Genomic DNA, 72,089 nt, shown 5'->3' with positions numbered 1-72,089 from the left:
CTAGAATTACTGGGAGTTCTTGACTTTTGTAGGGAATCCTCATATTAATATTGGAATCATTTCCTCTGACATCATTGGACCATCTTATTTGATCAAAACATGTGACCCAGTTACTATACCACCAAGATCTTTAATCCACATTTCTCATATTTAACCAGAAGGTGGCACTATGGTAAACAACCTATGAACCAAGAGTTCATTGGGGGGTCATATGGCTAAAATAAAAACCCTTCCTATCCAGAGAAGTTATGGAAAATCCTATTTACGAATCATTAGAGGATGCCAGGGATATTAGACCAGCTGAACAGTATCACCAAATACCTAGACTGGAAGAGATGTTTCTGTGAACCTGTTATTACTTATTACCCTTTCTGTTTTGCCCAAAGTTGCAGATTTCCTGAAAGTCTTACTTTGTTAAGCCCAAGATTTCACACAGTTGGTCTTTAATTGGGATTGTGCCAGTTTGAATTTTTATGTGCCCCAGAAAAAGCCATGTTCTTTGATGCAATCTTGCGGGGCAGACGTTTTAGTGCTGATTAGATTGAAATACTTTGAGTGTTTCCATGGAGATGTGACTCACCCAACTGTAGGTGATAACTCCGATAAGATAATGTCCATGGAGGTGTGGCCCCGCCCATTCATCATGGGCCTTGATTACTGGAGCAGTATATAAGCTCAGACAGAAAGAGCAAGCCTGCTACAGCCAAAAGGGACACTTTGAAGAATGCACTGGAACTGAGACACGAGCTTCAGCTTACAGAGGCATTTTGGAGATGGCCTTTGAAAGCAGGCTTTTGCTCTGGAGAAGCTAAGAGAAGACAAATGCCCCAAGAGCAACTAAGAGTGACATTTTTGAGAAGCTGAAGCCTAGAGAGGAACATCCTGGGAGAAAGCCATTTTGAAACCAGAACTTGGAGCAGATGCTGGCCACGTGACTTCCCAGCTAACAGAGGTTTTCCAGATGCCACTGGCCATCCTCCAGTGAAGGTACCTGATTGTTGATGCGTTACCTTGGACACTTTATGGCCTTAAAACTCTAATTGTGTAACCAAATAAACCCCCTTTATAAAAGCCAATCCATTTCTGATGTTTTGCATTCTGGCAACATTAACAAACTAGAACAGGGATTAAGAAGAGTAATTAGTTGTCTTATTAGGCCATAGTATGCCTAAAAACTCCAAGGTGTTTATAGAAGTTGGTGTCTTTGAAGTTGCAAAAGAACTTGGTTTTGAGCAATGAATGAAAATTCTGCATTGCTGGAACCCAGATGTTAGATCTAATGTTCAGATGTATATTTGAACTCTCTATAGAGGAGCAAGTTCCCTGCCTCTTAATCTGTTGCACACTAATATAGGTAAGGTTTTAATGAATGGGGAAGGAATGAAGTGAATACTTAACGAAGGTCCAAGTACTGCTGGTGCAACATTTCAAGGTAAAGAATTGGGTATGAGGGGCATGGATCTTCAGTCATTTATTTAACAAATATGTATGTCAGGTTCTTTTCTCAGAACTGAGGTATAGATGCAAACAAGCCTAAGGCCCTGCCCTCAAGTGGCCAAGCAAGAAAGGCTGAGGGTAAGGGGGAATGTTATTGATGAATAAAGGACCCATTTATTGTTCCAACATGCAGCTCAATGGAGTGTGGTTATTCATTTGCACAGATGGGGCATTGGGTCAAGGGTGCATCTGAATTCCCTGGACAGGGACATGATTCATGAAGCTATATAATGTCTCTGATCTATCAGTCTTCACCTAAAGGTAGGAGGGAGCCACTTTTAAATCCATGGAGACACCAAATCATTTTCCAGAGGTCTCAATATAGAAAAGGGATGTAGGAATATAATATTGGAGAGACCCAGATGTGGAGGTTCATGGTGCCAGAGGGCAAATATCATTACTGCATCCAAGATGTGTAATGCAAATCCAGAAAGAAAGGTCAGAATTTGAAGTAAAAATCAAGAGTGGAACTATGTGGTGCCCAGTGGAGGCTGTAAAATGGGGGAAGATCACAATAAAGATTTGTGCATTGGAACAAATATACCGGGATATGTTCTGGATGAATTCCAGAGACAAAAGCAAATATCCAATGCTAGATTTTATAAGCTTGTAGTGAATTCTTACTTGAGTAGGGAGGACCCCTTGGATTCCTTTAAGGAGGACATAATGGAGCAAATATTCTCTACCACATATACTAGGGGGGAAAGCAAGCAGAAATGAAGTAGCAGAAAGGAAAATAGTGTTTAATTGCTACACTGAGAAATAGAATGAATGTGAACTTACCAAATAACTAATATAGGCCAATACTCTAAGTGTTTTATCTCATTTATTCAAATAATATAGAAGCTTAGAACTACTTTAATCTCTGTATTAGTAAGGATAACAACATCAGGCACTATAAAAATAGACCTAAAAATGTAAAATGACTTAAATACAGTAGAAGTTTACTTCATAGGTCAGTAGCAGGCAGCTCTTCCTATCTTGTGGTTCCATCATCCTCTAAATCCTCATCATTATTATCTCATTTAACCAACAAAAGGGAAAACAGGGGATAAAGACAGAGCATCTACTTCTCACAAGCCCTGGCACAGAAATGGCACATCATTTCACAAGTGTTCCTTTGGTGAGAAGTAATCACCTAGCCATATCTTGATGTATGAGGGCCTGGGAAATGTCCTTTCCAGGGACAATTCCATATTCTGGAAGAGGAAGCTCAAATTTTTGTCTTCATCTACCTCTCTCTGCCACAGTCTGCGCCTCTAGCACTAAATATCTGTACTCACCCTTCTTTGCACACATAGAACACACTTATCCTTCCCCAAGGGAATTAAGCAAAAGGACTGTCTACTTTCTGCAACTAGCTCAAACGCCATGATCTCTTGGTGATACCCAGTCCCTTTTACCTGGTCTGAAGGTTCTTCTTTCATTTGGCAACTTATAAAGTGAAAAGAAAATATGCAATTTGCAGCAGGTGCAGTATATATACAATTAAAGGACTCGTGGATAAAGAAAGAATGGGAAACACAAAACAATCACAGGTCCTTAGCAGTGATGGAATCCTACTAGGGAGGCATTGTGAAGAATCCCTTTCTTGGAAAAAGGAGAAGTTTCTTAGCAGACCCTGGTTCTGTTCTCTAGGAGGAATTCCCTTGTGTGCTGGTTTGTATATGTTATGTCCCCCAGAAAAAGCCATATTCTTTAACGCAATCTTGTGGGGGCAGATGTATTAGTGTGGATTAAGTTGGAACCTTTAGATTAAGTTGTTTCCATGGAGATGTGACCCACCCAGCTGTAGGTGATAACTCTGATTAGATAATTTTCATGGAGGCATGGCCCTGCCCATTCAGTGTGGGCCTTGATTAGTTTACTGGAGCCGTATAAAAGCTCAGACAGAAGTAGCTCACTGCTAGCTGCAGCTGAGGGACACATTTTGGAGAGCAACTGAGAGTGACATCTTGAAGAGGAGCTGCAGCTACGAGAGGACAAAATGCCCCAAGAGCAACATTTTGGAGAATGCCATTTTGAAACGCAACCTAGGAGCAAGGAGACGCCAGCCACGCGCTTTCCCAGCTAACGGAGGTTTTCTGGAAGCCAATGGCCTTTCTCCAGTGAAGGCACCCTATGTTGATGCCTTACCTTGGACACTTTATGGCCTTAAGACTGTAACTTTGTAACCAAATAAACCCCCTTTATAAAATCCAATCCATTTCTGGTATTTTGCATGACAGCAGCATTAGCAAACCAAAACACCTTGTTCAGAGTTTTCCATGCCCTCTGGCTCCATCGTCCCAGAGGTTCTCTCCTATCTCTTATCCTCCAAAGCCACATCTCAAATAAAGGTTGGAAAGTATGCCATCCTTAGGGGCTGTCCAGTTTTCATGGTCCTCTTTCTCTTCATACAAGTTTAGGGGCATGGCATTCCTTTTAAAGGCACAAACTATCACATGTTTTGGGTCAAGGTTATAATTTCTTTATAATTTCTTTATCAAGGTTTATAATTTCTTTTAAGATGACACCAGCTGTTGCAGCAAATAAATCCAAAACCACAATATGTTAACTCAAACTAAATAGAAATTTCTCATTCAAAAAGTGTCCAAAGCGGGTTTTCTGTTTGTCAGGAGACTCTTCCAAGCAGTGACAGTCCTTCAGTATTGTGGCTCCACCATACTCTAGGACATGGTTGGCCTATAACCTGTGGACAAATATAGCGTGCTACTTGTTTTTGTAAATAAAATTTTATTGGAACACCGCTATACCTATTCATTTGCACATAGTGTATTGCTGCTTTCATGTTAAAATGGCAGAGTTGAATAGTTGTAACATGGGCATTATAACCTCCAAAGTCTAAAATATTTACTATCTCTAGTCTTTTACAGAAAAAATATACTGACTCATGCCCTAGGGTCTCATCAGTGTCATCTGAATCTAGCAGGCAGAAGGGGAAAGAGAAGGTGGAAAGGTAGGTACATTGTTTCTTTAAAGTCCTAGAGTGCCAGATAGCACACCCTTTCACATTCTGCTCTCACATGGCCTCATCTAGATGTAAGACGGGACTCAGAAATGTAGTCTGTGGCTGAAGCCACTTTCCAACAACGTAAAAAGGAATGAGGTACTGATAAGTACTACAATGTGGGTGAACCTCAAAAACATGCTAGGTGAAAAAATCCAGTCACAAAGGTCACATACAGAAAGATTCCATTTGTAGGAAATATCTAGAATAGGTAAATCTATAGAGACAGTCAGCAGATTGGTGGTTGCCAGGGACTGGGGGTTTTGGAGGAAGCATGCAGAATTGAAACAGAAAAAAACAACTGGCATCATACTTATTTTGCAAGTAAGTGTATTGCTCAGACACTAAGCAGAAATAATTCATTAACAATAAATATACCACGAAGTGCTCATTATTTTAGTGATTTGATTAAATACCCATATACAGATATTTAAAAGCCCACAGTGTTAAATTTATCTTAAAATAAACAAGTTTACAGAGTTGATACTTCATGAAAATTATCGAAGGACCATTATTCGCTGGAAGAGTTTTGATTCCATATGAAGATTCATTGATTACCCTGAACTTGGAAATAAAATCATATGTATGAGAACACATATTATTTTTCTCCCATTATAATTATTGAAGTCAAAATATAAAAAATAATTATATACAGAACCTGACCTGAAGCTGTATCCTTATATATTAAACCATACATCAGCAATGAGTTCCAATAAAACATTATGCATTGTATTACATTAATGCTGTTAATTGGAATTATAATGGTTTTGCAGTTTTGTTAGAATTTAATTTGTAAATATGCTTTTGTTTTGTAGTTGTATAGGAGCTGGGAGCACATATTTCTTTTACATTCAAATAAAATATGTGAATCTTTATTTTGCATTATAATAAAATAATGTAAGAAAACATGGGGGGGGGTGTCTGTGAGAATGCCTTTCCCCTTAAAAAGAGAATACACATTACTCATGTTATAGAAATACTGCATTAAACAACCATCATAATCAGGAGTCAAAAGTGCCAGTCTTTGAATCCGCACAGACGGCAATGAAGGTTTGATACAGTCGAGGAAAAATGGGCAAAATAAGGACAATGTAGTAAGTTTTGAATAATACTAAGTTTAATAAATTTAAAAGAAGGTCCAGTAGCCAACCTTCCTACTTTCTGGAGGATTAAAATTGTCCTATAAAATGGTGGTGATACACATGTTAATTTTATTTAATGCCTTTATTTGACAAAAATTTTATTGTGAAATTTTACTAGTTAATGATGTTGATTGTCTTGGTCCTCTGCAGCCCACTGGAAACTTTGATCTTCACCTCTGGGTATTCTGGCATGGGGACCACCCACTCATTTCAGCACTTGTGACCTCAAGTGGCTGCCTCAGTTACACAAGAACTTGACATCCAATAACCACAATACAGTAGATTTCTTCTTATTCCTAATTGGGACCGGTAGTTGGACAATTCACAGAAACAAAATCAAGTAAGAGAAGAATCCTAAAATATGGTGCATGCAAACTATTTTTCTCACTTAATGCAAATAAATGTACATTCATTCACCAATATATTTATGTAGAGTCACAAAAGTATGGACCCATCTCTTGGTGTATAGTCACATCCAATTTCAGATTCTTTAAAGTGGAGCAAAAATTTAAAGCTATTACTCTGAATGGAGAATTCTGTCTGATTCTTTTGTTCAATTTTTTTACGGGTGTATCAATCACACCTGTCTCAACAGGATTTTTTCATGACTTGGCTTTATGAATAGTTTCTAAATCATTCAAAATTTTTATATAAATGACCCCTTTTGTATCCATATTTCATTAGCTTATATAATACTTCTTTAAAGTACACAATTGCAATAGCAAGTACAGGTGAATTAAAAGTTCTTAGGAAGCAGTCCAACTGACTCCTGATAAGCAAACCTTTCAACTAGTGTGATGAGTAGGAGGGCATATGGAGTGTAGAAGCCTTTAGCAAACATGGGCATCAGTCTGCTTGCTTTACAGCAGAAATGGAGAGGATCACCTATTCTGGCAATTAGGTTCATTGGAATCAATTACAAAAGCTTCCACTGCACAATGTAATGAGTATGAAAAAAGAAATATGTACAAAATAATATAGAAGACTAAAGGAGGGTGCATCTAACTGCCCATGAGTCTAAAATCTTTGACCCTTTATTAAATAGAAACCAAAAATGACTTTAAAAATTTACTTCCACATCTTCACTAATTAAAACATTAGTGAGTTATTCCAATGCAACAGGTTAATCTGTGTTTATATTTTTCCCTTAAATTTTGGAATAACCCATATTGCATTTTCTGTTACTGTTGTGAATTATCAAAAATTTATATGCCAATTGTTGACTTTAGTTATCTGTTCTATCATACTGTGTCCTAAAGAGTCACAATTCCCAGAAAAAGTTATCCATCCTTGCAGAAGGGGCAAATTTTGTGCTCTAACCACACAGATCTCATTGTGAATGGGTTGTCCTACTGGAGCATCCAGCTATTGCTCTTCCAATTACCCATCCTGGGATAAATCAAGCCTTATCATTCCATTCTACCTTTCTGGGTCTGGTCCTTGAGGGTCTCCCCTTGCAGAAGACCCAGAGCAACGTCTTATTGAATGCTACCCTGTCTAGGATTGTTCACTGCCCATTCCACATGTTTATGCATTGTCTCTCTAAAGCAGATTGCAAGTCTCTTGACAGGGAAATGCACCTCCCATGTCTTTTTTCTGTTTGCAGCATTTTTACATCACAAGTACAAATCATTGCTTGTTGAGTTGAATTGAAATAACCATCAGCTTCCAAAGAAGAATGCAGGTATAGTTAACAAACTGACCAGGCTCTTCTGAGCAATTATTATATATTTATCCTATAGTAAGTTCTAGGAGGAAAAGGTATAGCTCTCCACCCCCTAATCACATTCAAATAATCCATTTGCTCTGTAGGAGCACAGAGGAGCTAGTGAAATGTACGATAGGCTTACTGAAACAGAGAATCAGATGGTTCATTCATCTACTGCCCCAGGTTAAGCTCTGAAAAATAATAATTTGCCTACTACTCCTAGTACATAAACAAATGTAAGGAAGGTAGTGGTATGCTTGCTTTTAAGTTAGAATAATGCCTGTGATCTAGAAGAATATTACTTATAATAAAAAATGTTTATTATCATCATCACCATTTCCACCAACACCAACAGAACACCACAATTATCATGAGAGCATTAGAACATGAATTATTTGTTTTCAATTAACAGCAAGAATAGTTGAGCTAGGATTTGGGATATTCACAATGAAAAATTCTAAATGAAATTTTTATGAGAAATTTTCTTTACAAATTCTTTCTTCATCTGTTCACTTTGCTGAAATGAAAATAATTTTCTTCTAAATTTTCCCTTGCTTCCTCTTCTTTCTATTGGAAGCAATTTTCTCCCAGTAGGAACACCGTGTAAAGTAGCCTAATAATCTTCAACGTAAACTCCAGGACTCAATTGGACTTTTTGATAGAAAAAGTCTTTCCTTCCTTTCTCCCTGTCACTCTGTAAAGCCTTCCTGTATTTTGAACCATTTCTAATATAGCTGCCTTCATAATATTTCGGTATTCTGGCTCAAAGTCATTAGGTATGCTAATACAAAGGAGAAAAAATGTACATTTTTTTCTTTCTATTTCCTATGTTCTGGTCACAGGAATAAAAAACCAACAGGGGAATTTTATTTCCTAATTCAGAAGAAAGCTGTATGGCTTTTCTCTGGATAGGAATACCTCTGGAGAAAACATTAGCATTAGTCTTTAAAGCATGTGAATTATTGATCCTGTAGTAAGGAAGTGACATTTTTCAAGAAAAACACTGACATGTTAAGGTAAGAAGAGGTGGATTTCCTCACTGTCAAGACCCTTTCATACTATTACTGTCACAGACCTTTCAGCAATTAGGGGAACTTATTGAAATGTATAGGTGAGTGCAGAGGATGGTCCATGGGAGTATGTAGGCAGCTCTCAATGAAGGGCCTCTCCTGACTGCAACTGTAAATGTAGCCAATAAAGCTCCCATGTGGAAGAGAGAAGGGGAGGAGGGCTGTCATTTGGAGACAAAAGGTATGGTTTGCAGGCATACTTCTGTTTCAGTCATCCCCTACCCCAATTATCCAACCCTGCACACCATGTCTTCCTCTCTTTCCTTGCCCAAGAAACTCTCATCAGAAATTTTTTTGAGTCTGCATTGTCTACCTCTCTCTATTTTCTTTCAATTTTATCATTTCTTGCAGGTTCCTTTCTGAAATGAGTTCATGTGCAGAATGTTTACTAGGTGTGCCCTCTTGGGGTCCCTAACTGTGGAAAGGAGGGAAGGAAATGGAAGTAGGCAGAAGAAGAGGTTGAGCAATAATGCAGCCTGCCCACAGCCTTGGCTGACCAATCAGGGTGCTCTGGAACTAAAATGGCTGGTCATAGTGGTCTTGCATTCCTAAAAGGACCAGGTTTTTATACTCCTGCCTTTATCAGCCATCTGACGTGGACCATCTCATTAAGGTTATGACCCTAGATAAGGCAACTTTCTGTAGCTGGGGCAATCCCTGAAGTGGCTGACAGCTGAAGCCTCTCTGTTGACAGCACTCCTAGTAGCTGTGGCAAAAAGTCCTTCCTCAAAGGGAGATCTGGGCATGCATCCCATGTCCACCACAACAGTTATGGTTTATGAGTTCTGTGAGTAGTTCTGATGAGTTATCGAACTTGAGGGGGTAGTGGAATTTCTAACCAGCTGGTCAGAAGTGAGGGTGGTCCTGGGAACCCTCAGTCTTGTGACTGGTATCCAAAGTGAGGGCAGTTTTGTGGAGGATTCTGCCCTTAACTTTTGAAGTTTAGCCTAACTCCAGGTAGTCAGAAGTCATTGCATGTGATGAAAATGATCAAGCTATTAAGAGAGAAGGTGGGAGAACCAAAGATGGCGGCTAGGAGAGACATGGCAAAAAAAGAACACCTCCATGAAAAATACTAGATAGAGGCCAGAAAATGACCCAGAACACCAGCTCCAGTGATGCACCAGCTGGACAAGTTCTGCTAAATCCACAGGGACCATGCACTTGGTGAAACCGGGAGTCTGCATTCTGAAATGAGTGAGTGAGCCTGCTGAATGTCTGGCAGCCACACTGCAGTGTGAGGAAACCATGGGTTGGCGTTTGGAGGCGGACTAGTTCTTTTATAAAAAACCCAAAAGCGGCTGCAGATACGGCAGCAAGAACCACACAGTGAAGTGCAGCAGGAAAGGGCTGTGCAAACACCTCAATATCTGGTGTGGAAGATAGCCTTTCAAGCACCCACTGCTAGTTGTCTTGGAGCGAGGAGGGCAGAGGTAAGCCAAAAGGGGAAAAAACCATGCCCCTTGCAGCCATCTTTCTGGTGGGCTGGAAACGCTCCTGCCCAGTGCCTGAACCACAGCGCAGAGCTGTGCCAAGGGACCCAGTGTGATGGGAAGTGTTTCCGGCAACACCACAGACATGCCACAATATTGCACATGGGCAATAGCCTTTCATGCACCCACGGGTAGTTGTGCCAGAGCTGGGAAGGCAGAGCTGTGTGAAAAGGGGGAAATTAATACACCCCATTCAGCCATCTTTACAGCAGGCTGGGAATGCCCCTGTACAGCCCGGCAGCCCAGGGCTTCCCTTGAGGGATGGCGTGCACTTGTGACGTAGCATAGCGTTCCCTCAGCAGAGGCCCTAGAAGGGGACAGCTGGGAAGAGGAACCCACCCAGAAGTCCCGGGGTCCCTGCGCCAATACCAAGGACTTGTGAGTCAGCAGCTGAGACAATCTGTGGCAAGACTGAAAGGAAGGTTTAGACTCTTGCAGCAGCCTTTGATCTCTGGGAACACCTGGGAGGTTTGATTATTAAAGCTTCCCTGCCTCCCTAACCACTCAGACACACACCCCACATTCAGGGCAGACAGCACCAACAACACACCCAAACATGGTGCACCAATTGGACCCCACAAGAACCAGACCACCACATACCACAAAGACAAAGTTGAGGAGAACTGACTTGAGGGGAATAGGTGACTTGTGGATGCCATCTGCTGGTTAGTTAGAGAAAGTGTACTCCACCAAGCTGTAGATCTGACAAATTAGAGATTGGTGTCTGAATAATCCTTCATATCCTAAAAGAACCCCGTCAAGTAAAGCAAATGCCAAGAGGCCAAAAACAACAGAAAATGTTAAAGCATATGAAAAAAACAGACGATATGGATAACCCAAACCCAAACACCCAAATCCAAAGATCAGAGGAGACACAGTACTTGGAGCAACTAATCAAAGAACTAAAGATAAACAACAAGAGCATGGCACAGGATATAAAGGACATGAAGAAGACCCTAGAAGAGCATAAAGAAGAACTTGCAAGAGTAAATAAAAAAACAGATGATCTTATGGAAATAAAAGTAACTGTTGACTAAATTAAAAAGATTCCAGATACTCATAGTACAAGACTAAAGGAAGCTGAACAATGACTCAGTGACCTTGAGAACCACAGAACAGGGAAAAAAATTGAAAAAATCGAAATGGACCTCAGGGATATGATAGATAAAATAAAACATCCAAATTTAAGAATCATTGGTGTCCCAGATGGGGAAGAGAAGGGTGAAGGTCTAGAAAGAGTATTCAAAGAAATTGTTGGGGAAAACTTCCCAAACCTTCTACACAATATAAATACACAAAACGTAAATGCCCAGAGAACTTCAAATAGAATAAATCCAAATAAACCCACTCTGACACATATTCTGATCAGACTGTCAAATACTGAAGAGAAGGAGCAAGTTCTGAAAGCAGCAAGAGAAAAGCAATTCACCACATACAAAGAAAACAACATAGGACTAAGTAGTGACTACTCAGGGGCCACCATGGAGGCAAGAAGGCAGTGGCATGACATATATAAAATTCTGAGAGGGAAAAATTTCCAACCAAGAATACTTTATCCAGCAAAACTCTCCTTCAAATTTGAGGGAGAGCTTAAATTTTTTGCAGACAAACAAATGCTGAGAGATTTTGCTAATAAAAGACCTGCCGTACTTCAGATACTAAAGGGAGCCCTACCAACAGAGAAACAAAGAAAGGAGAGAGAGATAGAGAGAAATTTAACAGACATATATAGAACATTACATCCCAAATCACCAGGACACACATTCTTCTCTAGTGATCAAGGAACTTTCTCCAGAATAGACCATATGCTGGGACATAAAACAAGCCTCAAATTTAAAAAAATTGAAATTACTCAAAGCAGATTCTCTGACCACAGTGGAATACAAATAGAAGTCAATAACCATCAGAGACTTAGAAAATTCACAAACACCTGGAGGTTAAAAATGAGGGGGAGATGAAAACATTCCTGGATAATCAAAAGCTGAGGGACTTCATCACCAGTAGATCAGTCCTGTAAGAAATACTAAAGGGAATTGTGCAGGCTGAAAGGAAGGGACACTAAACAATTGACTGAAACTACATCAAGAAATAAAGATTTCCAGTAAAGATCACATGGTAAATATAAATACCAATACTACTCTATTTTTGATTTGTAACTCCACTATTTACTTCCTACAGGATCTAAAATACATAAAGTGTAATGATAAATCAGTGGTTTTGGACTCAATGTAAAATATGTGATTTTTGACAAGAGCTACATAAAGGTGGGGGAATGGAGGAGTATAGGAACATAGTTTATGTGTCCTATTGAAGTTAAGTTGGTATCAAAGAAAACAAAAATGTTATAGACTTCAGATTTTAAATTTAAGCCCCATGGTAAACACAAAGAAAGTATCAGAGAATATGATCATAGAGATGAAAAGTAGAGTATGGGTTACAAGAAGTGGGGGAAGGGGCAATGGGAAGTTAATAAGAAATGAGTGTAGGGTTCTGTTTGGGGTGAAGGGAAATTTCTAGTAATGGATGGTGGGAAGGTGATGGCATTGCAACATTGTGAATGTGATTAACCCCACTAAATTGAATGCTTGGGAGGGGTTGGAATGGGAAGATTTATGCTGTATATATGTTTCCACAATTGAAAAAAAAAAGACAGTCTAAATAGATAATGACAATTAAATACCATAGATGATCCTGGATGAGATCTAAGAATAGAGGAAAAAAGGCTCAAAAAGATGCAATTGGGACATAAGAAAAAAATGAAATATAGAATGCAAGCTTTATATCAATGTTAAATTTCTTGAACTTCTTAACTACACTTAATGTGATTACATAAATGAATATTGTTGTTCATAGGAAATGTATATGTGAATTATATTATTTTTTCAAGGATGTGTGCAACTTGCTCTCACATGTTCAGAAGACAGAGCAATAGATGATGGATGATAGACAGGGAGGGAGGTAGGAGGGAAAGAAAGAAATGGTAAAGTGACAAAATATTAAAGTTGGTAGATCTGGGTATCAGTGGAGGAGGGTTGGGGTATGCTGGAGTTGTGTATGGTATTTGTATTATTTTGGCAACAGTTCCCATACATTTGAATTTATTTCAAAATAAAAATAAAAAAAAAGAGATAAGGTGCTATTAATATTGGGAGTGAAAGGAGACTATCACTACAGATGTCTCAGACATTAAAAGGATAATTTTGATTTAATAAACAACTTTATGCCAACATTGATAAATTCCCAGATAAAAACAGAATTCACCAAAATAGACTCAAGAAGATATGGAAATCCTGAATAGGTTTAGGATAAAACTGTTATATAAATTGTTAAATAAATTAATCTGTAATAAAAAACAGTTAAATAAACTGAATCTATAGTAAAAAAAAATTTCACAAAGAAAATGTTAGGAACAAATGGCTTCATTGGTGAGTTCTTCCAAACATTCAAGAAAGAAATAGTCAAATCTTCTGCAAATTCTTACAAAGAATAGGAAAAGAGGTAACACTTGAGACTAGCAAAATCTTAATATCAAAATCCAAGAGGATAATGTAAGAAAGAAAAATTACAGTTCAGTTTCACTTCTGAACAACATGTATACAAAACTCCTAAACAAAATATTAGCAAACCAAATCCAGCAATGTGTAAAATGATGATCCATCATACAAAGTTAGATTTATACCAGGAATGCTAAATTGGTATAACTTTACAAAATTCATTGATGCAAGTTACCACATTACCAAATTAAAGGAGAAAAATCATATATCATCTCAAAAGAAGTAGAAAAAACATTTAATAAAATCTAGCATCATTTCCTGATAAGAATTCTTAGCAACCTATAAATTGAAGGAGGCTTCCTTAATCCACTGAAGGGTAGTTACAAAAATACCTACTGCACACATCATACTTAATAGCAGAACACTAAAAACTTTGCTTTGAAATCAGAAACAAGTCAGACATGCCTGCTATCACTACTTCTACTCCACATTGTAGTGATGTTCAATACCACAAGAAAGAAAGAAAATCATATAAATAGTGAAGAGATCAGAAAAGAAGATACAAAATGGTAATTTTCACAGATTATATGACTGTGTACATAGAAAATACCAAAGGATCAACACATAAATTGTTAGGATAAATTGGAAAGTTTAACAAGGTTGCTGAATACACAACATGCAAAACTAAATTGTAGTTTTACAAAATAAGCAATAATACTTATGCTGACATTAAGAAAAAAAATGTAACATTCTCAAAGACATCAAAAATATGAAGTACCCAGGTATGAACCCAATTAGAAGATGTGCAATACCGCTAAGAGAAAATTATAAAAATTTAATGAGGGACATTAAAGGAGACCTAAATGAAAAGAGAACTATGGCATGCTCATAGACTGAAAGAACTCAATGTTGTTAAGATGTCAATCCTCCCTAAATTGATTTGTAGATTCAATGTAACTCTAATAAAAACTCCAGAAGGTTTTTGTGTGTATGTGTATATGGGAAAATTTACAAGCTGATATAAATTTTACATAAAAGTACAAAGGGCTAAAATTGTCATGACCTCTTGAAGAAAAACAAGGTAGGAGGATTTGCTCTATCAGATATCAGGATGATATACAAGGGTGAGATACTTAGACAAATGGAGCAAAATAGAATCCAAAAAGTGGCAACTAGCACTGCAAATCATTGGAAATAAATGAAATATTCAATAAACGATGCTGGGACAATTGATTATCCATATAGGCAAAAAAGAAATAGCACAAGTGCAGATGAATCCTGAAATGAGGGAGCAGATTCTGAGGCAAGAAAAGTTTCAGTGGGAACTTGAAGTAAAACTTTTCTTACTCCATATCTTCCCCATGTCTGACTCGGGCAGTGTACATTTTTGTATATTTTCCTAGCTTGTCACTGTTTCATTTTCACAATATTCTCCAAATTGTTTTAACACATATCTCCAAAATGAAGATACATTTGTGGGCAGCATGAGAAGTTGGAACAATTCAGAACATTCCAGGTCTCCTGTTGTTCCCAAATGCCTTACAGCATTTGCCTTCGTTCATGTACAGGATCAAGATCACTGATGTAAATGCTGGGCAGTATCAACTATTTGGGCAGAATTTCCTAGATTTAGATAATGTCTCTTAATAACTCCACTACTCCCCTGAAGCAAGAAAAGTGAGACCTACCAGTCATCGCTGTTGTACATAATTCTGATTCCTGTTTAGTTCTGAAAATCAAAAAGCTCTGAAAACTTGGCATTCCTCTTTCATTAATGTAAGTGCACCAAGGTCATTGAAAGCCTAGCGCAGCATGGCTACATCTATTCCTTGGTACCACTGAGCTGATTTTTATTTGTTTTCATCAGTCCTTGAGATCATTACTATCCTGCTGTATAATTGAATCATTTTGTATTAGCATCAAGCTTTCTCAAAGTGAATTCACCAACAGAGAGAGGGCATTCAGCAATAACAATTATTTGTGTGTATTTCTCCTATGGAATGTTTGACTTAGGTTGGAGAAGATAGTCTCATCTTAAAAGATTTTACTAAATCTTCCTTTTCAATCTCCTCCCACCCCTCCATCATAGGTACCAAAACAAAAAGCCAATTTTTGGAATGGATGAGTCAGTATATGGCATCTTTTCTCTATATAATTGTCTCAAATTTTTAATCTCTTCATTCCTTTCATTTGGGGTTTTTATGTAAAATTGCCATTGACCTTGCAAGTACCAGCTGTCCTCTTGAAATATGAGGCTGATGATGATGACACACAGCATTGATAATAACAAATGGTAGTTCATATTTCAGCTGAGTTGGGCTTTTATGCTCTGTTTTTAGACCCAAATTATTCAGTATGTGTGATGGTTAGGTTCATGAGTCAACTTGGACAGGTAATGGTGTCCAGGTGTCTGGTCAAACAAACACCAGCCTAACCATTACTGCAAAGACATTTGTGGCTGGTTAATAAACAAGAAGGCTGGTTTATTAAATCCTCAGTCAATTGGCTGCAGCTGTGACTGATTACATCAATGAAGGGTGTGTCTTCCCCAATGAGAGAATTTCAATCAGCTGGATTTAATCCAATCAGTTGAATTTTAAGAGAGAAAGAGAGAGAACCTTCACTTCTTCAGCTAGCCAGCATCTCCTGAGGAGTTAATCGAACACCTTCATCAGAGTTGCCAGTTTGCTGACTGGTCTATGGAATTTGGACTTGTGCATCCTCACAGTTGTGTGAGATGTTTTTATAAAATCTTATATTTACAGATATCTCTTGTTGGTTCTGTTTCCTTAAACAACCCTAACTAATACAGTATGAATGGACAATATTAAAATTTAATTCAGCTGGCTGATCTCTTCTTTTTGTTACCAAACAGAATACCTAGAATTGAAACCTCCATTTAGTCTGCTCACAAATCAGGTCAGGACTGGCATTGGGGTTAGGTGACTCTTTAAACTGAAGATTTGAAGTTCTTATTTCAGGAGATTAGATTTTTATCTAGGATGTAGATATTTTACTATGACTCTCATCTCTGTCCTAGACTGGAGGACAAATTCAGAAAAACCTGGACTCTTTCAAACTTCAGGATGAAAATTAAGCCAAATCAGGGCCCTAGGAGTAGCAACTCAGCTGGTGAGCCAAAAAAAAAGAAACACTGACCTAAATTAAGTTAAGCTATTTTGATTATAAAAAAGAATGTGTCTCTATACTATCTTGACATTCTAATCTTTGGTCAATTTCTGCCTTTCTAAACATCTTTATACTGACCTTCCCCTGGTCATTAAGAGGTGTGTTCACCTCTTTGAAAGAATTTAAATTATTAAAACTTGAATATAAAGAGGAAAATTTATAAATATTTAGTTTTTTTAATTCCAACATTGACTTTTGAGAATCAAAAGAGAAATATGCCACACTTGATATCAAAATCTGTTTTAGTTTTCTGAAACTGACAAAATGCAATATAACAGAAATGGGTTTGCTTTTAACAATGGGACTTATTATTCTTTATTTTAGACAAAACTGACTATTTGCTTGAATGTACAACTGGTCATTCTTTGTTTTTTTTTTTTAATTTAATTTTATTGAGATATAGTCACATACCATGCAATCAAATGTTCACAGTACCATTATATAGTTGTGCATTCATCACCACAATCAATTTTTGAACATTTTCATTACCACACACAAAAAAAGAATAGGAATAAAGTTAAAGTAAAAAAGAAACCCATGCCCCCCACCATCCCTCCCTATTATTCATTTACTTTTTTGTCCTCATTTTTCTATTCATCTGTCCATACACTGAATAAAGGGAGTGGGAGCCACAAGGTTTTCACAATCACACTGTCACACAGTGTAAGCTGTATAGTTATACAATCATCTTCAAGAATCAAGGCTACTGGGTTGCAGTTTGACAGTTTCAGGTATTTCCTTCTAGCTATTCCAATACACTTAGAACTAAAAAGGGATATCTATATAATGTATAAGACCAACCTCCAGAATGAACTCTTGACTCTATTTGAGATCTCTCAGCCACTGAAACTTTATTTTGTTTCATTGGTCTTCCCCCTTTTGGTCCAAGAAGGCGTTCTCAATCCCGCGATGCCTGGGCCAAGCTCATCCCTGTGAGTCATGTTTCACATTGCCAGGGAGATTTACACCCCTGGGAGTCATGTCCCATGTAGGGGGGGAGGGCAGAGAATTTACCTGCAGAGTTGGCTTAGAGAGAAAGGCCACATCTGATCAACAAAAGAGGTTCTCTGGGGGTGACTCTTAGGCACAATTTTAAGTAGACTTAGCCTCTCCTTTGCAGCAACAAGCTTCATAAGGGCAAGCAACAATGGAGATTTATTAACAAGTTTACAGTTCCAAGGCTGTGAAAATGTCTCAATCAAGGCATCATCAGGATAACACCTTCTTCCGAAGAAAGGCTTCTGGTGATCCAGGACTGCTCTGTCACAAGGGAAGATACATGGTGATGTCTGCTGGCCTCTCCTTCTCTCCCAGTTTTCATTGCTTCCAGCTTCTGGCTTCAGTGGCGTTCTCTCTGAGCCTCTGCAAGTTTCTCTCTTTAGTTTCTGTCTCTCTTAGCTTCTCTAGGACTCTTTTCTCTGTCTTTTTTTCCTCTTATAAAGAACTCCAGTAAGAGGATTAAGACCCACCTAGGACATGCATCAACTGACATAACCTCATCAAAATGTCCCACCACAATAGTTCTATACCAACAGGAGTGGATTGGCTGATCTTTTCTGAACGTGGTCTTTTCTGGGGTACAAACAGCTTCAAACCATTACACTCCACCCTCTGGGTCCCCCAAATGACATGTTCTTTCCATATACAAAATCCATTCATTCTATATGATATCCCAAAAGCCTTAAATCATTTCTGTAACAATATTAAGTACAAAGTCTCATCAAAATCAGTTACAGGTGTAGTCTGTCCTGGGGCACAATTCCCCTTTGGCTGTGGACTTTTGAAACTTAAAAAAAGTTATCCTCTTCCAGTATACAAAGGAGAGAGTCACAGAGTGAACATCCCCATTGCCATAGGGAGAAATTGGAAAGAAACCAGGGGTCACCATACCTAAACAGTTCTGAAAACCTGCAGGGCATATACTTCATTAGCTTTCAAGATCTGACAGTCATCTTTAGAATGATGTTTGGTCCTCGGGGCTTAAAAGAGTGGCAGCCCCACCCTTTCCAAGGGCTTACACAGCTGCCCTGCTCTCCCAAAACACTGGGCTGAAGACTCCAACATTTCCAAGCATCAGGGTGGTGGCCATACTCACTGCAATCTCTAGGCACAGGCTCAACCCCCTCTGAACAGTGGGGTAGTTGCCAGACTCTCCCTAACCCCACAGAATGTGCTCCACCCTCTATGAGGCCTGAGGTGGCAGCACTCTTCCTGAACAATGGGGCAGGCCAGCCCTCTGCAATCTCCCAGGCATCTGAGGGTCCTGGGGTGGTAACCCTCTTTCTAAACAACAGGGTGGAATGTCCACTCTCTGTAAGCTCCAGGGCAGACGCACCCTTTCCACATACACAGGGGTTCACTCTCCTGGCCTGAGGTGTCTTCGCTCCAGACTCAGCTTCTGTGGTTCTGCCTTTGAAGTAATTTTTCCTTCAATCTGTCCCTCTTCTATCCCTTTTACTACAGGCTGGCAGTGTTTCCATTCATACAGATCTCACAAAAAGCTTGTCAGTTTTGCGTGTAGTACACAGGGGTCCCAACTGTTAGACAATAGGACTTTCCACAAATCCTTTCTGGATAATGGCATTTCCAATCCTGACTCACACTGAGATGGCTGACTTGATCCGTGTTTGGTTAAATCCTCCAGCAAGTCTCTGAGGACTTGCTTTCCAGAAGCTCAAAATTTTCCAAGCCACCAATTTCTGGTTTCTTTGTAGCCAAAAGTTCAATTCTCAGGTTATCCCTATCCTCTTGCCTTTTGCCATAAGCTGTAAGGAGAAACCAGGCTGCACTTTGCACATTTAGTTTGGAAATTGTCTCAGCTAAATATCCAAGCTTATCACTTTCAAATTCTGCCTTCCATTTGACATCAGGACTCAATTTTGTCAAATTCTCAATTTAAAACAAGGATTGCGAGGCGGGGCAAGATAGCAGACTGGTGAGCTGTATGTTTTAGTTACTCCTCCAGGAAAGTAGGTAGAAAGCCAGGAACTGCGTGGACTGGACACCACAGAGCAATCTGACTTTGGGCATACTTCATACAACACTCATGAAAACGTGGAACTGCTGAGATCAGCGAAATCTGTAAGTTTTTGTGGCCAGGGGACCCGCGCCCCTCCCAGCCAGGCTCAGTCCCGTGGGAGGAGGGGCTGTCAGCTCCAGGAAGGAGAAGGGAGAACTGCAGTGGCTGCTCTTATCGGAAACTCATTCTACTGATCCAGACTCCAACCATAGATAGACTGAGACCAGACACCAGAGAATCTGAGAACAGCCAGCCCAACAGAGAGGAAACAGGCATAGAAAAAAAAAAACAACACGAAAAACTCCAAAATAAAAGCAGAGGATTTTTGGAGTTCTGGTGAACACAGAAAGGGGAAGGGCAGAGCTCAGGCCCTAAGGCGCATATGCAAATCCCGAAGAAAAGCCGATCTCTCAGCCCTGTGGACCTTTCCTTAATGGCCCTGGTTGCTTTGTCTCTTAGCATTTCAATAACCCATTAGATCTCTGAGGAGGGCCCTTTTTTTTTTTTTTTTTAATCCTTTTTTCTTTTTCTAAAACAATTACTCTAAGAAGCCCAATACAGAAAGCTTCAGAGACTTTCAATTTGGGCACGTCAAGTCAAGAGCAGAACTAAGAGAGCTCTGAGACAAAAGGCAATAATTCAGTGGCTGAGAAAATTCACTAAACACCACAACTTCCCAAGAAAAGGGGGGTGTCCGCTCACAGCCACCATCCTGGTGGACAGGAAACACTCCTGCCCATCGCCAGCCCCATAGCCCAGAGCTGCCCCAGACATCCCAGTGTGACGGAAGTGCTTCAAATAACAGGCACACACCACAAAACTGGGCGTGGACATTAGCCTTCCCTGCAACCTCAGCTGATTGTCCCAGAGTTGGGAAGGTGGAGCAGTGTGAATTAACAAAGCCCCATTCAGCCATCATTTCAGCAGACTGGGAGCCTCCCTACACAGCCCAGCAGCCCAGAACTGCCCTGGGGGGACGGCACTCACCTGTGACATAGCACAGTCATCCCTCAACAGAGGACCCGGGGTGCACAACCTGGAAGAGGGGCCCACTTGCAAGTCTCAGGAGCCATACGCCAATACCAAGGACTTGTGGGTCAGTGGCAGAGACAAACTGTGGCAGGACTGAACTGAAGGATTAGACTATTGCAGCAGCTTTAAAACTTTAGGATCACCAGGGAGATTTGATTGTTAGGGCCACCCCCCTCCCCGACTGCCCAGAAACACGCCCCACATACAGGGCAGGCAACACCAACTACACACACAAGCTTGGTACACCAATTGGGCCCCACAAGACTCACTCCCCCACTCACCAAAAAGGCTAAGCAGGGGAGAACTGGCTTGTGGAGAACAGGTGGCTCGTGGACGCCACCTGCTGGTTAGTTAGAGAAAGTGTACTCCACGAAGATGTAGATCTGATAAATTAGAGATAAGGACTTCAATAGGTCTACAAACCCTAAAAGAACCCTATCAAGTTCAGCAAATGCCACGAGGCCAAAAACAACAGAATATTATAAAGCATATGAAAAAACCAGACGATATGGATAACCCAAGCCCAAGCACCCAAATCAAAAGACCAGAAGAGACACAGCACCTAGAGCAGCTACTCAAAGAACTAAAGATGAACAATGAGACCATAGTACGGGAGATAAAGGAAATCAAGAAGACCCTAGAAGAGCATAAAGAAGACATTGCAAGACTAAATAAAAAAATGGATGATCTTATGGAAATTAAAGAAACTGTTGACCAAATTAAAAAGATTCTTGACACTCATAGTACAAGACTAGAGGAAGTTGAGCAATGAATCAGTGACCTGGAAGATGACAGAATGGAAAATGAAAGCATAAAAGAAAGAATGGGGAAAAAAATTGAAAAAATCGAAATGGACCTCAAGGATATGATAGATAATATGAAACGTCCAAATATAAGACTCATTGGTGTCCCAGAAGGGGAAGAAAAGGGTAAAGGTCTAGGAAGAGTATTCAAAGAAATTGTTGGGGAAAACTTCCCAAATCTTCTAAACAACATAAATACACAAATCATAAATGCTCAGCGAACTCCAAATAGAATAAATCCAAATAAACCCACTCCGAGACATATACTGATCACACTGTCAAACACAGAAGAGAAGGAGCAAGTTCTGAAAGCAGCAAGAGAAAAGCAATTCACCACATACAAAGGAAACAGCATAAGACTAAGTAGTGACTACTCAGCAGCCACCATGGAGGCAAGAAGGCAGTGGCAAGATATATTTAAAATTCTGAGTGAGAAAAATTTCCAGCCAAGAATACTTTATCCAGCAAAGCTCTCCTTCAAATTTGAGGGAGAGCTTAAATTTTTCACAGACAAACAAATGTTGAGAGAATTTGCTAACAAGAGACCTGCCCTACTGGAGATACTAAAGGGAGCCCTACAGACAGAGAAACAAAGACAGGACAGAGAGACTTGGAGAAAGGTTCAGTACTAAAGAGATTCAGTATGGGTACAATAAAGGATATTAATAGAGAGAGGTGAAAAATATGGCAAACATAAACCAAAGGATAAGATGGCCAATTCAAGAAATGCCTTCATGGTTATAACGTTGAATGTAAATGGATTAAACTCCCCAATTAAAAGATATAGAGTCGCAGAATGGATCAAAAAAAATGAACCATCAATATGCTGCATACAAGAGACTCATCTTAGACACAGGGACACAAAGAAACTGAAAGTGAAAGGATGTAAAAAAATATTTCATGCAAGCTACAGCCAAAAGAAAGCAGGTGTAGCAATATTAATCTCAGATAAAATAGACTTCAAATGCAGGGATGTTTTGAGAGACAAAGAAGGCCACTACATACTAATAAAAGGGGCAATTCAGCAAGAAGAAATAACAATCGTAAATGTCTATGCACCCAATCAAGGTGCCACAAAATACATGAGAGAAACACTGACAAAACTAAAGGAAGCAATTGATGTTTCCACAATAATTGTGGGAGACTTCAACACATCACTCTCTCCTATAGATAGATCAACCAGACAGAAGACCAATAAGGAAATTGAAAACCTAAACAATCTGATAAATGAATTAGATTTAACAGACATCTACAGGACATTACATCCCAAATCACCAGGATACACATACTTTTCTAGTGCTCACGGAACTTTCTCCAGAATAGATCATATGCTGGGACATAAAACAAGCCTCAATAAATTTAAAAAGATTGAAATTATTCAAAGCACATTCTCTGACCACAATGGAATACAATTAGAAGTCAATAACCATCAGAGACTTAGAAAATTCACAAATACCTGGAGGTTAAACAACACACTCCTAAACAATCAGTGGGTTAAAGAAGAAATAGCAAGAGAAATTGCTAAATATATAGAGACGAATGAAAATGAGAACACAACATACCAAAACCTATGGGATGCAGCAAAAGCAGTGCTAAGGGGCAAATTTATAGCACTAAACGCATATATTAAAAAGGAAGAAAGAGCCAAAATCAAAGAACTAATGGATCAACTGAAGAAGCTAGAAAATGAACAGCAAACCAATCCTAAACCAAGTAGAAGAAAAGAAATAACAAGGATTAAAGCAGAAATAAATGACATAGAGAACAAAAAAACAATAGAGAGGATAAATATCACCAAAATTGGTTCTTTGAGAAGATCAACAAGATTGACAAGCCCCTAGCTAGACTGACAAAATCAAAAAGAGAGAAGACCCATATAAACAAAATAATGAATGAAAAAGGTGACATAACTGCAGATCCTGAAGAAATTAAAAAAATTATAAGAGGATATTATGAACAACTGTATGGCAACAAACTGGACAATGTAGAAGAAATGGACAATTTCCTGGAAACATATGAACAACCTAGACTGACCAGAGAAGAAATAGAAGACCTCAACCAACCCATCACAAGCAAAGAGATCCAATCAGTCATCAAAAATCTTCCCACAAATAAATGCCCAGGGCCAGATGGCTTCACAGGGGAATTCTACCAAACTTTCCAGAAAGAACTGACACCAATCTTACTCAAACTCTTTCAAAACATTGAAGAAAATGGAACACTACCTAACTCATTTTATGAAGCTAACATCAATCTAATACCAAAACCAGGCAAAGATGCTACAAAAAAGGAAAACTACCGGCCAATCTCCCTAATGAAGATAGATGCAAAAATCCTCAACAAAATACTTGCAAATCGAATCCAAAGACACATTAAAAAAATCATACACCATGACCAAGTGGGGTTCATTCCAGGCATGCAAGGATGGTTCAACATAAGAAAAACAATCAATGTATTACAACACATTGACAAGTCAAAAGGGAAAAATCAATTGATCATCTCAACAGATGCTGAAAAAGCATTTGACAAAATCCAACATCCCTTTTTGATAAAAACACTTCAAAAGGTAGGAATTGAAGGAAACTTCCTCAACATGATAAAGAGCATATATGAAAAACCCACAGCCAGCATAGTACTCAATGGTGAGAGACTGAAAGCCTTCCCTCTAAGATCAGGAACAAGACAAGGATGCCCGCTGTCACCACTGTTATTCAACATTGTGCTGGAAGTGCTAGCCAGGGCAATCCGGCAAGACAAAGAAATAAAAGGCATCCAAATTGGAAAAGAAGAAGTAAAACTGCCATTGTTTGCAGACAATATGATCTTATATCTAGAAAACCCTGAGAAATTGACGATACAGCTAGTAGAGCTAATAAACAAATTTAGCAAAGTAGCGGGATACAAGGTTAATGCACATAAGTCAGTAATGTTTCTATATGCTAGAAATGAACAAACTGAAGAGACACTCAAGAAAAAGATACCATTTTCAATAGCAACTAAAAAAATCAAGTACCTAGGAATAAACTTAACCAAAGATGTAAAAGACCTATACAAAGAAAACTACATAACTCTACTAAAAGAAATAGAAGGGGACCTTAAAAGATGGAAAAATATTCCATGTTCATGGATAGGAAGGCTAAATGTCATTAAGATGTCAATTCTACCCAAACTCATCTACAGATTCAATGCAATCCCAATCAAAATTCCAACAACCTACTTTGCAGACTTGGAAAAGCTAGTTATCAAATTTATTTGGAAAGGGAAGATGCCTCGAATTGCTAAAGACACTCTAAAAAAGAAAAACAAAGTGGGAGGACTTACACTCCCTGACTGTGAAGCTTATTATAAAGCCACAGTTGCCAAAACAGCATGGTACTGGCACAAAGATAGACATATAGATCAATGGAATCGAATTGAGAATTCAGAGATAGACCCTCAGATCTATGGCCAACTGATCTTTGATAAGGCCCCCAAAGTCACTGAACTGAGTCATAATGGTCTTTTCAACAAATGGGCTGGGAGAGTTGGATATCCATATCCAAAAGAATGAAAGAGGACCCCTACCTCACCCCCTACACAAAAATTAACTCAAAATGGACCAAAGATCTCAATATAAAAGAAAGTACCATAAAACTCCTAGAAGATAATGTAGGAAAACATCTTCAAGACCTTGTATTAGGCGGCCACTTCCTAGACTTTACACCCAAAGCACAAGCAACAAAAGAGAAAATAGATAAATGGGAACTCCTCAAGCTTAGAAGTTTCTGCACCTCAAAGGAATTTCTCAAAAGGTAAAGAGGCAGCCAACTCAATGGGAAAAAATTTTTGGAAACCATGTATCTGACAAAAGACTGATATGTTGCATATATAAAGAAATCCTACAACTCAATGACAATAGTACAGACAGCCCAATTATAAAATGGGCAAAAGATATGAAAAGACAGTTCTCTGAAGAGGAAATACAAATGGCCAAGAAACACATGAAAAAATGTTCAGCTTCACTAGCTATTAGAGAGATGCAAATTAAAACCACAATGAGATACCATCTAACACCGGTTAGAATGGCTGCCATTAAACAAACAGGAAACTACAAATGCTGGAGGGGATGTGGAGAAATTGGAACTCTTATTCATTGCTGGTGGGACTGTATAATGGTTCAGCTACTCTGGAAGTCAGTCTGGCAGTTCCTTAGAAAACTAGATATAGAGCTACCATTCGATCCAGCGATTGCACTTCTCGGTATATACCCGGAAGATCGGAAAGCAGTGACACGAACAGATATCTGCACGCCAGTGTTCATAGCAGCATTATTCACAATTGTCAAGAGATGGAAACAACCCAAATGTCCTTCAACAGATGAGTGGATAAATAAAATGTGGTATATACACACGATGGAATACTACGCGGCAGTAAGAACGAACGATCTCGTGAAACATATGACAACATGGATGAACCTTGAAGACATAATGCTGAGTGAAATAAGCCAGGCACAAAAAGAGAAATATTATATGCTACCACTAATGTGAACTTTGAAAAATGTAAAACAAATGGTTTATAATGTAGAATGTAGGGGAACTAGCAGTAGAGAGCAATTAAGGATGGGGGAACAATATTCCAAGAAGAACAGACAAGCTATTTAACGTTCTGGGGATGCCCAGAAATGACTATGGTCTGTTAATTTCTGATGGATATAGTAGGAACAAGTTCACAGAAAGGTTGCTATATTATGTAACTTTCTTGGGGTAAAGTAGGAACATGTTGGAAGTTAAGCAGTTATCTTAGGTTAGTTGTCTTTTTCTTACTCCCTTGTTATGGTCTCTTTGAAATGTTCTTTTATTGTATGTTTGTTTTCTTTTTAACTTTTTTTTTCATACAGTTGATTTAAAAACGAAGGGAAAGTTAAAAAAAAAAAAAGAAAGAAAGAAAAACAAGGAAAATAAAATGATGTAGTGCCCCCTTGAGGAGCCTGTGGAGAATGCAGGGGTATTCGCCTACCCCACCTCCATGGTTGCTAACATGACCACAGACATAGGGGACTGGTGGTTTGATGGGTTGAGCCCTCTACCATAAGTTTTACCCTTGGGAAGACGGTTGCTGCAAAGGAGAGGCTAGGCCTCCCTATATTTGTGCCTAAGAGTCTCCTCCTGAATGCCTCTTTGTTGCTCAGATGTGGCCCTCTCTCTCTGGCTAAGCCAACTTGAAAGGTGAAATCACTGCCCTCCCCCCTACGTGGGATCAGACACCCAGGGGAGTGAATCTCCCTGGCAACGTGGAATATGACTCCCGGGGAGGAATGTAGACCCGGCATCATGGTACGGAGAACATCTTCTTGACCAAAAGGGGGATGTGAAAGGAAATGAAATAAGCTTCAGTGGCAGAGAGATTCCAAAAGGAACCGAGAGGTCACTCTGGTGGGCACTCTTACGCACACTTTAGACAACCCTTTTTAGGTTCTAAAGAATTGGGGTAGCTGGTGTGGATACCTGAAACTATCAAACTACAACCCAGAACCCATGAATCTCGAAGACAGTTGTATAAAAATGTAGCTTATGAGGGGTTTCAATGGGATTGGGAAAGCCATAAGGACCACACTCCACTTCATCTAGTTTATGGATGGATGAGTAGAAAAATAGGGGAAGGAAACAAACAGACAAAGGTACCCAGTGTTCTTTTTTACTTCAATTGCTCTTTTTCACTCTAATTATTATTCTTGTTATTTTTGTGTGTGTGCTAATGAAGGTGTCAGGGATTGATTTAGGTGATGAATGTACAACTATGTAATGGTACTGTAAACAATCGAAAGTACGATTTGTTTTGTATGACTGCGTGGTATGTGAATATATCTCAATAAAAAAAATAAAAAATAAAAAATAAAACAAGGATTGCCTGTCTTCCAGTTGACAATGACACACTGATCATTTCTGTCTCTTAACCATTCTTCCATAATTCACATCTTTTTCTCTCTCAGTTTTGCATTCTGGGTAACTTCTTCTGGCTTATCTTCTTCACAAAGACTCTCCTCAACTGTGCCTGATATGCTGTTAAGCCCACTCATTTTTTTCCATATCTGCTGGATCACTTTTTGTGATTATCTGTTCCTTAAGATATTTTCAGCTTTATTTTTATTTCTTTAAGCATGGTAAGTACATATGTTTATAATCTCTTTGATTTCTCTTTATACTAAGTGATTAGCCTTTTGGGACCCCAGTTTTAGAGGGGTAGGCTCTGGATGCACCACTTGCTTCCCCATGCCATCCAGGTAGTGAAAGCCACAGCTCAGTTTCTTCTGCTTAAGCAAATGTCCTCAAGTCAAAAGTGAATTTTGTGCTTGTCTTACCACTCTGAGCTCCTTCTTATACTTAAATTTTGACCTGATAATTATTTAAATCTTGTCACCCTTTCCATGCTCTTAAGGCTTCTGAAAATATTTCATTCAAACATTTTCAGTTGTTTTCAATAGGAGAGTTGGCAGAAATAACCTAGGCTCACATATTACCAGAAACATGCACACACACAGATATACAAACACATACATCAGATTTACGGAGAATTTGCAACTCACTGGGATATAAATGTGGGTGTGCCTGCTTCTTTAGTGAAATCTTTGCTGGATTCCATAGCTTTCCAGTCACTTTCAGTTTCTAGAAAAGTCTTATTTTTAGAATTTAAAATGTAGCCCTCATTACTTGATTCAAAACTTGGCTTCTCCTCTTCTCCCTAGCTCCTTAGAAAAAAGGGTAGAGAATACAGAAATATGATCAAATTCTAATTCACATCTTGCCTTTCCTCTCCCAGGCACTAGCTTCTCCAGCGTTCACAATACAGAGAAAAGAAATGAGTAGAGAGCCTCTCATGTAAATGTTAACTAGATCCTGCCCTCACTCTGGCTCAGTCTGGTTCCATCTGATATTGCCTCTGCTGATGCTGATCTCCTCATAGTCTGTGAGTGTCATTTTCTTGGGATGGTGACCAACTTCACCTGGACCCTCTCCATTGCTCAAAGCCTCCTCCAGAGAGCAGCAGTATCTTCTGTTGGCCCCACCAGTTGTACATGTTCCCAATGCCTCCTCAAAGTTGAAAATCTCATTACTTGACCTTGTAGCCATTTGGGCAGCCTCAAGGCTCCAGTCTCCTAATACTCATGCTCCTTTATATGGAGCCAGGAGAATCACCAAGGTCTTCTGTGCCATATAAAGGACCTAGAAAACAGTGATGAGGTAAGAATTGGACCACTCTTCTCCTCCAGCACCTTACACTTATTTTCCCTTCAAGCACTGCTAATATAGCATTCCAAAGAGGGTCTCTTACTTTCAGAACTCTCGAGACCAAATGCACCCCCAAACCTGAAGGGACACATGGCAAGCAAGCCCTCTTTTCCCTAAAAATCACTCTGCCATATTCCTAAATTCTCAGAGCACAAAACACCTTTCCAAGAACTCAATCACCATGTTCTGCTCCTGTTTAGGCATTGGAATGCATGTGCAAAGCTCTCCCCCTGGGCCAGCACCCAGCTGGCGAATAATATACTGGTGCCTCACCTTACAAGCACCTCTAATGTTTAGCGATGTTTCTTTTGGAGTCCCTTTCGCTGGGCTTCAGGGAGGAGAAAGCAACGCCCCCCACCCCTGAAGGAGGGGAAGAGGGACACAGTAAACAGTAACTTCCCCACAACTTACTCCTGCCTTTCCTCTATCTTCTGTCAACTGTGGTAGGGAGGGACTAGCACTGGTGCTAGGGACTACACTGTACTTCTCAGCAAGGTTGCAGGAAGAAGGCTGGCCCCAAGGTGGAGGTCAGAGTGTGAAGTAATTACGTGTCTTTCATCCTCAACTGTCCTAAGCCTCAAATGTGGGAGTACAGGACAGATCTAACTCATCATCCTGTTATCAATATACAGCTTCTTAATGGTTATGTCCTCAGATGTCAATAGTGGTTCTTCTCGTCTAGGGTGGATTTTTTTTAACTCATCTATGTTTCCTAATATTTCTATAATGAGCACTCATTCATTGTATAATTAAAAAAATAAGTTTCCACCTTTATTAATAGACAAATGCTATGACTCCTTAAAAATATTCTTTGAATTATTACCAGTTAAACATTTTACTTTGCTGACAACTTGCTTTAATTCTCTAACATAGAAATGAGTTCTTTGCCTTTTGACTCTCTTTTTTCTGTACAACTGAATTTCAAACCTTGCCACCACATTTTGTTTTGACTTTCAACTCATACTTTAATAAAAGTAATTTCTGTTTCAAATGTGTAAAGGAAATGGGAAACTGAAAATTAAATTAAATGTTATATTTAATCTCTGACTTTGCATGAAAATACCTCTTCCAAACAAGCAATAGGTGGAATTGATAATTGTTCCAGGTCAGACATTTTAAGAGAAAAATATAAAGCATACATATGTAGGCTTCTTCTAACATGGCAAGTTCAGCCTTTGCCTCCTGCAGGTAGAAACTCACTGGCATTTGATTAGATTAAGTACATTATTTGGTCAGTGAAGAAAACAGAGGACTAGGAAATGGTTCTTGACCAACCTGGTATTTTTCCATTTTGTCTCTGGCTAGCTGTATGTTGTTTTCAATCGTACTTGTTTGCCCCAGTACATAAGGCTCATTGGGTAGGTACTTTGAATTTTCAGATGAAAATTCTTGGTTGAATATCATTTGAATGTTTTTCCTTCTGACATCATGACCTAAACAAATTGAAAGGGCTTTCAATTCCATTAGCCACGTATCTGTTAGACATCTTCCCGGTGCCCAGTTCTGCACTAGACTCTACTGGAGATTAGAGAATGGGGGAGGGGATCCTGAGTTACCGAGTCTAAAGCAATGAGAATGATATCCATATGTGTCTCATGTACATTGATCTCATTTGCACATCCTTAAAAATATGGTCATTGCTCTCAAGCAACTAACAGTTTAGTATATTGGATAAGATTGGATAAGACTGCCACATATTAAACAACTAAAGGGTAAGATAAGAAGGAAATTATTCAATGCTGAATAGTTTGGTATAGATAATTGATGGAGGATCTCAGCCATGAAATAGCAGTCAGTGTGAGCAGCACAATGGGGAGTGGTTACTATAGACTGAGAAAATCAGATGAACTTTCAAGAATGAACAGGGTTTTGATAGGCAGAAAGTCAGGTAAGGATCATCTGTGTGTGGAAAGTAACAGGAACAAAGGTGCAGACTGGGGAAAACTGAGTTCACTGACTGATAAGAACAGAGAGGGAGTGAACAAGCAGAGGAAAGTGAGAGCTTGCAATTATTCCTGATATGCACGTATGGAGTAATATTTTTTTTTTTAATATTAGGCAACTTCAAATGTAGGCAAAAAATTAAGTTAATATGAATGCATTTTTAATCTAAATTGATGATCCAAACATTACTTATTTATTTCACAACTAAGTCTTTATGAATGGTATGATGAAAGGATAATAACATTTTATTTATGTACATTATGTCATTTAATTTACATGATCCTGCGAAGTAGGAAAAATAGTGCCTTAAACAAGAAAAGGGTTTTTTTTCCCCATCATATTCAAAAAGTCTAAAAGTAGTCAGTGTAGGCCAGTCTGTGTCCGTCAGATATCAAGAGTACTATCAGCTTTCTGCTTGTAGGTCTTAGTAAATAGCTTCTAGTCTCATAATTGCCTCATGAATTGAATATGGCCACTAGAGCTCCAGCCATCACATTTTTGTTCCAGGTGGGAGGAAGAAAGGAAACTGAAATGCAGAAGGGCAAAATATCCTAGCTGAGCCAGTTCCCTTTAAATATCTTTTTAATGCTCAGTGTGATTACTGAAATATGATTTCCCCTCTCTCTTTAAGGATATAGAAGTTCTACTAGAAAGGAAGATGGGATAGAATAATCTTACTGCCATTTTACAGCTGAGGGAAATACACCTCTGAAGGGCTAATAAATGTCTACAAATCACACAGCTGTGTCCTAAGTCCAACTCTTTCCACCACTCTGTGCAGTGCTGTGTCTGCAATTCTAGGGTTTGTTTCTCTAATGTTGTTCTCATACTTTTCTTGTGCATGTTGAACTATCATTATCATCTTGGGATTTTTACTTTCTAGCTGCAAGGAGATGTGATTACTAAGAGGACAGGGAATTTGGGGACTGAAAAATTCCCTACATGTATGTATTGAGGCTCATTTTGCTAGTAGTTGCAGTTGGTGGAAGTCTTGGGAGTGAAGCTTCTACACAGTCACCATGCCTGCTATCACATGTGTTTCAACTCAGCTCTACTGACTTGGTCTTTCCCTTTATTACCTTCCATTTAACATTTATCTATTACTCTTTCCTCCCCAAGCATCTATATCTCTGCCTCTACAAGATCTAATTCCTAGTTACTAATTCCATTCTCAAGAGAAATTATGAGCAAAAACATGCACAGAGCAACACTTTACCTAGCTTCGACCCTCAGCGTATCTACAAAAAATTATTTTTTGAAAACTTACTCTGTAAAAATCACTGTGCCAAGGACTAGGAGATATATTAAAGGACATAAGGCACAATCATGCTTGACCTTAAGAAGTAAACAATCTAGTTGGGGAAATGAAATGTAAACACAGTAAATGACAGCTAATAGCAGAAGGCAGTATATAAGTGAAGATCAAATGAGGGGTAAAGGGTGAATGCTCCAACTGTCGAGAGGAAGGAAAAATCCCTTTTGGCTAGGAGGTCAAGGGAAACTTCATGAGACAAGAGGTAATTGACATGATCCTTGTGGGATTTAGAAAAGTTGAAAGATTAGAAGTTTTTGTAGGAAAGGTTGTGACAAGATCAAAGCCCCAGCAATGGGAGACCACTGGATGACTTCAGGAGCTGGGAGTGGGTGAGTCTGGCTAAGATAGTACAGGAAAGAAATGAGGATTGAGGCTAGAAAATGGATTTGGGGTCAGATGATGGAGAACCTTAAATTCCAGGATAAGGTATTTAGACTGGATATGCATTTGAGTTTTATCCAAATCACATCTAGGATTTTGAGTAGGACTTAAGGAAAATGCCAATTTAAAAGGACTAACTCCAAGTCTATGTAAAGGGTATTCTGTACAATCAATTTTCCCCACTCTGAGGTTCTTTCTCTGATCTATAGCTAACTGGTTCAGGCCCCATGGCTTGTCTTCCTTCTTCTGCCATCTAGTTTTCATTTGCAGTGGCCCCTTCTCTAGTGCTTTTACAAAGAGAGAGAAAATGAAACTGACATCAATCCATTTTATGCGTTGGGTTTTACTAGTTCTAAAAGGTTTAGAGAGAAAAATCTTAAAGCAATTCTCAGGAAAAGTCCCTTGATTATTAAATGATTGTGGTCTAGGAAGACAAATAGTGACTCTGGAAGCAATATAGGTGCTTGTTGCATATGGTGGGAATTAGGGGAGATGTTGTGGCCCTCCTCTATCCATGTCTGACTTCCTCTCATTGATGTTTGCAAATGAGGCAAATGACAGTGATAGTCTTAGTTCCGTCCAGTCCTAGGAAGAGAATTGGGTGAGGGAATTAGTAGCAGTTTTGCTTCCAAAGAGGTGAATTCCTTCAAGCAAGCAAATAACATTATCTTCATAATTTTTATTTGGAGTTACTTCAAACATTTTGGGTTGCAAGTAACAGAAAACCTAACCCGAATAGGCTTAAGCAACAAAGGAACTTATTCCCTCACAAAAATGATAAGTTCATGGGTGGTACATGGCTTTAGCATGGCTGGATCCAACTGAAGTGATGTTGTCAGGACACAACCTCTCTTCATCTCTCAACTCTGTCCTCAACCATGCTATCTTATTTCTTAGATTCCCCCATGGTGGCAAGATGGCTAACAGGAGCTTCAAGTTTCAAGGTTCAAGTCCAGTGGAAAATTATACACTCCAGACTGAATCTCATCAGATATGTTGGGATATTTGATTTTCTAACCTTGAGCATTTTGCCTTCCATGGAGTTATGTGTGCATCAACTTTACTCCAAAAGCTGTTTTTGAAATCCAGTAAATTTACTCTTAAATAAGGCAATTATGAAGTTGTCCCTGGGCTTTGTTGCCATTTATAGCTTTGTCTCTTTGGCTTGTGGGAAGCATAATGGTTCTCCTTCCTTATATTTCATTCCTAATTATTATATCCTGGACCTGAACCACAGCCTCCCAAATCCATTTGAACTGAATTATCAAGATTAATTCTTTTCTTTGTTCAAATCACACAGTAAAGTGACAAATTGTCACTCACATTTGTGTTATGTAGATACAAGGTAGAGCTTGTACTATATTTTTCACAGGCAATTGGTTTTTACAAATAGTTTCACTCAAAACTCTTAGCGTCATCTCTTTGTGACACATTATAGCAGGTAAATTGGCAAGAGATTTGTATGTGTGTATGTGTGTGTGTGTGGGGGGGTATCTTTGCCTAGAATAGCAACCACGGCTTTCTCTATTAGGAAGGGAATTCTGATAGAAATCAGATGTAAGTTTAAATTGGCACGATATCAAACTAAGTCAAGTTTTATTGATTTCTGAGACAAGTTTCTGCATGTTTTGTTCATTCTATTTCAAGGCATATTTTAGAAAGTCACAATATTCTTTAAAAGATAGGGCATTCATGAAAAGACATTGTGTTTCTTTTCACTAGCGTCTGCCTATAGATTTGAGATCAAAATAGGTAATATCTTTGCTGATCTTGTTATGCAAAATTTCCAGCTCTTCGTATTATTCTTCTATTCATTTCCCTCCTTGTCTTTCAGAGTGTCTATAAAATGATGGGTTATTATTTCCACTACTTCAGTTAGTGTTTATGCCAGCAGGAGGAACATTATTTTTATTATTTTCAGAGAATAAGAGCTATTTCTTGAACCAGGAAATTGAACTTGCTATTTTAAAAAATAAAGCAAAGACATCTTTCTCATCAATCACTATTTGATTTTCTCTAGGAACACTTCCCCACACTGTAAAATCACCCCCCTCCTCACATGAGTTAGAAACCTTTCCAATCATACACTGTGAAAATCTCTGTTATTGATTCCTGTGGTATATTGTAATTATCTATTTCTGTTTCTGTCTTCTCTCTAGACAGGGAGCTCCTCAAGGACAGGAACTGTGGCCATTTCATTGTTGTATAACCATAGCCTAGAGGACTAAATTAAAATGTCTGTTAAATGAAAAGTGGTCTAACTTGAAATAACTCATATAGTTCTGGGAATAACTCCTTATTTTGTTTTAAAGCTGATGGCTTCCATTGGGCAGTAAGATTCATTACCAAAGTAGATTTTATCTTCTCAGAGCTGCAGCTGCAAAGCTACATGCACCACTTTAAGTAATAATCTGCTACAGACACTTGTAGGCACATATTTACTTAATATTAAGCTGGTTTAGAAAAGAAACCAGTTAGAAATTGCTTCCTCAGCTGAAAGCTCTATGCTAACAAAAAAGTTTAATTTCAGCAGCTGTAGTTCTCAAATCAATAGACTGCGAAGAGGGTTGTAGAATTTCAGTTTTTGGTTTTGAATACTAAGCAGGTCAGAGTTGCAACATTTAAGCTGGATTTTAAAAACAGCTTTTAGAAAATTACTCATGTGAATTTATATTATTTTCAATAACTTAAATCTCCAGAGTAAAAAAAGAGCATCCAACCATATACCATCATATTTATTACATGAATATGAGGATTTTATTAGCATTTATGACGTTAAAGGAAAGACTTACAGATACATTTGTAAATGATAGATGTTAAATCACATTAGACAATTGGATAGTCTTACATGACAACTATAACAAAGAGTACCAGGACATTTATTTAGGTATTTCCTGTACTTTGTTTTAAGCAGAAAGAATTGTAGCACCACCATCTGATAGCCAGACTTTGTTATGCTAATATCCAACTGGCTTTCTCCTTCAGCAATATTGGACCTAGAGTGGGAACATATGTATGGTGAATGTTGGCCTTTTCACATTGACCTTGTTTCCATGAGTGTATTTCTCACCTCATCTTTTAAAAACTAATTAAGCTGGTAGTCACTGGGGCACAACAGTATCAAATTATGGATGTTTTTATAATCAAGAAGTTTGACACAAGAAATACAATTAAAATATAAATAAATTACTTTGTACTTAGAAGATATGAAGTGATCTTAAATCTCTCCAGGGTCATCAAAGCAAGCACTTAAACCAAGCAGGGGTTCCAGGCTCCCTGTCCAGGATGTTCATAGGTTGGAAGAAAGACTAGGCCATATTTACTAAGATTTTCTAAGCTCGAGTTGTACAGGAAGGGGGTTTAGGTGGTCTGAAGTAGTAAGCAAGAGTGGTCAGCATTACTAAATGAATGTGAAAGGTCAAGATTATTATTGAAGCATGGGATGGGAACACAGGGAAGGAGATAGAGGACTAGGGATGGCGCTGAATGCAGTCAGGACCCTGGACAGCGCTTCTCGTCAGTTTTTGGAAGTAGGGAGCCATCTTACTCACAGGCTTTGCTTTTAACTGTGGCGTTTTACTGTTATACTCTCGATTATTTAAGTCCTGCCCTATTGAAGGAGGGAATATGGAATGAACTTCATCCACCCTCCTGTAGCCACTGTGGATAGAGTAGTTTCTAAGAAGACCTGATTGAGGGTCCAGCAACGTGGAGGCTTATTGTGTTAAGCACAGGGTAGAGTAGAGGTGAGAATATGCCTAGGAAATGGTGTAGGGCATTCTCATACTCTAACATATTCTTCCACCAAGTATTCTCTACCCTTCAAGATAGAGATTGGTGCCTGAGCAGAGCCCAACACTAAAAGAAAGATGTTCCCAGCTCAGTTTGTGGAAGACCCTAAAGGTAACCGGTTAAGCACTTATTTTGCTCTCCCATTTAAAAGAAGAGAAAAGCACAAGTTTTCTCTTTTTAATAATTTTGTATAATTAAACTTTTGACTTGCTATGCATATTAATAAATTCTCCATGGAATCTTTTAGAACTAAAGCACAGCTGTTCAATTCATGAATTTATTTTGTAGTGTCTTAATACAATGTTTTCCTCAAAAGGAATTTATTCTGTAGATGGCCCAAATGACTTTCAGTAGTTTATCTCCTCTCTCTCTACTTTTATTTTTGTCCTGATTCTTGATTGAGAATTCAGGTTAGACTTAGCACATTATACTTCTTGCATCATGTAAGTTATAGCTGTAAGCCTCATGTCTGTGTTCGAGATTCACCATTTCATTTCACCACCCTTTGTACACAAGATTGTATCTGCCTGCAGGAGCTTTCAAATTCAGTGAAGTTAATTGGGGTTTTATTAAAGTACATGATCTGATCTTCTCTTAACTCAGATGTTTTACAGGTTAAGTTATGATCTGGGTTCATAAAATATTCAACAAGATGATTTGTGATTTTAAAATATGGCTAAAAATAGATGAAATATAATCAGGTACTATATTTAATCTGAATATAGAAGGACAAATTTTCCCACCCTCACTCGATATTTGACTAACTTAAACTGGAATATATTGAAAATAAAGACACCATTTAAAAATTGTCAGAGAGCCTCCTACTCTAGGATGTGCCAAACAACACAGGATTGAGTTTAAATCCTTGAATTTAAGAATTTCTCTCACATCCCACTTATATTGCCTGTTCCAGTTTGCTAATGCTGCCAGAATACAAAACACCAGAGATAGATTGGCTTTTATAAAAGGGGGTTTATTTGGTTACACAGTTACAGTCTTAAGGCCATAAAGTGTCCAAGGTAACACATCAGCAATCGGGTACCTTCACTGGAGGATGGCCAATGGTGTCTGGGAAACCTCTGTTAGCTGGGAAGGCATGTGGCTGGTGTCTGCTCCAAAGTTCTGGTTTCAAAATGGCTTTCTCCCAGGACGTTCCTCTCTAGGCTGCAGTTCCTCAAAATGTCACTCTTAGTTGCTCTTGGGGTGTTTGTCCTCTCTTAGCTTCTCCAGAGCAAGAGTCTGCTTTCAACAGCCATCTTCAAACTGTCTCTCATTTGCAGCTACTCTCTCAGCTTCCGTGCATTCTTCAAAGTGTCCCTCTTGGCTGTAGCAAGCTCGCTCCTTCTGTCTGAGCTTATGTAGTGCTCCAGTAAACTAATCAAGGCCCATGCTGGATGGGCAGGGCCACACCTCTATAGAAATTATCCAATCAGAGTTATCACCCACAGTTGGGTGGGTTGCATCTCCATGGAAACACTCAAAGAATCACAATCTAATCAACACTGATATGTCTACCCACACAAGATTACATCAAAGATAATGGCATTGGGGGGGGACATAATACATTCAAACTGGCACAATCACCTCATTCTCCATCAAGTGTCACTACTGACTACTTTTCAATACCTATCCCCTGTACCAGCTTGAGAGAAGCTATAGGATGGAAAAAATGGAAGGAGTGAAAAGATGGGGGAGGTGAGAAGGAATGGGAAAGGAAGAGTGCCAGTCTGCTTTGAAACAGGGCCACCATGCTCTCATCATTAGATTTTGGGTATTCTATTATTTGGGATTATTACCCCAAAAAATGTGGCTGGAAAAATTTAGAGCATAAAAAAAATCTCTTAAGGAGGTAGCATCCTATTTTATTGTTCCCTCAAATGAATCTCTCCCTCCCTATGGCTGATTGACACTGGTAGTTGAGTTTAGCTCTAGTTCTTTGTCAAAAATCTAAGAATGTTCTATCAAGGTGTCTCTAGGCTTTAAGAAAATATAAAAACTCAGTGTTCATACACTCTTGTCAAGAATCATTCCTTGCAATATTGAAGTGACTTTCATTTAGAGGCATTTCAAATGAAACTTAAAATTAATCATTAGGGAAAAGAATGTCAAAATATAAACAAAGGTTTTCAATGTTCAGAAGGATATAGAGGAAGTGAGAGCATCATAGATTCCAGAAATAGAAAATCCTTTAAAATAGACAAAGTTCACATACATTGTCAATTCAAGAGGTTAACATTTTTAAAAATCCTATGCCTCCAACTTAGAGACACTTGTCTTGTCCATCTGGCCTTTTCACTCTTTTTGTTTTTGCTTTTCCATCTAGCTTTTGATAGTGCTCCATTTCTAAGAGCCCAAATGGCGATATTACATGCCCAACATTTGAGACATTGAGAGGTAATCAAAGGGCAAATATTAATTTGTACATACCACATTAGCTAATATTTATTATTTGTTTAGTGGACAGATATCAATAGTATTCTGCTATGTTAAGTAAGGTAGTTAGATCTTGGCCTCAAGGCATTTATAATTTAAAGCCATCAATAAGAATAAACATGCCAAAGTACACGTCAACAAGCAAGGAACTGCATATAAATCCCAAGGTAGAAGCCAGAAACTAGCTTCTAAAGAGAGCAATATTCTCTTTTTCACTCTAATTATTATTCTTGTTATTTTTGTGTGTGTGCTAATGAAGGTGTCAGGGATTGATTTAGATGATGAATGTACAACTATGTAATGGCACTGTAAACAATCGAAAGTACAATTTGTTTTGTATGACTGCGTGGTATGTGAATATATCTCAATAAAATGATGATTAAAAAAAAAAAAAAAAAAAAAAAAAAAAAAAAAAAAAATAAAGAGAGCAATATAAATAATTTCAGAGTTAAAAAGAAACACTACTTTACTTTCTATACAGGGTAGGGAGAAGGAATTATAGGCATGTTAGTCCTTCTCAAGGATGCTTTTAAGCAAAGATATGAAGCTGCAAATTTTGGTCCTCTCAGCCTCCCATATTCCCCTTTTGTGGCATCCTCTAACTCCTGACATTTCAATTATTAAGTAACTTTTGTTCTCTGCCTATTCTTTACCATCCAGATCTAATTAGAACAGTAATTTGTATCTTGGAATCCATTTTATTCACCAAATTTCCCTCTTTCAAAAAGTATGTGTCCTTTAGGCCTTATCTCTCTTGTGAAATGAAAGAATCCACTCCTTATTAGTAGAATTTTAAACAGAAGCAAATATAGATTTGTGGGGGGTGATATTTGAGGAATAAACATACCGCATGGGACCACTGATTTTAGAGGACATAGACTGCATTTTTTTTCTATATGAAAATGACTTTAGTCATCCTTTTTACTTTTAAGTCACCTGCTAAGGGAATTTCTTTTTGTTTTGTGAGTGTCTGTGTTAGCTGCCAGAGTGACTGTAGTAATGATGATGATGCTGGTGATAACAATAATTATCCTAATTGCTTAAAGTGTCATCAGCTAAAGAACTATGAAGTTCATTTTCTTTCAGAGAAGTATTATGTGCAAATGTTTATTAATCTAGGCATATAGGAAGAATCTACCTGAATGGAGAAATACTATGGACGCTGATAGAAGGACAGATGGGAAATCTCATCAGCATTTAGTGATATTTTTCAAAATATAGAGAATGAGAAGGAAAAGGCTGCACAGTGTAGAATCAGTAACCTGTAGTAGATAGACAGTGGCATCATTTTGACTTAGGCAAGTTACTTAACCTCTCTAAGGCTCAACCTCTTCACCTGCAAAATGGGAATAATAAATAATAAAATGAGTGGTAGGAATAAATCCCCTAGCTCAGTAAATATTACTTCTCTATTCTTCCCCTGTGAAAGAGCAAAAACCTTAAACTGGATTACAATATACCAAAATGCAAGGTGTTAACAATAGGGTGGTATATAAGAATCCTGTATTTTATGCATGATTGTTCTATAAACCTGTAATTTCTCTAATAAAGAAAAAAAAATAAAACACAGTGACCATAGACAGAAAACTCTTGCATACTATATGCCAATGCATCCAAAGTGTCACAAATATGATAGACTGCTACTATAAAATAGTCACAGTTTTGAAACCTACCTTGAATATGTGAAATATGAGGAGAGAATCCAGAGCAACCCCACAAAACTTTATGGAAACAGAATCAAATTTCTATTTCTCCTGTAAGAGCATCTTCTACAAAGTCAAATTTCTTTCTCCTGTGAAATCTTATTTAAATTCTCTTTATAAGCCTTTCTATAATAATTATACAGACTGTAGCTCACACCATTTAGATTCCTATATGTGCAGTGCTTACAGCATAATTTGCATGTTCTTATGCTTTTATTAAAGATCTTTCCATGTATTTGTTAAGCCCAGTTCCCTCACAATCCCTTGTAAATTGTAAGAAACTTGAGGGCCTAGTTACTGCTGCATTTTAATAGCTGCTAAATACAATTTGCTCCTTTTAGCCTTTGTCCTCCTTGACCTCACAGAAGTGTCTGTCATTGGTGCCCACTTCTTCCTTCTTGAAACTCTGACATCAGTTTCTGTGATCCTGTATTTTGCTAGTTCTCGTTTTATTTGTAGCTATACCTTCTCAAATGCCTTCATATGTTCCTGTTTATGAAAACATCTTAAGGTTGATATTCTCCAGGGATCCACCTACTTTTTTTTTCATCCTCTATATGCTCCATATATGATTTTTGTCTGTTCCAGTGGCTCCAATGAACATGTGTATACACTGATAACTTCCATATTTGGAGTTCCATTGCATTCTCTCTCCAGATCTCCAGGTGCATATTTTCAAATGCCTCCTAGACATCTCCAATTTCATGTCCCACAGGCATCTCAAACTCAACATATCCAAAATAAAATACATCATCTTTGTCATCCTCTCCCAAAACCTGCTCTCTCTTGCTTGTAAACTCCTCTCTGTGAAGGTACCTCCATATGCACCACTGCCAAAGACAGATACCAGGGGGTAGCCTCATCTCATAATCAAACTAGTCTCAAATTTCTATGAATTCTACCTCCTAAAGATCTCTTGATTCTCTCGGCTTCATTGTGTGTGTGTGTGTGTGTGTAATTTATTTTTTGTGGTAACATATGACATAAATTTTGTTATTTTAATCATTTTTAAGGGTGGCATTAATTACATTTACAATGTTGTGCTATCATCACCACCTTCCACTACTAAAACTTTTTCATCATCTAAAACAGAAACTCTACTCTTTACACAATAACTCCCAATTCCACCTCCCCCTAGCCCCTGGTAACCTCTAATCTACTTTCAAACTCTATGAATCTGCTTTTTCTAGATATTTTATATAAATGGAATCATACAATATTTGTCATTTGTTTCTGGTTTCACTTAGCATAATGCTTTCTAGGTTCATTCATGTTGCAGAACTTTCATGCGTAGAACATTCATGTATCAGAACTTAATTCCTTTATATGGCTGAATAATATTCCATAAAATATTTATACCACATTTTGTTTATCCTTTCATCTGTTGTCCTTTCATCTCTTGACTATTATGAATCCTAATTCTTCTTTCTTCCTTCAATTCTTTTGGGTATTTACCCAGGAGTGAAATTGCCATGTCATATGGTAATTCTATGTTTAACATTTTGAGGAAACACCCAACTGTTTTTCACAGTATCTACACCATTTTACATGCCCACCAGCAAGGCACAAGAGTTCCAATTCCTCCACATTCTTGTAAACACTTATTAATTTCCATTTTTTTAAAATAATAGTAACCCTAGTCAGTGTGAAATATCTTGTGTTTTGATTTACATTTCTCTAATGGTTAATGATGTTGAGCATGTTTTCCTTTGTTAAAATTGGTCATTTGTATATATTCTTTAGAGAAATTTCTACTCAAATCCTTTGCCCTTTTTTTAACTGCAAATTTTATTAAGATATATTCACATACCATATAATCCTTCTAAAGTATGCAATGTCTCATACTGTCATCACATTAAATTTTAAACCATTTTCATTACTCCAAAAATAAAAATAACAGATAAACATAAAAACAAAACCCCCCAACACTCCATATCCCTTATCGCCTGCCTATTATTGACCCCTAGTATTGATATGGTACACTTGCTACTGCTGATGAATGGATATTAAGCTTTGCTGTTCACTATATTCCATAGCTTACAATGGGTATTTTTTCCCATATACCAATCTATAATAAATTATTTGTACAAGTGTCATGTATTTGTACTAGTTCAGAAAGAACTTACTTAAATTTGTAGTGTTAATCTTAAACGACAGCCACCTCAATGTTCACTGTGTGATATAATCCCATATTTAAAACTCTAGCTTTTCTTCTGGTGACATACATGACTCTAAACAACCCCTTTCAATGAAATTCACCTACAATTCAGCATTACTACTTATAGTCCCAATAACAAGCTACCCTCACCTCTGTCCATTTCCAAACATTTAAGTTCAACCTCGTTAAAAATTCTGTACACAATAGGCAACTGCTCCCCATTCTCTAGCTTCAATCTATCTCTTGGTAACCTATGTTCTATGTTTCCTGACTATGAGTTTTCATATTCTGGTTAGTTCATTATAGTGAAATCATATAATATCTGTCCTTTTGTGTCTGACTTATTTTACTCAGCATTATGTCCTCAAGGTTCATCCATGTTGTCACATGCTTCAGAACTCATTCCTTCTTACTGCTGAGTAATATTCCATAGTATGTATATACCACGTTTTGTTTATCCACTCATCAGTTGATGGACACTTGGATTGTTTCCATCTTTCGGCAATTGTGAATACTGTTGCTATGAACACTGGTGTGCAAAAGTCTGTTCATGTCCCTGCTTTCAGATCTTCTGGGTATATGCCAAGTAGCAGAATCCTTTGCCCATTTTTAATACTTTTCTTTTTGTTTTTGAGTTGTAGGAGTTCTTTATATATTCTGGTTTTTAAACCCTAATTAGATATATGATTTGCAACTATTTTCTCCCATTCTGTAGATTGTATTTTCACCTTCTCGACAATGTCTTTTGATGCACAAAAGTTTTTATTTTGATGAAGTCCAATTCATCTATTTTTTCTTTTGTTGCTTATGAATTTGGTGCCATATCTAAGAATCTATTGCCAAATACAAGGTCCTGAAGCTTTTCCCCATTTACTTCTAAGAGTTTTATGGTTTGAGCTCTTATATTTAGACTGTTGATCCATTTTGAGTTAATTTTTGAATATGTCATGAGGAAGGGGTCCAACTTTATTCTTTTGCATGTGGACATCCAGTTTCCCTGCAGCATTTGTTGAAGATTATTCTTTCCCCATGGAATGGACTTGGCACCTTTGTCAAAAAAACATTTGTTCATAGATGTTTGGTTTTACCTCTGAGCTCATGGTTCTATTCCATTGGTCTCTCTGTCTTTCCTTATGCCAGTACCACACTGTTTTGATTATTGTAGGTTTGTGGTAAATTTTGAGACTGGGAAGTATGAGTCCTCCAGCTTTGTTCTTCTTTTTCAAGATTGTTTTAGCCATTTCAGGATTCTTGCAAGTCCATAAGAATTTGATGATTGACTTTTCCATTTCTGCAAAAAAGCTGCTGGAATTTTGATAGGGATTTCACTGAATTTGTAGATGCTTTGCATAGTATTGACATCTTAATATTAAGCCTTCCAATCCATGAACACAGGATGTCTTGCAGTTTATTTAGGTCTTCTTTATTTCATTAAACTTTCATAGTTTTCAGTGTACAAGTCTTTTACATTCTTGATTAAATTTGTTCCGAGATATTTTATTCATTTGATGATATTATAAATTATTTTTTAAATTTCCTTTTTAGATTATTTGTTTCTGGTGTATAGAAACACAACTGATTTTTGCATGTTGGTCTCATACCCCATGACTTCTGAATTTGTTCACCAGGTCTAGTAGCTTTCTTATAGATTCTTTGGGATTTTCTATATCTAAGATCATATCATCTGTAAATAGAGATAAGCTGTACTTCATCCTTTCCAATTTGAATGCCTTTTCCTCTGCTTCTTTTTGTTACCACTGCGACTAATTTGGTCAATATCCAACAAAATTTTGCTGAATTTCTGCAACAACTTCCTTGTCTATCCTGGCCTTCTTACTAGTGCTTATTTGACCAATAGTGCTACCATTCTCCATACGGTACTGAAGTGGTCTTTATAAACTGCAAATCTGATTTAATTCACTCATCTGCTTAAAACAAATAGATGGTCTTCATAACCCTCAGGATGTAGTCTATTTCTTTAGTAAGACCAAAAGCTCTTTATGATTGCCCTTTTTCTCTCCAGCCTTGTATCCTTATTCCCATTCTGAACTACTTGCAATTCTCCAAATTGTCACTTTGGCCTGTACAATCCTCCTTTCCTCTGTTTGGATAAACTTCTCTCTCCCCATCCTTAACTAGGCTACATAGAGTATCATTATGAATGATGCAGTTGCAAGCAACAGAAAGCCTGCCAAGTAATGACTTAAACAACAAGAAATTGGGCATAGGTGGTTCAAAGTAGATATGGTTGATCAGTTCATCACTTAGGTTCTAGGCCTTTTATCTTGTATTTCTATCATACCTGGCATGTGACTTTTATCCTTATGATCACAAGATGGCTGCTCTACTTCCAGACATGTCTTCTACACTCTAAAAAGAATGAAAGAAGAAAGGGAAAGAACCAAGGATGGAGGGGGAAGAAAAAAAGGAGCAAAGAGAGAAGGCTAGCCAAGTCTGAATCTCTTAAAAACTGTCCAGAAGCTCGACTCAAAAATTTTCACTTATGACCACATCTTGTTATCTTGTTGGTCATAACTTGGCTCTGACATGTTCACCCTGCAGTTTGCCTGCCCACCCACCCCCACCCCCCTGCCCCCTGAGGCAAGGCTTCTCCTGCAACCCTGCTCTCTGCTAGAGGAGCCACCACAATTCTCTTGGCTCTGTAACTTCTCACCTTCCAAAGTCCAACAGTTCACCTTGAAAACAGTCAGTTTTAATAGAAAAGGGCCTATACATTAAGTTTCCTTCTGATCTAGTCATGTTAACTCTGTTAGAAGTTAAGTCTGTAAAAATCCATGAACTGCTCTTTTAATTTGATCACTGGTTCCTGGATACTGTAACCATCTATTTATTTTTATTTGACAAACACATATATAGCAGTTACTATGTGCCATGTGCCTTACATACATTTATTCATTTGTCCTAGATAGGAGATAGTATTATCATAACCATTTTATAGATGAGGGAACTGAACCATGGAGGGGTCATTTGTCTGTACTATTAATTAGTAATAGTCAAACTTCGACCCAAGCAAATTAGGTGCCAGGGTCTAGCTGCCTGATCTCTACTCTAAATTGTCTTAGCACAATTACCCTACCTTTAGGAAGAAAATCCTCAACATGGTGAACTCAGAGTTATAGGCAACACTGTTGGAGATCTTCTGTACTGCTGTTGGTAGTGACCAAGTCTGCTTGTCTTTCCAAACCTGTTCAAGGATTATGGTATAGCTCTGTATTACTTTCCTGTTGCTACTTGTCCTCCTCAGTTTTCTTTCTGGAAGACCTGAATTTATGAAGCAAGTGAGTGGCATAGAGGAAGCAAAGAATTCTCAACAACTGCCATGGAATACCTTATACTCTCTTCCCCAAGCCTAAATCTTCAAGTCTAGAAGTACGTCATGGGCTTAGCACCTTTTAATGGAACAAATACAGTAGTTTTGAAAAATATTTAGGAATGAATTATTTAATACAATACATACACAGTCAAGATCAACGCCCTCCCCCCCAACCCCCAGACACTCACATAATGAAAGAGATCAACTTTCTAATCAATGTTTTCTGCACCTGTGATATTCCCATTTAACTTCCATCACATGCCAGTGAATTAAAGATCATTTGGGTTTTTGCATCCCTGAGATATGAAGTCATATCTGAAGGATTAAGCAGAACACTAAAGATTAACTTCATTTCCATCAGAATCTTATTTAATGTTACTTGCAGAAGGTATTTGATTGTGAGGCAATTGTCTATCTGTAATTTGCTATTAGACTTTCATAGGTCCCTCTTTTGTTAACTAGATTCTTCTTCATAAGTTAGCTGTTGTTTTTTCCCCATAAGTATATAGTACTACTAAAACTTGGTAGATGGGTTCAGGACAGAGACACACATTATGAAAATTAAATGGGACATAGAAGTGACCAAGAATACCAGCTAGAAACATTAATTAGATGAAAATCTGACTTCCATAACTACATAGGATGATCAAGATATCATATCATTGCTGCAAAATGGAATAAAATATTTTCCACCCTTGTTTTAGACACTGTGTTTCTAATAATGCAGCTGAAGTCTGGAACACTGTATCTTTGTCTTACACCCAATTTTCAATCAATAAAATCCCACAGTCTTTCTTCCTGAATGGTTGCTAAATCAGTTCTCCTGCATTCTTCACTTCCACCATTGATTTTTTTTTAACCTACACTTTAACTTCATAGTTTTTCCCAAATACATTTTGTCTTATTAGTTTTAAGCATTTATTCTAGCCCACTTGCCGCTGATACCTTCACTAAGGAGAAGAATTGCCACTCATTGATTTAGCCCTCTTCAGAATATTTTAGTTCAGAATTTTTATATCAGAGTAAATTGGGACATTCTGAACTGATGTGATACCAAATGCCTCGAACTGCTTTGCAATCAATTCCTGGGAATAGAGTGGGGTGTAGGAAAGGGAAGAGATGGAGGCTTGGATAAGAATAAAGCTTCTGAAGATGAGTGAATTTTTTTAACTTCGGAATCAAGAAATTCATTATCAGTATGAAAAACACAGCTGTATCTGCCATAGGGAATGATTCAGCCTTCCATCCTGGCAGCCTTTTAACTTTGGCAGCATGAATTGGACCTGAAAGACTTCAATTGCTTTGGGTTCTGATTTTCATTTAGTCCTACCAGCAAGAAAAATCACCCTGGAGCAATGAGCATGCTGATTTTGTTAATTCTCTCAAATATGTCCCTTGCTTAAATCACTGCTGATTAAACATTCTTGACATCTTTCCTTTCTCAATGTGCCATGACTCATCAGGTGATCACAGTGGAAGGCAAAAGCTAAATCTGTTTCTTTAAAAATTTGTTTCTTTAAAAAAACATATTTACTGAAAGTGAGCAGTGGAAAAAACAATAGCAGCTAAAATGATGAATGGCTTTGGGAGTGGCATGTCTTTCACCTCTTTTTAAGAAACAAAATATTAGCTGTAAGGGAATATCATTAGGAGCTAAGTCAGAACAGAGACTTGAATTACTGCAAACCTGGGCACCGACTGCTGAACAAGCATTTCCCAAGTGGGGCTGATTGTTGTACTACTACTCAAGGTCATTTAAAGGTAGTAATTTTGGCTGTGATCATGGATTTTCACTTTGCCTTATCAGAAAGTGTTCAAATTCATTCCAATATTTGATTCTCTTATTTCCCTAACAGTCTGAATTTTAAGGTAGTAAAACTACTTGCCACAAAGAAACCAGATACGTGTAAAATGTTGTTAACTGTAAGTTCATATTTACTATTTAACTTTTAGCATAACAAAAGTTAAAGGCTTTCTGTGCCACATAGAATAACAGGAAGAGGATGAGTACCACAGGAAATCATTCACACCGGCATACAAATAATCCACCAGACTTTGTCAGTTGTATTAGGAGAGGAAATGATCACAGTCAATGTGATACAATAGAAGGAGCACAGCTCTGGGAGTTAGAGAATTGGTTTACTGTTCTTGGCTCTGTTCACAAACTGTGTGACATTGGATAAGTCATTTTAACTCTCTGATTATGTAATTTCTCAAGTGTAATAGGTGGATGTTAGAATAGAACAAGATCTTGGGTACTATTTTCCATTCTATGACTTCCTTTATCCTAATAATTATATTCCTGGAATGTAGTACTAGGATTTAAAATGTATACCTCACTCAGTGCAGTCTGGTACATTAGTTTAATTTAATTATCATTTGGAGAATAATTTGGGAGCAAAAAATCAGGTAACAAGTCATATATTTCTCTTCTACCAAGAAAGATCCTATTTGAGGGATTTGAATTTGCTGAGTTAAGGCGTCATTTTTTAAAATGCATTTAGCTAGAATGACACATTAGTCTTATGGGCAGAACTGCTTCCTCGGGGTGAGGATGGGGTCCAAGTGCTACAACACTGCTTCTGGGTTCTGTCACTAACGCTCCCTTCCAGGATCCAGGGAAGTCACCTAAATTATTTGCATCTGAATATCTTTGTTTGTGTCTTGGAGTTATTCAGTTATTTAAGCTTGCCTCAGGAAACTGTGGCAGATACAAATAAAAATAATTTGAGAGTACAATGCCCATGGGAAAATTTCAGAAGAATGTAAAAATTTTAAAAGTAAGTAAAAAACTGAAAGTACCTTCCTTCAGCCTTTGTTATTGACAATATAAGATGTGGAGAACTGTAACATCATCTGTAGACTGTCGTGGCATCAACTCCTGCTGTTACCAGCCTACCTGGATGGATCCAAAAGTAGGATAATAACTCAAAAGACATTTTCCTGACTGTGACTTAGGAAATGGTAAATATTTTCTTCCTCTGGTTTATATCTCCTTCTCATTTCCCACTTTATGCTGTATCAAAAGCCATTGCTTGTTCTGTATTTCTTTTTTTCCACTGGCCAATTGTGGGGCTTAATGCTCTTCTTTTCCTTTCTTGGCAGATCTAAGAATGGGTATGAACTTCAGGGAAAATGGGGTTTGTGTCATGGAAAGTTTATGCTGGGATAGTACTAGAAAGAAGAAGTCTTTTTTTCCTTTCATTAGGTGTATGTAATAAAGGCCTTATGGAATTACTCTCATAAACTCAACTTTAAGAGAGCAACTTCACTAAAATTTGGTTTTATAATTTTAAAGCCAAAGAATAGGATATATTGATTGGGGTTGAATTAAATTTTGTATACTTATTTTCAGGTATCTACTGTACATTGTCTTTTTTTTCCCTTTCCTTTCTTTTTTCCTTTCTTAATAAATTCTGGTAATGTCCCTGTCAAGATGGTGAATCAAACCAATGCAAAAACTCCCATCTTTTGCTCAAATATACATAGAAATTATCAGTAAAATATGCTTTATAAATTTCAAAGTACATGGCCATACTCAAATGCAAGAAGAGGAAATCTATATGGTCCAGAAACCAAGATATCACCCTAAAAAACTGTGAAAGCAAAACTCTCAGAGGGAAACATATAGCTGCATGCAGCTAATGCCATGGGCCTGGCATATTTTGATAGGAGCTCCAACATGAAGAACAGAGAAAAGAAAGAATGCCTGGAATTTCTCAGAACCAAAGAAATACAGGAGTCCTCAGAGTGACATCTTACACAAAGCAGTAACAAACAGAGTAACTATATTTTAACAATTCACATCTAGACACATTGTTGTAAAACTGCAAATATTAGTATAAAGAGAAAATCGTACAAAACAAAACCAAAAATTAGACTAACTGTAGACTTTTCTTCAGCAAAAATACATGCTGAAGAAAATGGATTAGTATCTGTAAGGTTCTGAAGGAAAAATAACTGCACTATAATTTTACACCCAATCAAGCTATAATTATGAAGAAATTTTTAGACATAATTGTTAAAGAACTTTAAAAGTATATTTTTTCAGCTAAATAAATAAAGTTATAGAATTAGAAGTAGTTAGGTACAAGAATAGAGAGTTAGCAAAGAAATCAGGAAACCATGCTGGAAAATGCAAATGAGTGTTATGTGCAGGGAAAAAAATTAGTTACTAACAAGATGTATATAAAATTTTAGGCAATAATTATATGGGAGTTGGGGGAAAGTTTGTGGAAAATTGAAGTTTATTAAGATTATTGTCTTCTTCAGGAGAAGGAGATAGATACGACTAATTTTGAACTTTGTTATGAAAATGACAACATATGTATGAATGATAAAATTTTAAAACAACAGTTAAAAAAAACAGAAATACAATATATAATTTCCAAATGAGTAGAGCAGAAAGGAAGAACAAAAATCTTGATGAGTCAAAGAGAAGACAGGGAAAGAAAACAAGGTTAAATAAACAAATAAAAAACATGACAGATAACATAAAATAATACAGTAGATGCAAGAACAATTATATCAGCCATCCTAAAAAAATGTAAAGAATCAAACTTTTCTTCTAAAAAACAGAGACTCTCAGACTATGTGCTGCTCCCAAAATTACCCAAAAATGGATAAAATGGATAAAAATATACATATTTTGATAAACATAAATATAAAGAAGTCAATACAGTGATATTCAAATCATAAAAATAGAGTAGCTGATGAACAACATTAAAAGGGTCAAAAATAATATTTAACACTGGTAAAAGGAATGAGTCACAAAAAATGACAAAAAGTATCTTCCAGAACATATTCTCCCACCCTATCACCCTGTGATCTCAAATTTAATTATGTAAATTAATATGGTAGATATATGGTGTTAAATTTTTAAATAGCTTTTTAATAAAACAATTTTTAATAATGATAATTTAAAATGTGTAAACTTATTTCTTAACACAGTGCCTATATACTTTTTAATGAAATTAAGCCAAAAAAGTTTTACCTGAAACTTTACACATTGATGCATTCTCTTCAGAGTCTGCACTCCTGATTCTCTATTATACTGATGTGTTTTTTATTATTGATAAACTTAGAGATACTCTTCTTGCTTGTATAATTCTGAAACACAGATATTTAAACAGTATTTCAGTTCATTTGTCTGAATGTAGCTGTACTTTTCTATTTAGACATCTCCTGTATTCTGTTTGTTCCTTCCCCACTTCCCCTATTGGAAGGACATTAGAGTTATCTTGTGTTATGGCTTGGGGTTATGTATCCCAGAAAAACATGTTCTTAATCTTAATCCATTCCTGTGGGTGTGAATCCATTGTAAATAGAAACTTTGATGATGTTATTTCTGTTAGGTCATGGCCCAACTGAATCAGAATGGGTCTTAATCCTTTTACTGGAGGACTTACAGAGAAGGCACAGTGAGAAAAGCCTTGGAGGGCAGCCAGAAGCTGGAAGTCACGGGACCCAGAAGAGAAAGGAAAAGATGCTCTATGTGCATGGTCATGTGATGGAAAAGCCAAGGACCAAGGATCCCTTGCAGCCAGCCTCAGAACACCACGGTCTCCGGGGAGAAAGCATCACCTTGCTGACACCTTGATTTTGGACTTACACCTTCTAAACCGTGAGCTAATAAAATCTTGTTTTTAAGCCAACCCATCATATGGTATTTGTTCTAGCAGCTAAGAAATGAAAATAACTTGATTTTTTGAAACATTAAATTTTGTTCATTAATGTTTACATGTAATTAACAAATTATATCTCAATTCTTATTTTTAAAAATTTAAGTAAAACATTCACGATAGTTCTCCCAGTATTTATCTTTTCACCTATAGTTAGAATATAGAAAAAAAATGAGGTGATATATAATTAGAAAATAGAACAAAAAACAAAAGTCAGGACAAATTAAAGTGCTTATATCATTTGAATAATGTAAAAGCACACCTGATGTAAGAGGAATTTTTATTGAAATGCATTGTTAATTAATTTCTATGTTTCTTATCTTCTTTGAGATTAGATAGGAATTCTGTTGGGAATGGAAAGAAAAAACTGAGTTCTCCCTTGAAGGATGTGTCTTTAGTAAAAGGTCAGTAATTATTTGGAGTCAGTATTTGGTTTGGATCAAATATTTTTTCATGACTTTTATGGCTCTAGGTCAGTGACTGGGTCAGGAGAATGTTTTTATCAATCAAGATATTCTGTATTCTGAGATTAATGTTATACAGCAAAAATATATACTCTATAGTTTAATGCAAAGCAGGAGAATATTAATTTAATGTCATTTCTTTAACTCCTCATGAAAAGAAAACATGCCCTTTAACAACAAATGTTCTTCCCCAATGCCTATTTCTTGTCAACAGACACAGTTTAATCTTTGAGAGGCAGATGCAGACATCTTTTGGCTGAAAGCACAGAGAGCAATTTTATACCAAACACATCAAGAGGAAAATTGAGAACAGTTGCAGCACTCTGTTGCTCACTTTGGAAACCCTTTTATGGTACTGGACAAAAACTGGCTTCATGCCGGCTCCCAAAATTCCTCCTTTGGACCATAATCTCTTGATAGATTTTTTCATTACTGTCTTTACTGCTTAGATCAACAGCAGGCAGAATGGTGAATACGGCTTTCAAATCCATTTTTAATCTTTCAAACAAGCAAATTAGTTGTGAATTATTTATCAAGAACATCCAGGTGGGTGCTAATACAGTGAAGCCAGCTTTCTGCATTCCTGTTACCTAGAGTTTTTGAGCCTTGGCAATACTGCTGTCACTCTTGTTTCTTTTCTTTTACCAATTTTCAGTTTATTTTCTAAAAATAATTTGACATGCTATCAGGGACTGAAAGATGTTTTTTTTTTCTTTATCATGAGTAGACATAATCAAATTACTGAGAAAAAGCAAACAGTACCTGGACCAATACATGTTTAGGTTTTATGGACAGATGCAAAGAGGGAGTTGGGGAAGGAAAAACTGAAGGAAGAAAGAAATTTTTTTTAAACCGTTGGTTAATATTATAATAGCACCTTCTTGGGCTAGGAATGTGTAGCATGCATTATACCACCCCAGTCAGTGAAGTAGTTTTAAGGAAAAACCAAGCCAATTGAAATTCCTTAACTTGTAAATTTGCAAAGTCAACATGAATTCTCTTTCCATTGCTCACCTAAGTCTTTAGTCAAGTGGTATCACCTTGTTATTTGGTATACAGACTTGTGGGCATGAAGCCTTCTATTTCTCCTACTTTTAATACACAGGCAAATTTCCTGGCTGCTTCACAACCTGAAGGTTATAAAGTCCTGAACAAAACCATAGAATTAACTCAAGCAAAGTTGTGGTGTGCTTGGAAAAAACAAGCAGGGAATACTCAGTTAGCAATGAGAGTAGTATCATTCATGTAGTTTAAAATATTATGATGCTGTTAAATTACAAGAAAAATTTTAGAAAATGGAAATAAATTACAAAAATCCAACTCTTCTTGAGCAATTTTTACATACTACAGTTAATCCTCTTAAAGATTCAGAGTTAAGGGCTAGTAATGTCCCTAATGTCCCCATTTATTGATGAGGAAACCAAAATTTGGAGAGTCTGAAAAGTGTGTTGAAATTTCCATAGTTAACAAGTGGGGCAGAGAAGGGATTTGGATGCAGACATTCAGCCTCCAGAGTCCATCATTTTAACCACTTGACATTTGGCCTTTCTTCCATTTGTTATACCTAATATAACTAAAAATATTCTTATAATGCATTGGAGGTGATCCTTTACCAAAAAACTTCCTAAAATGTCTTTACAGAGTCTTGCACAAAATTTATACAGAACACTTAAACTATATGAAGCTCTGATGGACAAACCAAAACAGATGACTGTGCTCTTCTTATAGTACTCCTTTCTGCTGTGTGTGCTTTCTGTTCAAGTTGGTGTTAAGTAATATTACTTTGGGGCAGCAAAGACGCCAAAAAGAAGAGGACAGAGTATAAGGCTTTAAAATGCTGAATGATGTAAACAGTCCATGTAAATTCTAAACCCAGTAAAATTATATTTCATAAATTAAACTGCAATAATGATTTTTTTCAACAAACAAGAGCTGAGAATATTCATCACCAGCAAAAGTACACTAGAAGAAATGACATAAGAAGTTCTTCATGAGGAAGGAAAAGACCAAATGGAACTACACAAAGGAATGAAGACAACCAGAAAGGTAAATATGTGACTAAATATAAAAGATTTTTGCTTAATTTAATATTTCTTTAAAAGATAATTGACTGTTCACTTCTAGAATGGCAGCATGAAGAGCTCTGTGGACCTGCTTTTCTGTGAAACAAATATAACTTGTGAAAATTATTTTTAAAAGCAACAATTTCAAATCTCTGGAAATTGCCCCAAGGGTATGTGGCAAATGAGAAAATCTTCTAAAAGTTTGTAAGAACCATGTTGTCTGTGACATTTGAGCCTCCCATCCTCCTCTCTCCTAGTTCACCTTGATGGAAACTCCATTCAGATGAGTGCAGTGAAGATCACAGGGCTCCCTCTCCTCCCAGCTCTCTGTTGGAGACTAAAGAATCTACCCAGGAGAGAGAAGCTGCCAGCATTTCTCATCCTCCCCAGCTCACTGTTGTAGAGATTAAATTCTAGGCAAATTCAGGGGTTCTCTTCTTTCACCCAGCCCCCACAATAAAGAAATATCATGAATAGCTCTATACCAATAAAGTTGACAACTTAGATGAAATGGAAAAATACCTTGAAAGACACAAGTTACCAAAACTGATTAAAAATAACTAGAAAATATGAGTTCCCCTAGATCTATTAAATAAATCGAATTTGTAATTTAAAATGCTATCATCAAGAAACCTCTGAACCCAGATGGCTTTACTAGTCAATTCTATAAAATATTTAAAGAAGAAATAATACAAATCCTAGACAAAATCTCTCAGAAAATGGAATAGTAGGGGCACTTTCATCTCACTTTATGAGGGTAACAGACCTCATGAACATAGACACAAACCTCCTTAACAAAACAAGATATTTAAAAATTGGATCTAGCAATATGTACAATAGGTGGTGCACAATGACGAAGTAAAGTGGGCTTTATATCAAGAAGGCTACATTGGTTTAATATTTAAAAATCCATTTTTATAATTCACCACATTAATAGAATAAAGGAAAAACTCATAAGATATCATTTCAATAGAAGCAGTAGGAACATTTGATAAAATCAACAGCACTTTAGGATAAAAATCCTCATAAAATTAAGAATAGAAGAGAACTTCCTCAATTTGGTAAAAGGCATCTACTAATAGCCTCTAACTAACATCATTCCGATGAAAGTTCAAATGCTTTGTCCTTCAGTGAGATGGTTCTGGTGAAAAAGGCTGATTATATCAAGGGTTGGTGAGGATGCAGAACAACTAGAATTCTAGTATATTGCTAGTAGGAACCTAAAACGATACACTTTGAAAACCACTTTGGCAGTTTCTTATAAAGTTAAATGTACACTTACCATATGATTCAATAATTTTACTCCTAGGTATTTTCCCAAGATAAATGATTGCATATGTTCACATAAATACTTGTACATGAGGGTTCACAATAACTTTATTCATAATAGCCCCAATGTGGAAACAACCCAAATGTTCATCAATTGGTAAATGGATAAACAAGATCATATATTCACACAATGGAATGTTTCTCAGCAATTAAAAAATTTATTACTGATACAACATGGATAGATTTTATAGATGAAGCTGGACACAAAAGAGTGCATAATGTATTACTCCATTTATATGAAAATCTAGAAAAGACAAATCTAATTGACAGTGATAACAAAAGCAGATCAGCAGTTTCCAAGAATCAGGGGTGAATGCTGGGGATTGAATGGAAAGAGGCACAAGAGAAACTTTTGGGATGACAGAAACGTTGTATATCTTGATCGTGGTGGTATATACATGGGTATATACATTTGCTAAAATTCTTTGATATATTTTATATCTTGCATTGTATATTTTAATGGGTGCATTTTATTTTATGTAAATTACTACAATAAAGTTAATTTTGAAAATCAAATACATACTATAAAGTCACATGAATTCTCTCATTGTATTGCTACTAATTTGTAAGAATAGTTACAAGCATATGTACAAACTTACTCTTTAATAAAACAGCCAACACAAATCAATAGCAGACAAAGAACATCAAAGTTTAGCCTAAACTCACTCCACACATCAAAATAAATTTCAAGATCAGTAGAATGAAATGTATATTTAACACCAATTTTTAAAAGAGAAGAAAATTAAGAAATATTTATCTGATTTTCTGAATGCAGAAGGATTTTTAATCTTGAAATCAATGGAAGAAATAATAAACAAAGATAAAAAGATTTAAGTATAAAAATTAAAAACTGTATTTGAAAAATAACCTAAAATTAAATGTTAAATAATGAATTTGAAAAAAAGTTCAATATATGAGCCAATGGTTAACATATAACATATAAAGAATTTCACATATGAAGTGCTCTTAGCAATAAAGAAGACACCAAGACTCCTTTGCATAAATTGACAGACATTTTACATATAAAGCAAGTAAGTGTATAAAAAGGTTTTATTTCATTAACAAAAGTGCAGATGTGAACAAAAATGAAACACGGTCTTTGCCCATAAAATTAGCAAACAGTGTTAAGATTCTAATAACCAAATTAGGGAGATTATAGTAAAATCTCCACAGATGGGAAAGTAAATTGATGTAAACTTTCTGAAGAGAAATTTGGCAAAATTATCAAAAGCCTAATAATAATTCCTGTTCTTATTATGTTGCCTCTGTTAATCCCATTTCTACAACTCTCTCTTAAGGAAATAATTAGAAATGTATATTCAGAATTATGATTTTAAAAATTCATTTTTTATTAGTGGAAACTGAAAACATCTAAATATCCAATATTAAGGGAATAGTTATGATACAATCACACAATAGAATATTACATAGACGTTAAAATAATTTACATGAAGTTTAAAAATTACAGGAGAATAGTGCTTTTCTCTAGTGTTAGGCCAAACTGCATTATACAATAGTGGCGATAAAATGTGATCTCATACGGGAAGAGAAAAATACGAAGCTAAAAATGATTAGAAAGAAGTACATCATATATATTAAAATAATGATTGTCCCAGGAGTCAGGGTTATGGATATTTTTTTTCTTTGCTTCTGTACTTTTCAAATTTTCTGTAATGGCAATACAAACAGGAAAATAATTTTAAACTTCCTTCAAACCCTCATTCTATGGATTGAGTTAGATCAGTGGTTCTCAATTGAGGACAATACTGATCCCCGGGCACATTTGGCAATGTCTGGAAACTTGATTGTCAAGACTAGAGGTGAGGGGTTGATATTGGCATCTAGTCAGTCGGGGCCACAGATACTGAAAAACATCCTACAAGGCATAGGACGGCCTCCACAACAAATAATTATCCTGCCCAAAATGTCAATAGTGCTGAGGTTGAGAAACTCTGAGTTAGGTCATCTCTCCATATATTCTCAAAACACCTTCCACATATATCCATAAAACTTATCACATTGATGGTACTATTTACAGGCCTGTCTTAACTTTAAGACTTTGAGCGATTATCTAGAGTATTTATCTAGGTAATGCCTGGCATATAGGAGAAGATCACTATCTATTTCCTTATACAATATATCCAACTACATTTTACCAAGAGCCTCCAAAGCACTGGACTCTGTGCTAGGCTTTAGATCACAGAGATGAACAAGAATTAAAAAAAAAAAAAAGCACAAATTGTTGTGGGAATAAAGATATTAAACAAGTAGGCAAACAAATAAGCAAGATAACTGCAGACTGTAATGAATCTTATAATGGAAATTAAATAGGCAATGAGATAAAAAGTAACTGGAGCAGGTTACTTGAGATAGAATGGCCAGGGAAAGCCTTTTCAAGTAGGTGGACTTTGAGTTGACAACTGAAGGATGAGAATGACTTAGCCATTGAAAGAGCTTGGAAAAGAGTATTATAGGCAGAGGGAAGAGCAAATGCCAAGGTTTGGAAAACTTTGATGAATGCATGTTTTATAAATGAATGAAATAATGGTACACATTGATTAACAATGTTTCAGTGACTATTTACTTTGAAATATACATTATAACTTTCTTGATATTTTCTTTTCAGGTGTTTTTCCCTACTTACCAAGCAAGTGGGAGTGTAAAATTCTCAGTGTATTTTCCTCCTTTAAGAAAATGTGTTATGTGTCTGTCATTTGTGCACATAAATTCATAACCAGGCAAGCACTCCTTGGCAGTTATATTAAATTGTATACATATGTGTTATGAATGAATTTATTTACTAGGTCCCAGAATTACACATACCCCAGGGCTGAGAAATTCTCATGGAGTTTCCACCAACTTCATAAAATTATAGTCTTATATGAATCCTACAAGGAAGGAGACAGGATTATTTTATCATCCCTGTACATTTTCTCTAACATATAGCAAGCAATTGCTGCTACAGCTACAAATACCAGAGAATAAAATTGATAAAAATAATGTTCACATCCTATAGATCTTTTTTTTTCCTCAGAAGCTCAGAGAACTATATTCAAAACGAAAACATAAAGGTGACACTGAAAAGATGGAAAAGTTAAAAACTGAGTTGCTTACAAATGAGATATACCATGTAACACCTGGGTCTCTACCTGTAATTGGCTATAAATAAATAGATCAACTGGACATGGATGTCTGGTCAACTGAATCTATTCACTACACCATATCATCTTCCCAGAGCAGAATAGAGAGAAGGAGCTGAAAAGGGGAAACTCTTACAGTCAAGATATATGCCAAAATTCTTGGGACTGATAAAGACTTCTTGACCAAAAGGGGGAAGAGAAATGAAACAAAATAAAGTTTCAGTGGCTGAGAGATTTCAAATAGAGTCGAGAGGTCATTCTGGAGGTTATTCTTATGCATTATGTAGATATTTCTTTTTAGTTTTTAGTGTATTGGAATAGCTAGAAGGAAAAAGCTGAACGTCGAATTGCAGCCCAGCAGCTTTGATTTTTGAAGATGATTGTATAACTATGTAGCTTACATGGCATGACTATGTGCTTGTGAAAACCTTGTGGCTCACACTTCCTTTATCCAGTGTATGGACAGAGGGGTAGAAAATTCGGAACAAAAAGTAAATGAATAATGGGATGGTGGGGGATGGGAGGTTTTGGGTATTATTCTTTACTTGTATTTTTATTCTTGTATTTATTTATTTATTTATTGTTTTTGGAGTGATGAAAATGTTCAAAAATTGATTTTGGTAATGAATGCACAACTATATGATGGTACTGTGAACAACTGATTGTACACTGTGGATAACTGTAGGATATGTAAATATATCTCAATAAAAATGAATTCAAAAAAAGATATATGCCAAAATTATACAGTACAGTTCCAGAGAAGAAATTAAAGGAAAATTGGAGAGTAAGTGAGGGTATCTCTCCCAGATATTACTTTCTTGTTCTGAATTCAAGATGAAGGCAGGTTTGATGAGTTATATATTTTCATAGTGCCAGTCCAGACAGAAAAAAACCTACTCAATTAGCTGAATCCATCTTTCCCACTTGAGTGCAGGCTCCTACACAGACAGAACTTCAAGGGGGCTCTAGGAGTAGGAAAAAAACACCTGAAAAAAAAAAAAAGTCCCCCTACTTACTGGAAAATCCATTATTAGAATGTCATATCTTTAGATGAAAGCACTGATCCTTGTTAATATGAGAATGACCTAGTGAATGAGTTTTGAATCCTTTCTTGAAAGCAATTTTTGGTAACGGAGATAAAGAAAGTGTAAGAACACTGAGCACATGAGGTAGGAAAGTGGGGAAAAGACAGAATGGTGAGGCCTTAACCACCACAAGCAAACTTCCCTTACCTTAAAATTTTCTGTGTGGCAAGTCTTTTCCCTAGGTGAAAAAAAATTAGTTGGTTTAGGTTTCTGGCAGTTTGGCAGACTAGATATATTAGATAGAATGATTCAGAGCATAAACAGAAAACTTCCAAGTGGCAGTAGCTTAAAAAAGAAAAAAGTTAATTCTCTTTTACACTAAAGAATTTCAGACTCACACTGGTATACTGGCTTCTCAAAATCATCAGGAGTCAGACTATTTACAATTTTGATTGGTCATTCAATGATTTAGCAATTTTCTTTATGAAACAAGATGGCTCCTAGGGCTCTGATTATTCAATCTGCATCATAGGCAGCAGGATGGGGGAAGGAAATGAATTACAGAGAAATCTCAGAAGTCCAATACATTACTGTTCACAACTTTTTAAGCAAACCTTTGTTAAAGGTGCATACCTAGATGCAGGGGAGAATTAAAACTGTGTCTTTTATCAGTGTTCTGTTAGTGTTCAGAAAGAAGGAGGATTTGGATGCTGGGAAAGGTAACTAGCAGCTGCCATAACTCTAGAGAATGTGAAAATTCTTATGCTATAAAAATCTATTATTGTCAGATAAAATATACTAAGTATACTGAAATAACAAACATATTTTAAAATGCATTTCTGAGAATTCGATTTCTATCCAAGATGGAGTTATAGGAACTGGATTTACCCTCCCAACCAAAACAAGTGAAAAAAAAACAGACAAAATATATGAAACAATGTCTTTAAAGGCATTGGATATTAAGCAATGAAGGACAGCATCCCTGAGAGAGAGCAAACAAATGAGAAGAGTCCTATGAGTGCCCCAACTTACTGCTCCCAGAAAGTTTCCAGGTCACAGCACCAGAAGAGGAACCCAAACAAATCCTGGTGGACACTGTGCTGGTTTGAATGTATTTTGTCCCCCAGAAAAAGCCATATTCTATGATGCAATCTTGTAGGGCAGACATATTAGTGGGGATTAAGTTGGAACATTTGGATTAGGTTGTTTGCATGGAAATGAGCCCCACCCAACTGTAGGTGATAACTCTGATGAGATAATTTCCATGGAGGTGTGGCCCCATCCATTCAGGGTGGTCCTTGATCAGTGGAGCCATATAAATGAGCTGACAAACAGAAGGAACTCAGTGCAGCTGAGAGTGACATTTTGAAGAGGAGCTACAGCCAAGAGGGACACTTTGAAGAATGCACAGAAGCTGAGAGAGAAGCTGCAGATGACAGACAGTTTTGAAGACGGCTGTTGAAAACAGACTTTTGCTCCAGAGAAATTAAGAGAGGACAAACGCCCCAAGAGCAACTGAGAGTGACATTTTTGAGGAACTGCAGCCTAGAGAGGAACATCCTGGGAGAAAGCCATTTTGAAACCAGAACTTTGGAGCAGACACCAGCCACATGCCTTTCCAAATAACAGAGATTTTCCGGACACCATTGGCCATCCTCCAGTGAAGGTACCCGATTGCTGATGTGTTACCTTGGACGCTATGGCCTTAAGACTGTAACTGTGTAACCAAATAAATCCCCTTTTATAAAAGCCAATCCATCTCTGGTGTTTTGCATTCCAGCAGCATTAGCAAACTAAAACAGACACTGTGAGTCAAGGAGATGAAACCAAGAGTCTGAGCAGAACAAGACAGCTAATGTTTTCAAATTGGAATAATAAAGAGGAAAAAGTCACACAGAGAGCTCTGGGCATCTGCAGAGAGTCTCTTTCAAGTATTCAACAAAGTACTGATCAGCACATGAAAATGAAGTAGGGGAATAATTAAACTGAACACAGCTCTGGACCTGCCTAACAAATTATAAAAGCAAGTCTAAAAGGATCAAATTGTTTCCAAGTAACTTAACTGCATCCCAAAACTAAGCTCAAGAATCTATACAGGAATATAAAAATAGGAAATGCCTAGCAAGGTAAAATTCCAGTGTCTGGCATCCAATCAAAGATTATCAGACATGCAGTAAGGCAGGAAAGCATGATCTGAAAATGAAGATGATAATTAATCAAAACTGCCCTAAAACTGACTCAGATTTTATAATTACCATGCAAGGACATTAAATCAGTTATTATAAGTATATTCCCTATGTTCAAAGAGTTAAGTAGAGAAATGGAAAAAATTTAAAAGTTCCAAATCAAACTTCTAGAGATGAAAATGATAATAACCAAGTTGAAAAATTCACTGAATGGATTTTTTAGCAGATTAGAAATTGCAGAATAAAGTATTAGTGGATTTGAAGACATACCGGTAGAGACTATCTAAAATGGAAATGAAGGGAAAAGACTCCACAAAAATGAAAGAAGCAAGAGAGAACTATGAATCAAACCCCAAGGAGCCTAATATACATTTAATCAGAGCCCTGAAAGAGGGGAGAGAGGCACAGAAGAAAGATTTGAAAAAATAATTGCTTAACAATTTTCAAATTTTTGAAAATTATAAACTCACAGATCAAAAAAGCTCAACAAGCTTCAAGCACAAGAAATGTGAAGAAAACTACACAAAAGTACATCATAACCAAATTGCTCAAAACCGGTGAGAAAGAGAAAATCTTAAAAAGCAGTCAGAAGGGAATAAAAAGACATGATAAGTAGAGAAGAACAAAGATAAGGATGACAGCAGATTTCTCATCAAAAACAGCATATGTGAGAAAACAATGGAGTAAAAATCTTAAGTACTAAAACAAAAAACTGTCAACTTGGAATTCTATCCCCAGCAACAATATCTTGCAAAACGAAGACTAAATAAAGACATTTTAAGACACAAAAGCTGAAAGAATTCATCAGCAGCAGGCCTATACTACAATAAATGTTAAAAGAAGCTCCTTTGGGCAGAAGAAAAATGATAACAGATGGAAATATGAATCTATGCAAAACAATGAAGTGAACGATGAAATGGTAACTACATGGGAAAAATCCATACTTTTTTTTCTTAGCATTTAAATATTTTTTAAAATATAATTGACTGTTTAAACAAAAATAGTAACAATGTTTTTTGGAGTTTATAATATATGTATAAGTAAATGTATGACAAAAATAGCATAAAGGCCAAGGGGAAAGAAATGGAAGTATATTATTATAAGATTCTTATGTTGTACATGAAGTGGTATGATATAACTTGAAGATAGTTATAATAAGTTAAAGATGTATACTCTAAACTATAAAGCAACCACTAAAATTAAATTTTAAAATTTAAATAGAATAATAAAAATACTCAGTTATTCCAAAAGGAGACAGAAAAAGAATAGGGAAACAAAGAACAGGTGGTACAAATAGAAAACAAATAGCAAGTTGATAGTATTAAACTGAACCATATTAATAATCAGATTAAATATAAATGTCCTAACCTCTCAATTTAAAGGTGTCAATTGTCAGATTAGATGAAAAGAACAATTTTGAACTATATATTGCCTACACAGAATGCACTTTACATATAAAGAAACAAATAAGTCAAACAAAAAATGAAGGAAAAAATGTACCATGCTAAGACTAAACAAAAGGAAGATGGAGTGGCTATATTAATATAAGACAAAGTAGATTTCAGAGGAAGGAACATTACCATGATTAAGAAAGTTCATTTCATGATAAAGAGGTCAAATAATCAGAAGGAAATAGCAATATATACATTTTTAAATAACAGAGCCACAAAATACATGAAAAAAATTAAAAGAACTGAAAAGAGAAAGAAACAAACCTGTGATTATAGCTGGAATACTATTCTCTCAATAATACCATTGTCTCAATAATACCATTCTCTCAATAACTGATAGAACAATAAGATAGAAAATATAGTAGACTTAATATAGTGGACTTAAACACCATCAATCAACTTGACCAAATTGACATTTGTAGAACACTCCACCCCACAATATGAGTATACACATTTTTTTTTCAAGTGCACACAGTACACTTACCAAAATAGACCATATTCTGGGTCATAAATAGTCTCAATAAATATTAAAAATTCAAGACCTGCAAAGTATGTTGTCTGATCACAATGGAAGTGTGCTGGTTTGGATGTATTATGTCCCCCAAAATGCCATGTTCTTTGATGCAATCTTGTGGGGGCAGACATATTGAGTCTTGATTAAGTTGGAACCTTTGGACTGTGTTATTTCCATGGAGATGTGACCCACCCAACTGTCAGTGATAACTCTGACTGGATTATTTTCATGGAGGTGTGGCCCTGCCCATTCAGCGTGGGTCTTATTTAAATCACTGGAGCCCTATAAGAGCTCAAACAAAAGGAGCTCAGTGCTGCAGCCAAGAGAAACACTTTGAAGACGGCCATTGAAAGCAGACTTGCTACTCCAGAGTTTACCTGGGAGAAAGTAAGAGAATATCCCCAGACGTCTAGAGAGAAACACCTTGGGAGAAACACAACCTGGGAGCAAAGGAAGAAGATGCCAGCCACTTGCCTTCCCAGACAACAGAGGTGTTCCGGACGCCATTGGCCATTCTTCTGTGAAGGTACCCTATTGTGGACACCTCAGCTTGGACACTTTTATGGCCTTAAGACTGTAACTTTGTAATCAAATAAACCCCCTTTATAAAAGCCAATTCATTTCTGGTATTTTGCTTAATGGCATTAATAAACCAGAACAGGAAGTAAATTAGATAGTGATAACAAAAAGATTCCTAGAATATTCCCAAATATTTTAAACAACACACTTCTAAATTATCTATGGGCCAAAGAAGAAATAAAAAAAGAAATCAGAAAACTTTTTGAGTTGAATGAAGATGAAAACACAACATATCAGAATTTGGGGGATGCCAAAAGAGGGGAAAAGGAGAAAAGAAGAAAGGTCTCAAAACCATGATTTCAACTTCTATCTAAAGAAAGCAGAAGAAAGAGAAGAGAAAATTAAACACAAAATAAGCAGAAGAAAGGAAATAATAAAAATCAAAGTGAAATCAATTAAACAGAAGATGGGAAAACAATAAAGAAATCAAGGAAAACAAAAGATGATTCATTGAGATTATCAGTAAAATTGATACACCTCTGCCCACACTGATTAAGTAAAAAAGAGAGGATACAAATTGCTTTTATGAAAACTGAAAGAGATGATATCACTACAGATTCCACATATTCTACAAGGATAATAATATTATGAATAAATGTATGCCTAAATTGATAACCATGATGAAATGAGAAAATTCCTTGAAAGACAGCAAACTACCAAAGCACTCTCAAGAAGAAAGAGATACACTGTATAGTCCTATATGTATTTTTAAAAATTAAATTTGTAGTTAAAAACCCATGAAATTTCCATTCCAAGTTGGAATTTTACCTGTGAATTCTACCAAACATTAAAGAAAGAAAAAACAATTAATTCCACACAAACTCTTCCAGAATATTTTTCACCTCATTCTTTGAAACCAGCAGCACCCTAATATCAAAACCAGACAAAGACACTGCAAGAATAAAGCACTAGAGAATAATATCCCTCATGAAAACAAATGAAAAAATTCTAAACAAAATCTTAGCAAATCAAATATAATAATATATTAAGTAGATAATACATGATTTCACATTCTAAAATTAATCAATTTAATTTTTCATATTATTAAACCACAAAAGAAAAAAACCATACACTATCTCAATAGACAGAAAAGATATTTCATAAAATCCAATATCCTTTCTTGATTAAAAATTCTCAGCATACTAGACAATAGAAGTGCACCTCCTCAACCTGAAAAGGTCATCTAAGAAAAACCGACAGCTAATATCAAACATAATGGTAAAAGACTAATATCAAGAACACAACGAGAAGTCCTCTCTCGACACTTTTATTAAAAACAATATTGGAGGTGCAATCAAGCAAAGAAAAGAGAAAAAAAGGCAACCAGATTGAAAAAGAAGAAGTAAAACTGGCTTTATTTGCAGATAACATGATCTTTCTTGTAGAAATTTGGATGAAATCCACACAAAAGCTACTAGAACTAATAAGTGAGTGAGCAAGATTCCTGGATGCAAGATAATATAAAAAATAAGTTGTATTTCTACAGACTATCAGAGAACAATCAGAAACTTGAACAAAAATATCATTTACAATAACATAAAATATATGGAACCCATAGGTATAAATTTGGCAAAAGATGTAAAGAGACTTGCATGCTGGAAATTATAAATCACTTCATCATAAAGACCGAGTGGCAAGGAAGTGTGCATCTTAGTCCAGCCTCATACCTGTTGCAGAGCCTTTTCTTGCTCTGGTCCTCTTCAAAAATGTAAACCTTCTGGGTCATCTAATAAATTGGTCATAGCAGTATTTCTTATTGCAGTATATGCTTCCTCCACAATCCAGAAAGGCCCACCAAGCAGTGCCTCTTTGCTTGAAGCAGAAGTTGTGAGATGCAAAAAAGTATTCTTCACCTTAGAGGGGGATATCCTAGCATTGCCCAGTCCATTGAATCCAGAAAACTGTATCAACGTGGAAGTTCCCTGAATCTTCATGGGGCTTATCATCCACTCTATAGGATTAGGGCATCTAGAAAACTTGCTACTTCCTGCTCATCACTTCCTGAAGTCCAATTAGCATGATGCCATCAATACAGTGGACCAGAGATGTTCCATGAAATGGCAAGATGATCAATAATATGCAAACTACATTATGACAAAGAGCAAGAAAGCTATCATACTCAGTCAAGATAGTATATCCTTGCTATAGAAAAACAAACTGCTTTTGATCCTTTTTACTAATTGAGCTTGAGCGAAACGCATTTACCAAATCAATAATTGCATAAGGAACATACTGTAGGTGATGTTGATCTGCTCTGATAAAGCTACCACATTTGGCATCCCAGCTGCAATTGGGGCTACCACCTGTATATATTTATGGTATTCCAACTTTATCCACTATTATCCATATGGTTTTTGCAATAAAAGGAATTAAATCTTGATATGATGAAGACAACAATCCCTGTATCCTTTAAGTCTTTTATAGTGGCACTAATCTCTGCAGTTCCTCTCCAATTAGTATTGCTTCTTTTTTAAAAAATTAATTTTATTTACACACACTCCATATCCACCAAATATATACTTCCCCTTCCCCTATCCTCCTATCTCCTGGTAACTTCTAAGCTACTTCCTGTCCCTGCAGATTTGCTACTTCTAGACATCAAAGTGACATCATAAAATATCTGTCCTTATGTGTCTTACTTATTTCACTAAGCATAATGTTTTTAAGGTTCTTTCATGTTGCAGTATGTCCAGGAACTTCCTTCTTTTTTATGGCCAAAAAATATTCCATTCTGTACAAGTACATTTTGTTTATTCATTCATTTGTTGATGGGCACTTGGGTTATTTCTACTTTTGGCCATTGGGTACAATGGTGCTATAAACATCAGTGTAAAAGTATCTGTTTGAGAACCTGTTTTCGCTTTCTTTAGGTATAATGCTAGAAGTAGGATTGCTGGGTCATATGGTAATTCTATATTTAACTTTTTAAGGAACCGCCATATTGATTTCCAAATAGCTGCACTATTTTACGTTCCTACTGACAATGCACTAGTGTTCCAATTTCTCTACATCCTCTCCAACACTTTGTTATTTTCAGTATTGCTTCTTATTTGCTATCTTGACCAAGGGTTAGGGACAGGGTCAGGGGTTTTCCCTTGGATTTAACTAGCACAGATCTTTGGTCCAATGAAAAAGTTCTGTTGGTGCCAAGAATATTTATTCCACTGATACATTCAGGACCAGGAAAAAAACCCACAAGGTGGGTTTGCGGAGCTAGTGGATCCTTTGTAAGACACACTTGAGTCAGGACTCCATTTATCAAGGGACCTGCATAAATTTTACGTTCCCTCTGGCCCTCGAAAAGTCTGTATTTTCTCCTTTCTCCACAGGACAGTTTTCCTGGAAAAAAAAATCACAGGTCCCTTTGGGGAAGGATTGGAAAAATAAATACTTGTGATTACACTGCAGGGTACTTTCTCAAGAGGATGCAGCCTCTCTCTGCTTGAATCAGTGGACTGTGGGTCTGTGAACTGGCTTAGATCTGGAAAATGAATGAGATATCACAATGGCTTCGATCTGGAAAATGAATGAGAAATCACAATTTCCTACTTCAATGGTTCACATTGGCTCACTTCTCACCAGCTCTCATTTTCATTATTATTATTGTTGTTGTTGCTTTTGCTGCTGTTACACAAATCAGATAACCGTGGCTCATTGTCCTTCTATTTTGACACTAGAAAAACCATATTCTAATAGCTATCACCACAGATCCCTATAGAACAAGGCACCCTGATTGTCACTGCAGTCTTTCTGTCCATTGATAGGGTGACCAAAGATCTGTCAAAATCAAGATACTTTTGAGAGTGAAAGTTGGCACTATTAATAACTATGCTGGGACAACAGGTTAAAACTGTCCTGGATAAACTGTGACTTTGTTGACCTTACTCATTATGGTAATTAGAGCCATCTTATCCTGATGACTCAGTGCTGCCACCTGGTTCCTTAATTCCTTCATCCTTATGAATTCCAAGGATTGCAACTCCATGGCAGCATTTCACATGGTCAACTTCAGCCTATACATAACAGAGACCACTGAGCTTCTCAAAGATATCAGTGTTAAAACTAGGAAAGTGTATCAGTACATTTTTTGTTGCCTGTAGAAAAGGAGTATTCTCTGAAATCTCTCTGTGAACTGTCAGGTGGTGGGTTCTTGGGTATTATAAAGTGAATCCATTTCAACATTCCCATATCCTTGAGCCTTCTGAGCTTTTCCCCAATCTATGCCAAGGAAAAGCAGGCATCTTCATTTATATTTACTGTAGGTTATTTTGGTATCTATGTTTCAAAGAGCTGTCCCAGCAGCCTGTGAGGTCTGGTCATAAGTGTTTTTGCCAAAATAATGACTCCTGAGTCACAGATTAGTTCCCTCATCAATAAATTCTTCCCTAGACTTTTACTTCACTCTCCTCCCCAATTCAATGCCCTCAAGATCTGGTCCCTCCAGTATTCACGATTTGCAGAGGATTGAGGTGGCCTAAGGAAACACTGATGGGTGAACAAAAGGGCAAAAAACAAAAACAAAAAAAAAGACCTTGTCCCTCACACAGTCCCCTGCTTTCCTTCCTGTACACATATGCCACAGGAGTCAATTCCTTTGACATATAAGCTATTTCTTCCTGGAACAGAATACTTCCTAATTCAACTTGTGCTGAAATCTGACCCTAGTTTTTACACTGGAGTAATGAACAGTGGTGGAGACTAATCCCTGGCAGGTGGGAGGATCTGCTGTTGCTGGCTCAGGAGGTTTAGAAGAATTTAGCCATTACATGTTCTCAAGCTCATCTATCAAAATGCTCCAATTCCAGATGTCAAGGTCTCATTCTTTTTCTATCAGATTCTTGTTTTTTACCCAGGAGGTGTGTCAAGTTTGCAAGTCAGTAGTCTTTGCATACCGCCATCCCTAAAATCAAATTTGGGCCCTGATTTTCAGCAGAGACTGTTCTGTGGCTGCAGGAGTAGAGCATCTCCTTATAAGCTACTATAGAAGCTGTGTCAGTCAAGGTCTGAATGTTTCCTTTCCCATAGTGCACAGTCATGATAGTAAATGACTGCAAGGCCTCCTTGAGGAAAGCTTGGAAGATTTACAATTTATACTTTTGCCGAGTTGCAGGGCACTCTCTCAAGGGAACAGGCTTTGTCTTTGATCAAAGGGCTTTGCATTTGGGAACTGGTTTATGTCTGGAAGCTGGATGAGATGCTTTGACTCTCCATTGTGTTGACTCAAGTGACGTTTCTGGCCCAAATACCTGGACTTTTTTCCTGTTGTAAAGATCAAGTCACATTTTAGATGAATGTCCATCAATTTCATTCCTTAAGCTGTTGGCCAAGCATTCTGATTCCCATTACTGGAAATGAGTCCCCTTGGCTCTGCTGCTATGCTTAGCTCCCATCATTCTCATTGAAATCAGGGAACCATCACAATGGCAGCATTTCTCACTGTCCTGCCTGACGTACAGAGGGCAACTACCAACTACCACAGAGCTTTTCTAGGAACCTGGAGTTCCCCTCACTAAATGTATTGCTCAATGCCCCAGTAAAGAAATTGTCCTCTGAAGCATCCAGGATGATGTGGTGGGGGTGGAGTGGGGGATTTAGTATGCAAGTTACTTATGATAAATCCACTCCAAATTCCCAGTCCTCTGAAACCTTTAAATTCCTTCATCTGCATTATGTGTGGAAAGTTCTGCATCTCTGTTTCAATGAACTCAGGCTACCAGTGAATCCAAGTTCAGTCAACCAACCAAGTAAACTGTTAGAACCATTTCATGTGTGTAATAACACATTACACTCAGAGTCTCTGGAAAGGGCATCCATTTCAATATATTTGACTCAAGCTAATTATATAACAGAGACACTGTATGTAAGGAATTGATGAAACAGATAATGAAAGACTGAAAAAGTAAAAGGAGAACATTGAGATAACACAGGAATAAGAGCATAGGAAGAAGCTACCACCCTGAGGATAGGGGAACAAAGTGAAGAGGTTGGGTTTTACAACCTAGAAACTTGTAGGGCCTCCATGGAGCAGGGACTCAGGCTTCTAAGCAGGGGTGCTGGATGTTGATGGGGTGATATTGACAGGCACAGAACACACAATAGGAAGGAGCAGGTTTCTCCTCCTCCAGGTTTTCAGTCTCCCTCTAGTGTTCCCTCTTGGGAAAACCTAACAGGGAACCAACTACCAAAACAGGAATATGATTTGTAAAGCATCACAAAGCAAGTATAGGGAAGTGGGGGTGGAGCTCAGAGACAATAGCTTAATAGCTAGCACAATGCCCCTCAGCCTTTCACAGGGGCAACTGGCTTAAAATTATCTTTTTGGGGCTTCCCAGTGTCATTAACAGATTCCAGTCTCTCCCATATCCTTATACTTATAATTGTCCCCATGCCCCCTGAGGCATGAGATATGCTACAGACACAGACATCTGCCAGCACCTCAGTTTCCCTCCTCACTTTATCCTAATTAACCCCATATGAAAGTCTTGGTGATTTTGATGTCCCTACAAGCAGGAGTTACTACCACCTCACTTATTACCAGCCAATCGGGGTTCCGACTGGCATCAGATTAGGGAGAAACATAACCCTAAATTCCTATCCTGATGATCTGCTTTCAAAGGTTTTTTGTATTTCCAACTGTCTTAGCCTGCGTTCCCCAGAGTGCAGAATCTGAGGCAGACACTTAAATGTCATTGCTTTACTAGAGAATGCCAGCCCAGGAAAGCAGAAGTGAAGGAAAATGGGAAAGACTCAGGGAAGTAGGGAGAGCCAACATAAGGTATATTACAGAGCGGCAAGCACCTGGTATCAAGCATAATTCATTACTTGATCTTGCAGGATCCTAAGAACCTATGAATTGCTGTTTTGCAGGATGGTCTGTGGGATGGAGGAAGGGAGAAATGATGAATCATTTTTCTGCTGGCTCCTTTCTCCATTTGGTCTGAGATTCATCCTCTGGGGCTTTAATGGTCCTGCAAGTCTGGTTTGAAGGTGCATGGGTGCTGAGTATGTCCTAGGGCATCTCATGCCTCAGTAGCAACAGGGACACCCTAAGGCAGGAGGCAAATGTCTTGGGCAAGAAGCAAGGCACTGTTTGGTTGGCTAGGGCCAGAAAAAAAAAAGTGGAAAAGGCTCTGGTAAGGCTGAAAAGATCTAAAGTAATATGTTACAAATATCATTTATAAAAACAAAAGATGAGAAGAAAACAACCCAAAGGAATATCAATAGGAGAATGATTGGATAAAATGTACAATATTATGCAGATACAAAAACATTAATACATGTGCTATTATAGAAAAATCTATGAAATACAGTAAGCAAAAAAGAAAGGTATATGTGAACATTTATAATATGTAACCTTTCATACAAATGTGAGAAAATAAGACTATTTTTATATCTATTTATGTATGCATAAAGAAACTCTGGAATGATAAATATGAAACTAAAAACAGTACTCACCTATGAGTGGGAATCAACCACATGGGGACAAGGATGAGAGGCTGGGTTTTCACTGTAAAACTTTTCTGAGCTTTTGAGCTAAGTGAATATATTAGCTAAGCATTCAAGAAATGGGACGGAAAAAGCATTAAAGAACACCCAGAAAGACAAAAAGTAAGGAAATACATTTTATCTTCTCACAGGCAGAAATCTATGAAAGAGACAACAATTATAACGATAAAAAGAAAATGAGGATTTTTCTAAAACCCTAGACCTGATTATTTGAAAAGACCAATAAGATAGTAATGTAAGACTAGTCAATAAAAAAAGATAGAATTTGAAAATAAATAAAATACAGAATGAGGAAGGGGATAAATACACAGAAACAATACTACAAAAATATGTAAACTAATTTGAAAACCTAGATGAAATGGAAAAATT

The sequence above is a fragment of the Choloepus didactylus genome, chromosome 8, assembly GCF_015220235.1.
Source record: "Choloepus didactylus isolate mChoDid1 chromosome 8, mChoDid1.pri, whole genome shotgun sequence".
Lineage (NCBI taxonomy): Eukaryota > Metazoa > Chordata > Mammalia > Pilosa > Megalonychidae > Choloepus > Choloepus didactylus.
Note: the sequence above shows the minus strand (reverse complement) of the source record.